Source organism: Heterodontus francisci, chromosome 9 (genome assembly GCF_036365525.1).
Source record: "Heterodontus francisci isolate sHetFra1 chromosome 9, sHetFra1.hap1, whole genome shotgun sequence".
Classification (NCBI taxonomy): Eukaryota; Metazoa; Chordata; class Chondrichthyes; order Heterodontiformes; family Heterodontidae; genus Heterodontus; species Heterodontus francisci.
In genome coordinates, this window is record NC_090379.1 from 120,180,984 (window position 1) to 120,253,072 (window position 72,089).

General features: G+C 45.3%; 1 protein-coding gene across 1 annotated transcript; it reads right to left on the bottom strand.

Moving 5' to 3' along the window:
* Positions 1 to 15,523: 15,523 nt before the first annotated feature.
* LOC137373404 (probable G-protein coupled receptor 139) lies at positions 15,524 to 46,777 on the bottom strand. Its single transcript, XM_068038221.1, has 2 exons — positions 46,588 to 46,777; positions 15,524 to 16,422 (listed from the first exon to the last, which is right to left on the bottom strand). Exons 1-2 carry the CDS (start codon positions 46,775 to 46,777, stop codon positions 15,524 to 15,526), a joined length of 1,089 nt encoding a protein of 362 aa, XP_067894322.1.
* Positions 46,778 to 72,089: the final 25,312 nt, after the last annotated feature.

Here is a 72,089-nt window from a genome sequence, read left to right on the forward strand (position 1 = left end):
TTGAAGGCCAATAAATCCCCAGGGCCTGATGGTCTGCATCCCAGAGTACTTAAGGAAGTGGCCCTAGAAATAATGGATGCATTGGTGGTCATCTTCCAAGATTCTTTAGACTCTGGAACAATTCCTACAGATTGGAGGGTAGCTAATGTAACCCCACTATTTAAAAAGGGAGGTAGAGAGAAAGGAGGGAATTATAGACCAGTCAGCCTGACGTCGGTAGTGGGGAAAATTCTAAAGTCCATTATCAAAGATTTTATAGCAGAGCACTAGGCGAACAGTGGTAGAATCAGGCAGAGTCAGCATGGATTTACAAACTGGAAATCATGCTTGACAAATCTACACGAATTCTTCGAGGATGTAACTAGTAGAGTTGATGAGGGGGAGCCAGTGGATGTGGTTTATTTGGACTTTCAGAAGGCTTTCGACAAAGTCCCACATATTCTTTTCAAATTGCATTTTTATATTTCATTAACAAGCCATGAATTATGGAGAAACATGCTATTATCCAGTTTTCATTTAAAATACATACATTCTATGTAAAATTAATGCATATGGAATTGGGGGTAGTGTATTCTGATGGATAGAGAACTGGTTGGCAGACAGGAAACGAAGTGTAGGGATAAATGGGTCTTTTTCCGAATGGCAGGCAGTGACTAGTGGGGTACCGCAGGGATCGGTGCTAGGACCCCAGCTAATCACAATATACATTAATGATATAGATGAGGGAACTAAATGTAATATCTCCAACTTTGTAGATAACACAAAACTGGGTGGGAGGGTGAGTTGAGAGGCTTCAGGGTGATTTGGACAAGTTGAGTGAGTGGGCAAATGCATGGCAGATGCAGGATAATGTGGATAAATGTGAGGTTATCCACTTTGGTAGCAAAAACAGGAAGGCAGATTATTATCTGAATGGCTATAAACTGAGCGAGGGCAATATGCAGTGAGACCTGGGTGTTCTCTTACACCAGTCGCTGAAGGTAAGCATGCAGGTGCAACAGGCAGTAAAAAAGGCAAATGGTATGTTGGGCTTCATAGCGAGAGGATTAGAGTACAGGAGCAGGGATGTCTTGCTGCAATTATACAGGGCCTTGGTGAGGCCACACCTGGAATATTGTGTGCAGTTTTGGTCTCCTTATCTGAGGAAGGATGTTCTTGCTATAGAGGGAGTGCAGCGAAGGTTTACCAGACTGATTCCTGGGATGGCAGGACTGACGTATGAGGAGAGATTGAGTCAGTTAGGATTATATTCGCTGGAGTTCAGAAGAGTGAGGGGGGATCTCATAGAAACCTATAAAATTCTAACAGGACTTGACAGGGTAGATGCAGGAAGGATGTTCCCAATGGTGGGGGAGTCCAGAACCAGGGGTCATAGTCTAAGGATACGGGGTAAACCTTTCAGGACTGAGATGAGGAGAAATTTCTTCACCCAGAGAGTGGTGAGCCTGTGGAATTTGCTACCACAGAAAGCAGTTGAGGCCAAAACATTGTATGTTTTCAAGAAGGAGTTAGATATAGCTCTTGGGTTTAAAGGGATCAAAGGATATGGGTGAAAGCGGGAACAGGCTACTGAGCTGGATGATCAACCATGATCATAATGAAAGGCGGAGCAGGCTCGAAGGGCTGAATGGCCTACTCCTGATCCTATTTTCTGTTTCTATGTTAACACCTGTCTTAAATCCTGTCACACAAACAGCTTAAATCTTCGGGGGATAGTCACCACAGTTATTTTCAGATTGGAAACTTAAACCTGCCGTTTCGCTTTCAGTCAGGAACAGATCATAGTTTTACACCAATCTCTGATTTGACAGCACGTTTCCAGCATTCACTGTTGTTCTTCCTGACTCTAAACACAGTTGTGAAGGAGTCTTCTGTTCCGTGCCCAGGAGCTCTGAACCAGGGAAGAGTGTGACTGGGACACATTTCTTACTCACCTCAGGATTAACCCACATGGGGACTTTGCTGTTAGTGAAGAGAGACAAGAAAGACCAAAGTACCTTGTGTCCCTCTCAATGTGATCCTGAAGGGTTGTGTCCCGGCTGAAGTTCTGTTCCTGCCGTACAATCCCACCACCCCCCCCCACAGATTGTCCTTTCTGAGCTCCAGCCAGGTGACGTTAAACACTCAGGTAGGAAAGACAAAAATCTACAGCAGTGTGTTTAAAACAAAGCTGATTTATTTCACAGCTATTGTAAATTTAGATTTAGAGATATAGCACTGAAACAGGCCCTTCGGCCCACTGAGTCTGTGCCGACCATTAACCACCCATTTATACTAATCCTACACTAATCCCATATTCCTACCACATCCCCACCTGTCCCTATATTTCCCTACCACCTACCTATACTAGGGGCAATTTATAATGGCCAATTTACCTATCAACCTGCAAGTCTTTTGGCTGTGGGAGGAAACCGGAGCACCCGGAGGAAACCCACGCAGACACAGGGAGAACTTGCAAACTCCACACAGGCAGTACCCAGAATTGAACCCGGGTCACTGGAGCTGTGAGGCTGCGGTGCTAACCACTGCGCCGCCCCTAAATGTTAAGCTCTAGCCCAGTTAAAAGGTTATTAAATTTAACAGATATAAATCTCAATTGTCAGAGTGAAGATGGATCGGTCATGGATGTGATTAACAACAGCAGTAACAGCAGACTCCAACCCCTGCACTCACCTGTGAACTCGGTGATTCCACAGGTCAGATAACTGAGTGAATCCCTTCCCAAACACAGAGCAGGTGAACGGCTTCTGCCCACTGTCAACTCGCTGATGTGTTTGCAGACTGGATGACTGTCTGTATCCCTTCTCTCACACAGAGCTGGTGAATGGCCTCTCCCCAGTGTGAACTCATTGGTGTGTCAGAAGGTCAGATGAATTAGTGACTCCCTTCTCACACACTGAGCTGGTGAAAGGCCTCTCCCCAGAAGGAGTGTGTTGGTGTTTCAGTAGATCCTTTCTGCTTTTAAAACTCTTCTCATGAGGACATTTAAATGGCCTCTTAACTGAGTGAGCACGTTGGTGTGTCTGAATGGAGGGTTGAATGACTGAGTGAATCTCTTCCCACAAACGGCACAGGTGAATGGCTTCTCCCCAGTATGGGTGTGTTGGTGTTTAAGCACATGCTTTCTGCTTTTAAATTTCTTCTCACAGTCAGGTCTCTTATCAGTGTGAACTCACTGGTGTCCCAGCCCTCATCCTGATGACTACTTTCGTGTGTGGTTGCATCAAGCTGTGCGTAGATCCCCAGTACACAAACTCCAAGTGTCACTACGTGCTGAGGTTCTATCTGTCCCTGGTGTTGCGAAGGATGGGCCTGGTCACATTGCCGCGGAACGCTCCATCCAGTTGGATCGCGCCGTACCACCTATCCTTTGTTGGAAAGTTTCTGTGGGAAAACACCTTTGACCACCAATCCATCAGGCAGTGGTCTGCACGGAATGCCCTCAAGGCCCTACGGGAAAAGGAGATGGTGGATCCTGTCGGATGGTTCCCCAAGCAGTCATTTGGCAGAATGCCTCATCACCAGAACTTTCAAACAAGCACCAAGATGTAGCTTGGCTGGTGATGAGAAGGGCCCTCCCCGTCAGATCCTTCCTGCACGCCCGGAGTCTCGTCCCCTCCACATGTTGCCCTCGAGGTGGCTGCGGTGGGGAAGAGACTGTTACCCACCTCCTTCTGGAATGTGTCTTTGCAAAGCAGGTGTGGAAAGAGATGCAGTGGCTTTTTGTCGAGGTTCATCCCAAGCAGCTCTGTCACACAGGAGTCTGTGCTCTACGGGCTGTTCCCAGGTACACACACTGAGATAAATATCAACTGCTGCTGGAGGACCATCAATTCAGTGAAAGACGCTTTTTGGTCTGCCCGAAACTTGCTGGTCTTCCAAGGAAAAGTGTTGTCCACGACTGAGTGTTGCAGACTGGCACATTCCAAGGTCCAGCACTATGTGCTGAGGGACGTACTAAAGCTTGGGGCAGCCGCTGCAAAGGCTCAATGGGGAAAGACCACAGTGTAAGGTCCTCCCACCAAAGTGAGCTGAGGGGCTGGACCCATGGGAAACCCCTCGGGTTGTATACACCAAATATGGGTTTGTTGTAAAATGAAATGGAAGGGTTGTGAGGCAACTCACTCCTGTATCGAAGAAAACTGATTTCCTTTGCACTTTTTGGAATGTCAACTTGGTTGTGTTTTGAACTGTTTTGTAATGCATTTTTTTACAGAATTTTATGAATAAAGTATATTTTTGGGGGAAAAGACTGGTGTCTCAGCAGGAGGGTAATTGAGTGAATTCCTTCCTACATCTGAAGCAGGTGAGTGGCCTTTCCCTGGGTTGACTGTGTTGATGAGTTTCCAGCAGGGATGGGTAATTGAATCCTTTTCCACAGTTCCCACATTTCCACAATTTCTCCGTGCTGTGGGTGTCCTTGCGTCTCTCCGGGTTGGACAATCAATTGATGCCTCGTCCTTGTGAATGGTGTGATGTTTTTTCAGGCTGTGTAACTGGTTAAAGCTCTTCCCACAGTCAGTGCACTGGATCAATCTCACTCGGGTGTGTGTGTGTCTCGGTGCTTTTGAAATCTTTTCCCAGAGATGGAGGAGACAAACATTTCTCCTTCCACATTCAAAGGCCGATGATATTCAGGTCCTGCTGAATTGAGTGACTGTCAGTTCTTGATGTGATGTTTGGTTTAAGTGTCCAGTCTGTAAATCCTCCCCTTTTAATATGCTTTAAAAGGAGTTTATAAAAGTCATCACTGTCAGTCCAGGATAGAAATTCATAACAGACAATTCCAGTTTCTATGGAATTCCTCTTTTCTTCCTGCAAAGCTATTAATCACCATTCCACACACTCGCCCTCCTCCCTGTGCTGAAATTCAAACCAATCCCAATTTTTCCCACAATTCCCAGTTTTCTGGGTTCAGTTCTACAGTAACTGCTTGCCCTCCATGCCCTGAAGGGATTTCAGTTCTACACAAAATGCTTCTCCACTCTCCACCCCCTCCTCCTCTGAAGGGTTCTCACTCTGGTAGGTTTCAGTTCCACATGAACTAATTCCCCACCCTCACCCCTGCAAGCCAGGGACTCTACGTTGCTGCTACTTTAGCTGTGTAAATTGATAAATTAAAGAAATAAGGTTAGACAGTCTTCGCAGGGATGGTGATGTGCTGTGTCTACAACATGTGGGAATCTGTGGAAATCATTGGAGTCCCGCACAATCATATCCAGGGTAAGTATCTGCAGCTGGAGCTTTTAAGCTGGTTAACGTCAACAGCATCGAGTACACAGCAGCACACAACTGGTCCTAACTTTATATGATGTCAATGAAGATCTCACGAGAGGTTTATACAAGGAAAAGTATCTTCAGAGGAGGAAAGGGAGGGGAACCAGTGACTGTAGAACTGAATCCAGTCAGAGTCAGCACCTTTAGGTGAGGGGAATGAGTAAGTGTAGAACTGAACCCAGTCAATGACAGAATTAAAAAACAGAAAGTGCTGGAAGTACTCAGCAGCTCTGGCAGAATCTGTGGAGAGAAGCAGAGTTAATGTTTCCGGTCAGTGACCCTTCATCAGAACTGAGAAAGGTTACAAATAAGTTTTAAGCAAGTGAAGTGGGGTGGGGGAGGGGAAGAAAACAAAAGGGAAGATCATAGAAATTTTCTGCCATAGAAAGAGGCAACTTGGCCCATCGTGTCTGTGCCGGCCGAAAAACAATCCACCTATTCCAATCCCACCTTCCAGAATTTGTTCCATAACCCTGCAGATTACGGCACTTGAGTTGCATATCCAGACTCCTTTTGAATGAATTGAGGGTTTCTGCCTCAACTACCCTTTCAGGCAGTGAGTTCCAGATCCCCACCACCCTCTGGGTGAAAAACCTTTTCCTCATCTCCCCTCTAATCCTTCGAGCAATCACTTTAAATCTATACCCCCTATCACTGACCTCTCTGCTAAGGTGAATAGACCCTTCACCTCCACTCTATCCAAGCCCCTCACAGTTTTGTCCATTTCATTCCAATCTCCCCTCAGCCTTCTCTGTTCCAAGGAGAACAACCCAGCCTATCCAATCTTTCCTCATAGCTGCATTTTTCCAGTCCCAGCAACATCTTTGTAAATCTCCTCTGTACCCTCTCTAGTGCAATTACATCCTTTCTGTAATGAGTTGACCAGAACTGCACACAGTACTCAAGTTGTGGCCTAACCAATAAGTTATACAGTTCCAGCATAACCTCCCTGCTCTTATATTCTGTACCTCGGCTAATAAAGGAATGGATTCCATATGCCTTCTTACTCTTATCGACCTGTCCTGCTACCTTCATTGATCTGTGGATATTCACTCCAAGGTCCCTCACTTCGTCTACACTTCTCAGTATTTTCCCATTAATCGTGTATTCATTTGCCTTGTTTGACCTCCCCAAATACATCACCTCACACATCTCCAAGCTGAACTCCATTTGCCACTTTGCTGCCCATCTGACCAGACCATCAATATCTTCCTGCAGCCTGCAGCTATCCTCCTCGCTATCTACCACATATGGCCAATCTTTGTGTCATCTGCAAACTTCCTGATCATGCCCCCTACATTTACGTCCAAATCATTAATATTTATCACAAAAAGCAGGGGACCCAGTACTGAGCCCTGGGTAACACCACTGGAAACAGCCCTCCAGTCGCTAAAACACCCGTCAAACTTTGTTATAAAAGCAAAATACTGCAGATGCTGGAAATCTGAAATAAAAACAAGGAATGCTGGAAATACTCAGTAGGTCTGGCAGCATCTGTGGAGAGAGAAGCAGAGTTAACGTTTCAAGTTAGTGACCCTTCAGAATGTCAAACTTTGTTTCCTGCCATGGAGCCAATTTTGTATTCACCTTGCTGCATTTCCCTGGATCTCATGGGATTTTATTTTTTTAACCAGTTTGCCGTGTGGGACCCTGTCAAAGGTGTGTGATAGGACAGAGGGCCAGAGAGATTAACTGATAGGGAGGTCATGTGGCAAAGGCAAAGAGAGTGTGCTAATGGTGTGGTGAAAGACAAAACATTAGTGCAGAGAGAGTGTAATGACAGAAAAATGAACAGCTCTGTCCAAAAGCACAAACATGAAAAACCCTGTTTAAGGCAGGCACATGGTAGACAAAAAGATAAAATAAAATAATAATTAAAAAGGGCCAGTCACGCTCTGAAATTATTGAACTCGATGTTCAGTACAGAAGGCTGTAGTGTGCCTAATCGGAAAATGAGATGCTGTTCCTCGAGCTTGCATTGATGTTCACTGGAACACTGCAGCAGGCCAAGAACAGTGATGTGTGCATGAGAGCAGGGGGTTGTGTTGAAATGACCAGCAAACAGAAGCTCGGGGTCATGCTTGCAGACTGAGCGGAGGTGTTCCGCAAAATGGTCACCCAATCTGCGTTTGGTCATCCCAGTGTAGAGGAGACCACATTGTGAGCAGCAAATATAGTATACTACATTGAAAGAAGTATCAGCTTTATTACCAATATTAACTGGGATAGTCTTAATGCAAAAGGCTTAAAGGGGACAGAATTCTTAAAGTGCATACAGGAGCGCTTTTTGAGCCAGCACGTAGAAAGTCCTACAAGAGAAGGGGCAGTACTGGACCAAATCCTAGGGAATGAAGCTGGACAAGTGGTAGAAGTGTCAGTGGGGGAGCAGCAGGGATAGTGACCATAACTCTGTAAGATTTAAGGTTGTTATGGAAAAGGACAAAGAGGGACTGGAAATAAAAGTACTGAATTGGGGGAAGGCCAATTTCAATATGATAAAACAGGATATGGCCAAAGTGGACTGGGAGCAGCTACTAGTAGGAAAGTCCACATCAGATCAGTGGGAGCCATTCAAAGAGGAAATAGTGAGAGATCAGGGCCAACATGTTTCTGTAAAGGTGAGGGGTAGGACCAACAAGTCCAGGGAACCCTGGATGTCAAGGGATATAGAGGATTGGATAAGGAAAAAAAAGGAGGCTTATGGCAGATTCAGGGCTGAAAACAGTGGAGGCACTAGAGGAGTATAGAAAGTGTAATGTGTACTTAAAACACTGGCGGGCAAGGTAAAGGAAAATCTCAAGGCATTTTATAAGTATATTAAGGGCAAGAGGATAACCAGGGAAAGAGTAGGGCCCATTCGGGACCAAAGTGGCAATCTGTGTGTGGAGCCGGAGAACATGGGTGAGGTTTTAAATGATTACTTTTCATCTGTGTTCACTATGGAGAAGGACGATGTAGGTGTAGAGGTCAGTGAGAGGGATTGTGATATACTTGAACATATTAGCATTGAAAGGGAGGAAGTATTAGTAGTTTTAGCTGGCTTAACAGTGTGTACAATCCCAGGCCCAGATAAGATGTATCCCAGGCTGTTATGTGAGGCAAGGGAGGAGATAGCAGGGGCTTTGACACAAATGTTCAAATCCTCTCTGGCCACAGGAGAGGTACCAGAGGACTGGAGGACAGCGAATGTGGTACCATTATTCAAGAAGGGTACCAGGGATAAACCAGGTAATTACAGGCCGGTGAGTCTAACATCAGTGGTAGGGAAACTATTGGAAAAAATTGCTGAGGGACAGGATTAATCTCCACTTGGCGAGGCAGGGATTAATCAAGGATAGTCAGCATGGCTTTGTCAGGGGGAGATCGTGTCTAACAAACATGATTGAATTTTTCAAGGAAGTGACTAGATGTGTCAATGAGGGTAAGGCAGTTGATGTAGTCTACAAGGACTTCAGTAAGGTTTTTGATAAGGTCCTGCATGGGAGATTGGTTAAGAAGGTAAGAGCCCATTGGATCCAGGGCAATTTGGAAAATTGGATCTAAAATTGGCTTCGTGGCAGGAGGTAGAGGGTGATGGTTGAGGGTTGTTTTTGCGATTGGAAGCCTGTGACCACAGGGATCGGTGCTGGGACCCATGCTGTTTGTAGTGTACATTAATGATTTAGACGTGAATATAGGAGGTATGATAAGTAAGTTCACAGATGACACGAAAATTGGTGGTGTTGTAAATAGTGAGGAAGAAACCTTAGATTACAGGATGATATAGATGGGTTGGATAGATGGGCAGAGCAGTGGAAAATGGAATTTAATCCTGAGTAGTGTGAGGTAATGCATTTTGGGAGGACTAACAAGGCAAGGGAATACACAATGGGTGGTAGGACCCTAGGAAGCGCAGAGTGTCAGAGGGACCTTGATGTACTTGTCCATAGATCACTGAAGGCAGCAGCCCAGGTAGATAAGGTGGTTAGGAAGGCATATGGGATACTTGCCTTTATTAGCCGAGGCATAGAATATAAGAGCATGGAGGTTATGATGGAGCTGTATAAAATGCTAGTTAGGCCACAGTTGGAGTACTGTGTACAGTTCTGGGCACCACACTATAGGAAGGATGTGATTGCACTGGAGAGGGTGCAGAGGAGATTCACCAGGATGTTGCCTGGGCTGGAGCATTTCAGCTATGAAGAGAGACTGGATCGGCTGGAGTTGTTTTCCTTAGAGCAGAGAAGACTGAGGGGAGACCTGATAGACGTATACAAAATTATAAGGGGGATAGATAGGAAGAAACTTTTTCCCTTAGCAGAGGTGTTACTAACCAGGGGGCATAGATTTAAGGTAAGGGGCAGGAGATTTAGAGGGGATTTGAGGAAACATTTTTTCACCCAGAGGGTGGTTGGAATCTGGAACACACTGCCTGAAGGGGTGGTAGAGGCAGGAACCCTCACAACATTTAAGAAGTATTTAGATGAGAACTTGAAATGTCATAGCATACAAGGATAAAGCCCAAGTGCTGGAAAATGGGATTAGAATAGATCGGTGCTTGATGGCCAGCATGGACACGAAGGGTCTGTTTCTGTGCTGTATAACTCTATGACTCACACACAGTCACACACACATCACACCCCAGGCAACGAGCCAGAAACAGAGACACGCATAGACACAGTCACAACCCAGGCACTGAGCCAGACACACACACAGATCACAGCCCAGGCACCGAGCCAGCAACGGGCGGACAGATGCAGTCACATGGCCACTGACACACAGCCACTCACACACCCTTGGCTCTGAGCCAGACACACAGAGAGACACATACCCCAGGCACTCAGACCAACACAGGCACACACAGATACATGCACGCACAAAGATCACACCCCAGCCCGGGCCAGAAACACAGAAAGCGACCGAAGCAGAGAGACGCATGCATGCCACAGAGGCACAGACAAAGAGAGACTGAGGCCCAGGCACGGACATGATAGTATTCTAGCAGCACAAACCACAAGAAAACCTGAATCAAAGTTTTTCTTTCTTTTTATTGGCATCAATTTGGTTTCCCACTTCCAATTTCTCGTTTGTCTGTGGGTACAATGCCGGAGTGGAGCCTCCAACTTTTTGATACGACCAGGTGAGGAAGGGGTCTCGGGCTCTCCTTTTGCCCCTTCTCTGGTTTGACCGCAACAGGGTTTATCTTTTAACACAGTGATTTAACTTATCACCTCAGTGAGCACTTGCTCCTGCTCCACTCATTATAGTTGTAAATGAAACAATCAGACAGGTTTTCTTGATTTTAAATAAGAAAGTTATAAGTTTATTAACCTTATCACTCTAAACCAGTTACAATTACCAAAATACATGACACGTCTGTGCCCATATTCACACGAGAGGCACACACACACACAAATAGATTACAGAGAGAAACAGAATTGGGAGGTTAGAGTCCGTAATAAATGGAATTTAAAAACTGAAGTTTAGTCCCAGTGTCCTTAGTTGAAATTGTAGTCTTAAAGTCCTCGCTGGGCCACGTGCACAGTTCAGGCTTACATCTCCGGTTCCAGAAGGCAGAAGAGAGGCTTCATCCGTGTCCCCTAGCAGCGGGCTGTGCTGGGCTGTAGACATGCAGCTCAGGCCTCTCTGGGTCTTTGCTGGAGAGAGGAGATGTTCCTTCTCTGGATTTCAGTTACTGCCCATCTGGCGCACAATTCACAAACTCCCAGAGTTACACAAGCAGTCATGTGATGTGAGCACCTCTTTGTTTTCAAATCAACATTTTCTGGAATCATCTTTGAAATTCAAGGCTGTTCAGACATACTTGGTGGGCGGGGTGGGAGGTTTGGCTCTTTCAAAGTCAAGGGGTGTCGATGGCTTTTGACGATCAATATTGACATAACCATTCTAGATAATTTAATCAGAGAGCACCCCCATTGCTCTGGCTAGATTGGGTCTACCTCTGTCTCCAGCCGGCCTTTGGCTTCTCATGTGCAAATTGTGCATGGCCATCTTAGCTGCTCTGTTTTGCTTTTTTAAATGTTATTTGGAATAATGTCCAGTAAAACTCTCAGGCAAAGATCCCATACAATGACATTAATATTTCCATTTGGCATATGGGGTTTCCGTCACAATTCACACGCACACAGACTCACAGGCACATCACACCCCAGGCAATGAGCCAGATGCACGGCAATGAGCCACACGCACACACAGACGCAGACAGACAAACACACACAGACACACACATAGGCACATGCAGACACAGACAAACACACTAGGACATACGAACGCACACGCAGACAAACACACAGACACATGGACGCATGCACATGGATGTGCTCACACAGATGCAAACAGACATGCACACAGACAGAAACATTACACCCCAGGGAATGAGCTAGACATACGCACACAGGTGCACATGGACACACACACACAAGCGCACGCACACACACTGATACAAGGATGCACAGACACACACAGAGACAGATACAGGCACACTCACACAGAGACACTCACCGTTCAGACCCCAGGCACTGAGCCACACATACTCACAGACACACGCGCGCACACACACATCACAGGCAATGAGCCAGGCATAAAGACACACACGCACACAGACACGTGCGCACAGGTGCATATAGAGGTGCGCACAGATGCACATGCACACATACCAATCAGACCCCAGCCATTGACCCAGAAACACTCACACACCACACCCCAGGTATTGAGCTGGACGCACACCGGACACGCGCAGAGAGACACACACACACACAGATGTGCACATACATCACACCCCGGGCACTGAGACAGAAACACACGGACACATCACACCTCCGGCACTGAGACAGACAGACACATACACACTCACACAGAGACACTCACCGTTCAGACCCCAGGCATTGAGCCACACAAATACACACACACACATATCACACCTCAGGCACTGAGCCCAACATACACACACACACACACAGTGTTAGGACCGCTCAGGACAAAGCCCCTAATCAAAATATATGATTCTGATTGCAATGGGAGCAACGCACTGTTAATTCAGTCCCGTTGCTCCAGAGGTTGCACCATATTTCTTTAAGTTTTCCAAATCGAAGAAAGCAGCAGCCAAATTGAACAATTTGTAAGCCCCGAATGAAGCGAACCAAACCAAGTGTCTTTAGATATCAACAAATTAACTATTTATTTAAAAAACTAAAATCTTAAACACTACTAAGATAAACCAATACCTAAAGACCTTATAACTTTCTATTTAAAAAAAATTATCTCCCACATTCGCATACATATACGCGGTTTTAAATGAGCTGACCGAGAAAATAGAAAAAAAAAGTTTTTGCTGATTACGTTCCCGATGAACGGCCTTCTAATACAACACAGTCAAAGTTCACTTGCAGTCTTCCAAGATCTGATGAGAAAAGGGCCCTTCCAGAGATAGGGGTTCAACAGTTCGGCTGTTGTAGTATTAAACTCCTTTTTCAGTGATGAACACAGCAGATCAATAATTTGTTGTGAAAGAAAAAAGCCTTTTTCCTTATTTCTTAAAGGAATTAATTTGGTTTGAAGCTTTTTCAAATTTTGGGAGAAATAAATCAGCTTCTCTTCCTTCAGTTTAAATTGTCTCAGAGCGCTCTCCTTCCTTCACTTGCTGGAACAGTCTTTCTCTGTCCAAACCAGTTGTTTGCCAGCCAGTTTTTAAAGTCAAAACTCATGCATTGAATCTCTGTTTTTTCTATATTATTGTTACTTGGAAAGCAGAATGCACTTTGGCTCACTGAGCTTCCGGAACTTCTTAAAGATGCACTGATCTCTTTACACTTTTAAGGCGCAGCGCAATATTTGTGAGGAGAAAAAAAAAAGCCAGGACCGTGACAACACATACACACACACACAGCTCGCACCCCAGGCATTGTGTCAGACACACAAACACACACCCCAGGCATTGAGCCAGTCACACATGCACAGACACGCAAACTGATCAGACCCTATGCACTGAGACACACAGCACATGCTCACGCACCACAACCCAGGCCCTGAGCTAGGAACACACACATTCCTACAGATCACACATCAGGTTTGAGCCAGATCACACACACGCACACATCACACCCCAGGCACTGAGCCAGGCAGAAACACACACACACATCACATCCTAGGCACTGAGCAAGACAAACATACAAACTCAATCACGCATGGAGTTCACACCCCAGGCACTGATATGCAGTGTGGCCATTTTAAGTGACATTTGCTGCAGCCATTTTAAGTGACATTTGCTGCAGCCATTTTAAGTGACATTTGCTGCAGCCATTTTAAGTGACATTTGCTGCAGCCATTTTAAGTGACATGTGCTGCAGCCATTTTAAGTGACATGTGCTGCAGCCATTTTAAGTGACATGCACTGCGGCCAGTTTAAAATGTGAGCAATTCACTGTAGTCATTTTAAGTATTACCTGTCCACAGCAGCTAATATATGAAATGTAACAAGTTATAAATGAGTATAAAGACTCATAAAGGATAATAAAGACTTATCAAGGGTTATAAAGGATTAAAAATTGTGACAGAATTATAAAGGGTTATACAGGGTCATAAAGGATTATAAAGTATTAAGAATTATTAAGGATTATAAACAGTTAATAAATGAGTACGGTGGATTCAACTGAGATATAAAGGATTAAAAGGGGCTGCAAAGGATTCAAAGGGGTTATAAAAGCTTATAAAGTATTATAAAGGGTTATGGAGGGGTGTAAAGTATAATGATTATAAATGATTATAAAGAATGATAAAGTATTTTAAGTATTATGAAGGGATTACAAACATTATAACTGATTATGCAGAACATGTCAGGAGTGTGATGGAATACTCTCCACTTGTCTGGATGGGTGCAGCTCCAACAACACTCAAGAAGCTCGACACCATCCAGGACAAAGCAGCCCACTTGATTGGCATCCCATCTACAAACATTCGCTCCCTCCACCACCAATGCACAGTGGCAGCAGTGTGCACCATCTACAAGATGCACTGCAGCAACGCACCAAGACTACTCAGGCAGCACCTTCCAAACCTGCGACTTCTACCACCTAGAAGGACAAGAGCAGCAGACACATGGAAACACCACCACCTGCAAGTTCCCCTCCACCATCCTGACTTGGAACTATATCACCATTCCTTCACTGTCGCAGAGTCAAAATCCTGGAACTCCCTTCCTAACAGCACTGTGGGTGTACCTACCCCAAATGAACTGCAGCGGTTCAAGAAGGCAGCTCACCACCACCTTCTCAAGGGCAACTAGGGATGGGCAATAAAGCTAGCCTGGCCAGCGATACCCACATCCCATGAAATGAATTTTAAAAAGCCCCCACTTCCCCATCACCATTGCAAACCGGCTATGCCTCCATTCCCCCATCACAATGGGGAACAGGCTCTGCCCCACTCCCCTATCACCAAGGGAACAGGCTCTGCTCCCACTGCCCTGTCACCATGGAAAACAGGCCCCACCCCCACTCTCTGTCACCATTGGGTACAGGCCCCACCCCCATTCCACATCACCATGCCTAAGTGCCCCACACCCATACACGTTTCACCGTGGGGAACAGGCCCCGCCCCGACTCCCCTTTCAGCCTGGTGAACAGGCCCCGCCCCGACTCCCCCATCACGATGGGGAGCAGGCTTTGCCCCAACCTCCCATCACCATGTGGAACAGGCTCTACCACCACTCCCCATCACCAGGGGGAGCATGACTCTATGACTAAACTCCGCCCCCACAAATGTATCACCATGGCTTTATCCCATTCCCATAAGGAACAGGCTCCGCCCCAGTCTCCCATCACCAGGGATAACAAGCCCCGCCCTGACTCCCCTGTCACCATGGGAACAGGCCCCGCCGCCAATCCACGGTCACCATGTGGAACAGGACCTGCCACTGCTCCCCCGTGACCATGGGAACAGGCACCGCCCCCACTCCCCCATCACATTGAAACTGGCACTGCCACCACTACCCCGACACCATGGGTAGCAGGCCCCGCACCACTTTGTCACCATAGTGACAGGTACCAGCCCCCGCTCAAGTCACCACAGCGACATATCCCGACCCTGCTCAGTCATCATAACGACAGATCCCGCCTAGGGTCAGTCACCACAGCGACAGGCTTCGACCCCGCTCTATCAACATAGCAACAGGCCCCACCCCTGCTCAGTCACCAAAAGGACAGACACCACCCCCGGCTGCTGGATATAATTAGTAATTCAGTTCCTCTCATCATTGAATGAATTTAACAATTGGAGCAAAGGGATATTGCAGCACATTCTTCAACTGCTCTCTGAACTGAGTCTGGGTCACGGCATAAATCGCAGTGTTTGTGCAGCAACTCAGGAGCTGCAGCATCAAACCCAATTCCTGCAAAAACAGAGGTAGATATATAGACTGATACCCCAAATCCCACATCCGCCTCCATATCGAAAACACCATAAACACTGCCCATAACAGGATAAAATTGGCAGAGATAACTAACAGCAAAATGATGGATTTCCTTCGGCTGTCCATCTCTGGGTCTCTATGACTCGCTCCACTGCTGTGAGCCCGGAGTCTCCTGCGTCCTCTGCTGCTCACTAAAATGTGTCTGACGGTGAGAGCATTGAGCTGCAGAATCACCACAAATGGGAGCCCCGGGGTTAGAATGTAATGGAGGAACTCGATTGTTGCCCAGACCCGAGATTCCAGAACATCCTCTGTTACATCACAAATCCAGGGGTCGTCCTTCAACCTATACTGACCTGTTAACATAAAATACCAGAGGATGTTCTTTAAACAGCTCAGCACAGTCACTGTTCCCAGAACCACAGCTGCTGTTTTCTCATTGCAATATTTACTTTTCAGCTTCTGGCAACAAATGGCCACAAATCGATCAAAGGTGAAAGTAACAGTGAACCAAACAGAACAGTCTGTGGCTGCGTAAAGCAGGACGGCGTGGATATTACACACAGGGATGGACTCCAGGAACTGAAACTGTTCCTCATAAGCAATGGGAATGTGCCTCAATATCAGGTCGAGGATAATGACCAGTAGATCTGCCGCTGACATGGCCACCAGGTAGCGAGTGACACATTTGGAAAGACCGCACTTTCCCCGAGACAGGATCCCAATCGTCAGCAAGTTTACTGTGAGGAGCGGAAATAAACAGGAAAATTATACTTCAGGCCGGGAGAAAAGTTACCAATTGATTGAGGACTGATTGAGATTTACAAATGTGTTCCTGTATCCAGTGATGTATTGAAATGATTGAACCTGAAGCAACAAATGGGAGGGTCTGTGATATGGTGGAAGGCAGGAGAGATTAAATGACAAAAGGAAGTTATTGAAATCATTCAACTCAATGTTGATCATAATTCTCCCCTCCCTCCTTTCCCTGTATGGTTTAAAAACTGTTCCATCTCGAATCTCTCCCAGTTCTGATGAAGGGTCACTGCCCTGAAACATTAACTCTGTTTCTCTCTCCACAGATGCTGCCAGACCTGCTGAATATTTCCAGCATTTTCTGTTTTTATTTTGGATTTGCAGCATCTGCAGCACTTTGCTCATGTACAGAAAGTTAAATGTTGGACTAACTGAGAGATTCCCTCACCTGTGACAGGCAGCACGGAATTCAAATATTTCAAAGCAATGATTGGAAATGAGTCCATTGAAAAATCAATGAAACAATTAATCTCGATTGTCAGTAAGATAACTGTAAGCAAGTGAAATTATCAGAGAATAATGCATCAGGTTGAAAGTAAAAACAACAGTAACAGAACGAGCTGTATTCCCCACACTCCAGGTAAGTGTGGCAGGGTTTCAGGACCAGTCAGCAACAGGGGGGGCTACTGCCAGTATTACGCAAGACCTGGGATCAAGACCTACACAGGAGGTCGGACCCCAGGAAGCGTGGTGAGGTGGTCGGGATCAATCAGGGAACAGGAGCCACTGCCAGTACTACAGCTGTCCTGGGACCATCGCTGGACACTCATAACCAAGGTTAGTGTGGCATTGCCACCTGGGTATGTAAGGAAGTGGGGGGCACTGCCATATAAGACCAAGCATGAGACCATGCCCATCCTGGAAACCCAGACCCCAGGTACTTGGTTGAGAGAAGGACAGGATTGGCAGCAAAATGTTCCGGGATTTAGATGCTTCAGGCAGGATAGAGGGGGATCTAAAAGGGGTGGGGGAGTTGCATTACTTGTTAAGGAGAATATCACAGCTGTACTGCAGGAGGACACCTCACAGGGATCATGCAGCGAGGCAACATGGATAGAGCTCAGGAATAGGAAGGGTGCAGTCACGATGTTGGGGGTTTACTACAGGCCTCCCAACAGCCAGCGGGAAATAGAGGAGCAGATTTGTAGACAGATTTTGGAAAGATGTAAAAGCAACAGCGTTGTTGTGGGGGGTGATTTTAACTTCCCCCATATCGACTGGGACTCACTTAGTGCTAGGGGCTTGGATGGGGAAGAATTTGTAAGCAGCATCCAGGAGAGCTTCTTGAAACAATATGTAGATAGTCAAACTGGGGATGGGGCCATACTGGACCTGGTATTGGGGAATGAGCCCGGCCAGGTGGTTGAAGTTTCAGTAGGGGAGCATTTCGGGAACAGTGACCATAATTCCATAAGTTTTAAGGTACTTGTGGATAAGGATAAGAGTAGTCCTCGGGTGAAGGTGAAAAATTGGGGGAAGGCTAATTCTAACAATATTAGGCAGGAACTGAAGAATTTAGATTGGGGCGGCTGTTTGAGGGTAAATCAACATCTGACATGTGGTAGTCTTTCAAACGTCAGTGGATTAGAATCCAGGACTGGCATGTTCCTGTGAGGAAGAAGGATAAGTTTGGCAAGTTTCAGGAACATTAGATAACGAGGGATATTGTGAGCCTAGTCAAAAAAAAAAGGAAGTATTCGTAAGGGCTGGAAGGCTGGGAACAGATGAAGCCCTTGAGAAATACAAAGACAGTAGGAAGGAACTTAAGCAAGTAGTCAGGAGGGCTAAAAGGGGTCATGAAAAGTCATTGGCAAATAGAATTAAGGAGAATCCCAAGGCTTTTTATAAGTATATAAAGAGCAAGAGGGTAGCCAAGGAAAGGGTTGGCCCACTCAAGGACAGAGGAGGGAATCTATGCATGGAGCCAGAGGAAATGGGCGAGGTACTAAATGAGTGCTTTGCATCAGTATTCACCAAAGAGAAGGACTTGGTGGATGATGAGCCGAGGGAAGGGAGTGTAGATAGTCTGGGTCATGTCGATATCAAAAAGGAGGAGGTGTTGGGCGCCTTGAAAAACATTAAGGTAGATAAGTCCCCAGGGCCTGATGGGATCTACCCCAGAATACTGAGGGAGGCAAGGGAAGAAATTGCTGGGGCCTTGACAGAAATCTTTGTATCCTCATTGGCTAAAGGTGAGGTCCCAGAGGACTGGAGAATAGCCAATGTTGCTCCTTTGTTTAAGAAGGGTAGCAAGGATAATCCAGGAAATTACAGGCCGGTGAGCCTTACATCAGTGGTAGGGAAATTATTGGAGAGGATTGTTCTGGACAGGATTTACTTCCATTTGGAAACAAACAAACTTATTAGCGAGAGGCAGCATGGTTTTGTGAAGGGGAGGTCGTGTCTCACTAACTTGATTCAGTTTTTTGAGGAAGTGACGAAGATGATTGATGAAGGAAGGGCAGTGGATGTTGTCTACATGGACTTCAGTAAAGCCTTTGACAAGGTCCCTCATGGCAGACTGGTACAAACAGTGAAGTCACATGGGATCAGAGGTGAGCTGGCAAGATGGATACAGAACTGGCTTGGTCATAGAAGACAGAGGGTAGCAGTGGATGGGTGTTTTTCTGAATGGAGGGATGTGACTAGTGGTGTTCCGCAGGGATCAGTGCTGGGACCTTTGCTGTTTGTAGTATATATAAATGATTTGGAGGAAAATGTAACTGGTCTGATTCACAAGTTTGCGGACGACACAAAGATTGGTGGAGTTACGGATAGTGATGAGGATTGTCAGAGGATGCAGCAGGATATAGGCCGGTTGGAGACTTGGGCGGAGAAATGGCAGATGGAGTTTAATCCGGACAAATGTGAGGTAATGCATTTTGGAAGGTCTAATACAGGTGGGAAGTATACAGTAAATGGCAGAACCCTTAGGAGTATTGACAGGCAGAGAGATCTGGGTGTACAGATCCACAGGTCACTGAAAGTGGCAACGCAGGTGGATAAGATAATCAGGAAGGCATACGGCATGCTTGCCTTCATCGATCAGGGCATTGAGTATAAAAATTGGCAAGTCATGCTGCAGTTGTACTGAACCTTAGTTAGGCCACACTTCGAATATTGCGTACAATTCTGGTCGCCACAGTACCAGAAGGATGTGGAGGCTTTGGAGAGGGTACAGAAGAGGTTTACCAGGATGTTGCCTGGTCTGGAGGGCATTAGCTATGAGGAGAGATTGGATAAACTCGGATTGTTTTCACTGGAAAGACGGAGGTGGAGGGGCGACATGATAGAGGTTTACAAAGTTATGAGTGGCATGGACAGAGTGGATAGTCAGAAGCTTTTTCCCAGGGTGGAAGAGTCAGTTACTAGGGGACACAGGGATAAGGTGCGAGGCGCAAAGTTTAGAGGGGATGTGCGAGGCAAGTCTTTTACACAGAGGATGGTGAGTGCCTGGAACTTGCTGCCGAGGGAGGTGGTGGAAGCAGGTATGATGTTTAAGAGGCATCTTGACAAATACATGAATAGGATGGGAATACAGGGATATGGACCCCGGAAGTGCAGAAGGTTTTAATTTAGACAGGCATCTGTAATTGCTCTTGTTTAAGTTGAAGACACTGGTTTGAGACCCGAGTTGCTCACCCTCGAACTGAATTTGAAATTCTACCATGTTATGATCACTTCCCCCTAGAGGATCCTTAGCTACGAGATCTCTTATTAATCCTACCTCATTACACATTACTAAATCTGAAATAGCCTGTTCCCAGGTAGGTTCTGCAACGTATTGTTCTCAAACAATCCCTGATGCACTCTACAAATTCGTCATTCATGCTATCCTTGCCAATTTGATTTGTCCAGTCTGTATGCAGATTAAAATCACCCATGATAATTGCAGTGCCCTTCTTGCACGCCTCCATCATTTCCTGATTCATATTTTGTCCCACAGAGACGGAACTTCTCAGGGGCCTATAGACCACTCCCACCCGTGATTTCTTCCCCTTGCTATTCCTTATTTCCACCCAAACTGATTCTACATCATGATCTATTACACCTATATTGTTAATCACAACTGCACTGATCCCTTCCTTTAATAACAAAGCTACCCCATCTCCTTTTTCTTTCTGCCTATTCTTCCGGAATGTTGAATATCCTTGAACATTGAGATTCCAGTCCTGGTCATCCTGCAACCACGTCACTGTGATAGCTATCAAATCATATTCATTTATTTCTATCTGTACCGTCAGTCATCTATCTTGTTACAAATTCTACCTGGATTCAGATAAAGAGCCTTAAGCTTTAACTTTTTGTCATTTTTACCTACTCTGGTCATAATCTCTGCTGTACTCTTGTGCTAGTATTCTCTGTCCCTTCCTGTCACACTCTGATTAATGTATGCCCCTTCACGACCCTGTACCTCTGCTCTCTTGTTATTTTTGACTTTTTAACTTCCCTTCAATTGAACCTCCCCCCCCCCCCCCCCCCCCCCCCACACTATTTAGTTTAAAGCCTTATCTACAACCCTAGTTATACGATTCGCCAGGACACTGGTCCCAGCATGGTTCAAGTGCAGCCCATCCCAATGGAACAGCTCTCTCTTTCCCCAGTACTAGTGCCTGTGTCCCATGAATCAGAACCCATTTCTCCCACACCAATCTTTGAGCTATGCATTTACCTCTCTAATCTTATTTACCCTATGCCAATTTGCACGTGGCTCAGGTAGCAATCTGGAGATTATTACCTTTGTGGTTCTGCTTTTTAATTTAGCCCCGAGTTGCTCATAGTCCCTCAGCAGATCCTGTTTCCTAGCCCTACCTATGTCGTTGGTACCTACGTGGACCATGACAACCGGATCCTTTCCCTCCCATTCTAAGTTCCTCTCTAACCCAGAAGAGATGTCCTTAACCTTGGCACCAGGTAGGCATCACAGCTTTCGGGACTAAAAACAAGAAATGCTGGAACCACTCAGCAGGTCTGGCAGCATCTGTGGAAAGAGAAGCAGAGTTAACGTTTCGGGTCAGTGACCCTTCATCGGAACTTTCGGGACACTGTCTTTGCTGCAGAGAACAGTATCTATTCCCCTAACTATGCTATCCTCTATTACTATTACATTTCTATTTTCTCCCCCCACTTAAATGGCGCTCTGAACCACGGTGCTGTGGTCAGTTCACTCATCCTCCCTACAGTCTGTGCCCCCGTCCACACTGGGATCAAGAACCTCGTACTTATTGGATAAGGGCACTGACTGAGGCTCCTCCAAAGCTAAATTCTGGATCCCCATACCTGCCTCACTCGCAGTCACACCCTCCTGTCCCTGACCACGGTCCAAATTTGATGTCATTAATCTAAGAGGTGTGACTGTCTCCTGAAACACAGTGTCCAGGTAACTCTCCCCCTTTCTGATGTGTCACAGTGTCTGCAGCTCAGACTCCAGCTCATCAAATCTGAGGCGAAGTTCCTCGAGCAGCCAACACTTGCTGCAGATGTGGTCACCGGGGACCCCACCGGCATCCACCAGCTCCCACATACTACAGCTGTAACACATCGCCTGCCCAGCCATCTCTATTCTATTTAATTAATTTGGATCTCAGTATTTCAAAAAAAAGAGAACTATTTAAGTGTACTCTTAACCTGTAATGATGTCGCCTGATTGAAATCACTTGGCCAATACTGCAAAACGACAAAAAAAAGCACGAGACATGGAAGAAAGAAATACCCACCATTCACTTATCAGCTCTCCTGTGACGTCACACTTCGATTGTAGCTGGTCAAGCAGGTCCACTGAACAGAACAGAACAGAGCGTCTCTCACTGCCACTTCCGGTCTCGGGCCTCGGCTCCTTTTATCCCCCGGCTCCTCTCACCTCTTCCCGTTCTCACTGCCGTCACTCTCACTGCTGCAAATGGTATTTTGGCCTTCATAGCAAGAGGGTTCGATGACAGGAGCAGGGATGTCTTGCTGTAATTATACAGGGGCTTGGTGAGATCACACCTGGAATATTGTGTGCAGTTTTGGTCTCCTTATCTGAGGAAGGATGTTCTTGCTATGGAGGGAGTGCAGTGAAGGTTTACCAGACTGATTCCTGGGATGGTGGGACTGACGTATGGACAAAGATTGGATCAATTAGTTTTGTGTTCACTAGAGTTTAGAAGAATGAGAGGGGATCTCATAGAAACCTACAAAATTCTAACAGGACTGGACAGACTAGATGCAGGAAGGATGTTCCCGATGGTGGGGGGAGTCCAGGACCAGGGGTCACAGTCTAAGGGAAGGGATAAACCATTTAGGACTGAGATGAGGAGAGATTTCTTCACCCAGAGAGTGGTGAACCTGTGGAATTCTCTACCACAGAAAGCAGTTGAGGCCAAATCATTAAATAAATTCAAGAAAGAGTTAGCTATGGTTCTTAGGGCTAATGGGATCAAGGGATACGGGGAGAAAGCGGGAACAGGTTACTGAGTTTGGATGATCAGCCATGATCATGTTGAATGGTGGAGCAGGTTCGAAGGGCTGAATGGCCTACTCCTGCTCCTATTTTTCTATGTTTCTATTACAGAGCTTAGGGCCCAGGCAACTAAAGGTATGACCATTGTCATTGAAGAGATTAAAATCAGAGATGCACAAGAGGCCAGTATTAGGTGAACACAGTTATCTTAGTGTGCTGTGGGGCAGGAGGAAATTACAGAGCTAGAGTGCTGGATATGTGTAGAAGCGGGGCTTCCAGCGCCGGGCCAGAAAGGCTGGGTAATATCACCTCGGCCTTTCCCTACTACTCCCCTGCCCTGGAGCAATCCTGCATTTTTTTTTTGTCTCTAAGTCCTGCACCGGGATCCAAGTCACTGTAAAGATGGGAATCCCGCCTCCAAGAGCTTCTGGCCAATCAGAGGCCTGGCAGTTCAGCAGTATTGGCACCATCACCAGGAGTGGCGGCAACTGTCAGTACTGCAGAGGTCTTTGAACCAGGCCCAGTGCTGGAACCCGGACCCAAGGCGAGTGAGGTGAGGTCACTGGGGCCAGTCTAGAGGTTCTGGCAAGAGAGGGGTGTCATGGGAGGTTTATTGTTTCCAGGCCTGGGCCCTCCATGTCTACAGATTACCAATGGAGGAGGGCGACCCCCAAGCCTGTAGGGAAGGTGTCCCATTTTACAAGGTGCCCTCTCCATGTGGCAGAGGTATTCCCCACTGCTGGTTAGATCCCAGCAGTGGTGGGAAGAGGCCCTTAAGTGGCCACATGGGGGCCTCAATTGGCCTCTTGGTGGGAAGGTCATAGTTGGCCTATCCCACCCCTGGCAAGATCACTTGGCGATGGTGCAACAACGGGCTCTCCGCCCCCACCACCCATTGCGATTCTATGGGCTCCCCCACCTCCGACCTCGACTCACGGGGGCCCATAAAATCCAGCACAGGGAGTGGTGAGGCCATGGAGGAATTTCGAAACAAGGAATAACATTTAAAATCAAGATGTTTCTTAATCGACAGCCAATACAGGTCAGCAAGAAGAGGAGTGAAAGGTGAACAGGAGTTGCTGTGAGTGAACACATCAGCAGCAGGATTTTGAATGACCTGAAATTTACAGAGAGTAGAATGTAGGAGATCAGCAGGAGGGCATTGAAATAGTCAAGAGGAAACAAAGGTATGGATGAGGGTTTTGAGCTGAGACAGTCGAGCGATATCACGGAGACCTTTTTTGGCCAGTATTCCGGAGAACTGTTTAGCCCAATATGTAGCAAGTCCAAAAGAGAGGGGGCACAGTTTTGGACTTAGTTTTAAGAAATGAAGCTGGACAGGTGGAATGAGTGGCAGTGGGAGAGCATTTTGGTGGTAGTGATCATAATTCAGTCAGTTTTACTATAATTATGGAAAAGGGCAAGGATAGAACAGGAGTTAGAGTTCTCAATTGGGGCAAGGCCAATTCTACCAAACTGATGTAGCGAAAGTGGACTGGAAACAGCTACTTGAAGGTAAATCAGTGTCAGGACAGTGGGAGGCATTCAAAGGGGAGATTCAAGGGGTTCAATGTAAACCTGTTCCTGCAAAGAAAAAAGGGTGGGACAGCCAAATCTAGAGCCCCATGGATGTCAAGGAGCTTATAGGGTAAGATAAGGCAGAAAAGTAAAGCTTATGTCTCACACCGAGAACTCAATACTACAGGAAGCCGAGAGGAGTATGGAAATTGGAGGGGTGAAATCGAAAAGGAAATTAGGAAAGCAAAGAGAGGGCATGAAAGAATATTGCAAGCAAAATCAAGGTGAACCCAAAGATGTTTTATCAATAAGAGTAAGAGGATAACCAAGGAAAGTGTACGGCCCCTTAAAAGGCCAAAAAGGTAACCTATGTGTCGGGGCGGAAGTAGTTTGTATGGTTCTTAATGAATACTTTGCGTTTGCCTTCACAAAAGAGGGGGATGTTGTAGTTAACGAAGAGGGGTGTCAAGTATTGGATGTGATAAACATAGGGAGAGAGGAAGTATTAATAAGATTAGTATCCTTGAAAGTGGATAAATCACCATGGCCGGATGAAATGTACCCCAGGTTGTTAAAAGAAGCCAGGGAGGAAATAGCAGAGGGTCTATCCATCATTTTTCAGTCCTCACTGGATACAATGTGGTGCCGGAGGATTGGAGAATTGTACTTTTGTTTAAAAAGGGAGCGAGGGATAGACCGAATAATTACAGGCCAGTCAGTAGTGGGCAAATTGTTGGAATCTATTCTGAGAGACAGGTTAAACTGTCACTTAGAAAGGCACAGATTAATCAAGGATAGTTAGCATGGATTTGTTAAGGGAAGATCTTGACTAACTAACTTGATTGAATTTTTTGAAGAAGTAACAAGGGAGATTGATGAGGGTAGTGCAGTTGATGTGGTCTACATGGATTTTAGTAAGGCTTTTGACAAGGTCCCACATGGCAGACTGGTTAAAAAAAGTAAAATCTCTTGGGATCCAGGGAAATGTAATTGTGTTCCTGACCTTCCCCCCCAAAGCTTACCACTTTCCACCAACCCCTAGACCAATGAAATTAGTTTGACCCTGCTCCCCATCCCCTCCCCCACACTGAAAAACGTACCTGCTCTCCCCTCCCCACCAGTGTCCCACCTCAGATACACGGAGGGGGATCTGAAGGTGCAGGAGTGACGGCCACTACCAATATCACCCCAGAACAGACAGTGGAAGTGAGTCAGTAATTAATCAATTTATTTTAATAAATTATCATGTTTAAATTTTGGTCCCGTTGGTAAGTGGTGGGTGGGCGGGGGGGTGGGGGTGTGGGGCAGGTGGCGACACAAGGCCTCGCCGCCACCAGTAATATCGGGCTGGGCCTTCCAGGCACTGAGGCCTGTGGCAGGCCTCTACCGGAGGCATTTTCCACTCCCCCCACCTCCACCACCCCCCCCGCCACAAGCCCCGAGCTGTAAAATCCAGCCCACTGTTTTCTGTCATTCTGCTAAGTGTTTTATCCAAGCTGACATTGACCCTCCTACTCCATGAGCATCAATTAACTGTCCAACTGCCACAAACAGACTATGAAAGAAACTACAAGTTCAGATTAAAATTAACTGAAATGCAAAAATTAACTGAATTTTAGAAAGAGATCAACTCTGAGATCTCTTAAAATTCAGTCACTCATTAACTTTACTACATTTCGCACTCTGTACAAGAAGTACTCCCTAAAACTGGACTCTGTGCAACTTACTCTATTTAGGGTTTAGGAAGGGAATTTCAGAGCTCAGGGCCTAGGCAGCTGAAGGCCACCACTGTTAGATTAATTAAAATCGGGGATTCTCAAGATGTCTGAATTAGCCAAGTGCAAATATCTCAGAGGGTTGTAAGGCTGGAGGAGATTACAGTGATAGGGAAGGGGGAGGCAATGAGGGATTTGAAAAGAGTTTTAAAGTTGAGGTGTTGCTGACCACGAACAAGTGTAGGTCAACGAGTACAGGGGGGTGATGGGTGAACAGGACGTGGTGTGAGTTAGGACATGGGCAGCAGTGTTTTGGATCACCTCAAGTTTATAGAGGGTAAATTGTGGGAGACCAGCCATTAGTGTGTTGGAATAGTCAAGTGTAGAGGTAACAAAGCCAAGGGGGAGTGTTTCATCAGCAGAAGAGCTGAGACAGGGATGAAGTCGTCTCATGTTAAGGGGGTGGAAATAGACCGTTTTACTGATGGTGTGAATATTTGGTAGGAAGCTCATCTCAAGGTTAACTATGTAACTAAGATTGTGAACAGTTTGGTTTCATCTCAGACATTTGAAAAGGAGAGAGATGGAGAGTGTAGCTAGGAAATGTTTGGAGCAAAGACAGAAAACAATATTTAATTGGCATTGCAGATGTTTGAGGTAATACATTTTGGAAGGATGAGTGAGGAGAGACAATACAAGTTAAATGGTACAGCTATAAAGGTGGTAAAATAACAGACACCTGGGGTGTTTGTGTGCAAATATTTGAATGTGGCAGGACAAGTTAACAAAGCTGTTAGTAAAGCATTTGGGATCCTAGGCTTTATAAATAAAGACACAAAGAACAAAAACAACAACATTATGCAAAACATAGATAAAATACTAGTTAGTCTTATGTCGAATACTGGTTACCACACTTTAAGAAGGACATGAAGCCTTTGGAGAGGCTACAGAACTGTTTTACTAGAATTTGTCTAGGAATGAGGGATTACAGTTATGTAGCTGGGGTTGTTCTGCTTAGAGCAGAGAACGTTCAGAGGAAATGTGATTGAGGTGTTTAACTGTTTCAGTGCTGTATCTCTAAACTAAACTAAACAACATTAGGAAGGGTTTAGATAAATTAAAGAAAGAGAAACTGTTTCCAATGTCCAAGGGACCGCTAACTAGAGACACAGATTTAAGGCGATTGGCAAAAGAAGCAGACAAGAAGATTTTTGTTTGAGTGTTTTGGATTTGGAACGCACTGTCTGATAGGCTGATGGATACAGATTCAATAGTAGATCACAAAAGGGAATTGGATAAATATCAGAAGGAAAAAAATGAATGTAAGGATATAGTGAAAGAGCCAGGGAGTGGGACAAACTGGATTGCTCTTTGAAAGGGCCAGCACAGACTCAATGGGCCGAATGACCTCATTCAGGGCTGTGCTATTCTCTGATTCTATGCTTGCTCCTGCCTGTACTTGCTCAATTTTCCTAGCCTTCCAAAAGGCTTTTCATAAAGTACCACTTAACAGAGGTTTTACCAAAATTGAAACACATGGGATTAAAGGGCCAATGTCAGCCATGGCTCAGTTTGTAACTCTCTCCCCTTTCAGTCACAAGCTTCTAGGATCAAGTGTCACTGCAGGACTTGATCACATGAATCAAGGCTGACATTGCAGTGACAGTACTGAGAGAGTGTTGCACTGTCAGAGGTGCCATCTTTGGATGAAACCTTAAACCAAGGCTCCGACTGCCCTCTCAAGTGGACGAAGAGAAGGGGAGTTACCCCATCTTCCTGGTCAATATTTACCCTTCAATCAACATCACAAAACCGATCTGGTCATTATCATACTGAAGTTTGCGGGAGCTTGCTGTGCGGAAACTGGCTGCCGTGTTTCCTCTGTCGCATGAGTGACTACACTTTAAAAAGTACTCATTGGTTGTAAATCGTTTTGGGACATGCAGTGGTCATGAAAGGTGCTATATAAATGGAAGTCTTTTTTTCAATACCAGCATGCAGGAAATTAGCTAAGTGACAGAAAGCAGAGAATAGTGGAGAATAGTTGTTTTGCAGACTGGAGGGAAGTACACTGTGGGGTTCCCCAGGGTCACTGTTGGGGATCACTGTTGCTGCATATTAATGCAATGGGCTTATATGCAGAGTGGATAATTTAATTTTTTTCAGATGGCAGGAAGCTCGGAAATGTTAATAAACGGTGAGACGGATAGTAACCTACTTCAGGAGGTCAGAGACTGGTGAAATGGGCAGGCCCATAGCAGATGCAATTTAACATAGAGAAGTGTGAAGTAATACATTTTGGTAGGAGGTATGAGGAAAGGCAATATCAACTGAAGTGTATCATTTCAATATGGGGACAGGAACAGACAGACCCTGGAGAGAATGCACACAAGTCTTTGAAGATAACAGGACAAATTGACAAGGTTATTCAAAACCTCTGTTGTTACAAACAGAGGCAGAGAGAAACAAAAGTCAGGAGGAAATGCTGATTTTTATATATTATTTGTTAGGCCCCAGTTGGAATGTTGCATCCAATTCTGATCTCCACACTTTGGTAAGGATGTCAAGGACTTAGTGAAGATACAGAGGTGATTTACTGGAATGGTACCAGGAATCTGGCACTTCAGTTACGTGGAGAGATTGGAAAAGCTGGGATTGTTCTCTTTCGAGCATTGATGGGTAAGGGGTGATTTAATATAGAAGTTCAAAGTAATGAAGCGTTTTGGTAGGGTAATTAAGGAAAAACTGTTTCCAATGTCAGAATGTTTGGTAGTAAGAAGACACTGGTTGAAGGTAATTGGAAAAGAACCAGAGGCAAAATGAGGAGAATTTTCTTGCACAGCGAGTTGCAGAATTCACTGTCTGAAAACATGGTGAAAGCAGTTTCATTAAAATATTTCAATTGGGAATTTAACAAATCGGCAATTGGAAGAAAAACACATGCAGGAGTCTGGGGAAAGAGGATGGGAGTGGAACTAATTAGATCGCTCTTCCACAGAGACAGCACTGACACAATGGGCTGTGCTGCATCAATCTCTGATTCTAAGAGCAAGAGAAAGAAGAGTTGAGAGACAGAGTGTGTGTGTGAGAGAGAGAGAGAGAGAGACAGGGTGAAAGGAAAGTAGATACGGAAAAAGATGTTTGTGCAGTTTTTTGGGCTTAGGGATTGTCATTCATGATCTGCCTGTTCCCGTTGAGGCACACAAACTTCACGTTGCCTCCTCACTTCCATGAATTCTACGTGCCTGCCCAGGGTGACCCGTGCTGCTGTCTTGCTGCACACTGAACAGGGGCCTAACTGTGTGAGAGGTAAAACCTGGCTCTGGTATAAAATTAAAACCCGACCCGACCACATCCAACCCAACCCAGGCCCAAGTCCTTTAATTTTTTTTTAAATGCCCAAACCCGACACATGTAGTCGGGTTCGGTCGGGTAGCCAGGCTTTTGGCCAGTGTCCTGAATAAACAGGCCCAAGGAGGTGGAATAAATGAACAGTTCATTTTGAACAGAGTTTCCTTCCGACTGTCGTTCAGTTTAACGATTATGGGATTTGCAGCTCTCCGACAATGCTACCTGTCACTGCCTCTGAAACCATGCTGCTGGGAGATGGAAGTGTGGTGACCGTAGGTAAGGAGATCTCAAATTTGGATACTGTAAACTGTAACATAACAAAAAAAATCTTAAGTAAGTAAAATAAGAAAATTCTAGAAACACTCAGCAGCTTAGGCAGTGGAGAGAAATCGAGTTAACATTTCAGGCTGATAACCTTTCATCAGGACCTGTAAAAAATATCGTGGCAGATCCATTATAAAGGCCTTCAGAAATCAGTAAGGTTGTGATTTCAGATATCCCTGTTTCATAAATGTTTGTTCTGAGTAATTGCCATTTTCAAAATTGTTAATTTAACTGTAGGAACTCCCTTGTATAGTCCAATTATACCGGTTTTCCCTAAGGTTTTGTGATTGAGTTTTAGAATTAGTTCATATTGTTCTACTTACTGGATGATTGATTTTTAGAGATGTTATTGTCATGACTTGTCATCATTCTCAAGTCTAACAAAGTCGGAATTGGATTTGTAATAATTTGATAACGTTAGATCTGATATAAATAACCCATCTCCACATGGCATCTCCTACCCCCAACACCACCAACCTCTCCCACTGCTCAGTGTACCACACCCCCATCACTCACCCATCAGCAGTCCCTAACACTCAGGACTCACACCTAACATTCACATACTCCACCTCACCCTCACACACCTTCCACTGATACCAGCCTCACACCCACCTCTCACTGCCTCCACGTTCCTCCAGCTATTCAGCTATGGCAGGCACATCACCCAAACACAGTGCAACACAATTATTGACGTTCTGCCCTCTCTCTCTTGCAAGACAAGGTGACCCATAATCACAGGGAGCTGCAGTGAACCGGCGAGGGCCAGGCATACCTTCATCTCCTGAGCCTGAGGGAGGAGATGGTTCTCCACATCATGGGACCGGCTGTGACAGAGCCCGTAGCATCCGGCATCACCAAGAGTATTCAGGATGATGCTATGTTCCTGCCTTATGTCCCTTCTTAACTCCCACCTCCCCCTCATCCTGCTGTCTGGGATGATGTACAAGCTGCAGATGGTGGACCTCCTGCTTCCCATCCCACCCCCAATCCCTCACCCCGACCCTCCCCTTCTGATTTTATACTTTCCAATGATAACCTAAAACTTCCAGATTCCCAGTCACAGCAGCTCCAGGAGACAGAGAGAGCGAGAGCAGCAGCACAGCACTAATGGTGAAGCCCCATCACTTGGTCTGATTACTTGCAGCCACCAGCTCAAATACTTACACTGTGTGTACCTTAGAGGCTGGGGGTATAGAGTCGGAATCTGCACACCGTGAGTCACTGAGCATGAGTGGTCTGCAGCCAGGCCAGGGGAAACGATAGATCGTGCACCAGTTCACCAGAGGGCGAGGTCACAAATGGGGTATGTTATACAACACTCAGAATGACAACTTTGATGGAGCAGCATAAAGGCCTGCTACCCGATCCGAACCCAATAGGACCCAACGACATATGTCAGGTTCGGGTCGGGTCGGGTCGGACTTCCGGGTCCGGTATTCGGGCTCGGGTCAAGTCAGGCCAGATCAGACACGCTCTCTCACCACCTCAAGTAAGTGACTTTAATGTTAATTTACTTTTTGGACTTTGAAGGTGGTTTTGCTCCAGTTATTTTAAGCTTATGCAATTAAGGAACAAAGTGAAAAATGGATGGTAAGTTAACTGATGGTCGGGTTGGGTCGGGCGCAGAAAAAATGGAAGGACTCGGGCCGGGTCGGGCTAGGGGTTGCATGGGGTTCTGTCGGGCTTGGGTCGGGTCTCATTTGCAGACCCGAGCAGGCCTTTAGAGCAGCATACAGGAGAGAGTGTGTACACTGAGACACTTTGTCCATTGACAATCCTGTCAGACGGTCTGTTGTCACTGTCAAGGAACATGGAGGAGTCCGGCTCCGATGTGTCACAGGACATTGCACAGAGCTTGAAGCCCATTCTTTCCCCTGTGGAAGTGGTCACTAACTCCATGACAGCACGAGCGAACCCAGCCGTGTTACAGTGTTTGGTGACCATTGTCTCAGCTTCCACTGCAGCACAGACGGCAGACACCCAACGTCTCAGTGCTGCAGTGGAAGCTCAGACTGAGGTCATTAAATCCATGCTTGCTGCCATGCAGGATCAGACTGCTGCCATCATGGCTGTGGATCTCAGTGTTCAAAGGGGTTTGCAGGCTCTCACAGCAGTCCAGCAATCTGTGATCCAGTAGATTACTAGGATTGTATCACCTTGTGGGAATGGCAGTGTCTCCGTGGAGCATGAACCTGCTGTCCTCTCAGGATGTCAGTATTCTCCATTCCCTGCCACTCTGCCAGTACACTTGCTGTTGCTCATTAGCCAGCCCAGGCTGCTGCTGCCCATGTCGAGGTAGTGCAGCCCGAATCTGGGCCCTCAAGGCCCAGAGCTGCTCGAGAATGTCCTGCAAGGCCATCTGCCGTCTCCCCCAGTGAAAGTCAACAGCCTTCCACCAGCCAGGCTGCAGCCACTGGGGAAACACTGTGTAGGAGCACTAGGCAAGTCGAGGGGACCCACAAGACAGGCACTAAGGGAATACACGAGGGTGAATAGTTCAGTTTTATTTGTATAATAGGATGTGTTGTTCAATGAAGATGTTAATGAAAAGGTTTTTGTTGGTGACTTTTATTGCAGGATGGTGACCAAGGGGATGCTGTGATGGGGTATCTCAGATAGAAACATAGAAACATAGGAGCAGGAGTAGGCCATTCGGCCCTTCGAGCCTGCCATTCATTATGATGATGATTGATCATCCAACTCAGTAACCTGTTCCCACTATCGCCCCGTATCCTTTGATCCCTTTTGCCCCAAGAGCTATATCTAACTCCTTCTTGAAAACATACAATGTTTTGGCCTCAACTGCTTTCTGTGGTAGCGAATTCCACAGGTTCACCACTGTCTGGGTGAAGAAATTTCTCCTCATCTCAGTCCTGAAAGGTTTACCCCATATCCTTAGACTATGACCCCTGGTTCTGGACTCCCCCACCATCAGGAACATCCTTCCTGCATCTATCCTGTCAAGTCCTGTTAGAGTTTTATAGGTCTCTATTAGATCCCCCCTCACTCTTCTGAACTCCAGCGAATATAATCCTAACCAACTCAATCTCTCCTCATCCGTCAGTCCCACCATCCCAGGAATCAGTCTGGTAAACCTTCTCTGCACTCCCTCTATAGCAAGAACATCCTTCCTCAGATAAGGAGACCAAAACTACACACAATATTCCAGGTGTGGTCTCACCAAGGCCGTTTATAATTGCAGCAAAACATCCCTGCTTCTGTACTCGAATCTTTTCGCTATGAAGGCCAACATACCATTTGCCTTTTTTACCACCTGTTGCACCTGCATGCTTACCTTCAGTGACTGGTATACGAGAACACCCAGGCCTCGCTGCATGTTCCCCTCTCTCAGTTTACAGCCGTTCAGATAATAATCTGCCTTCCTGTTTTTGCTACCAAAGTGTATAGCTTCACATTTATCCACATTATACTGCATCTGCCATGCATTAGCCCACTCACTCAACTTGTCTAAATCACCCTGAAGCCTCTCTGCATCCTCCTCACAACTCACCCTCCCACCCAGTTTTGTGTCATCTGCAAATTTAGAAATATTACATTTAGTTCCCTCATCTATATCATTAATATATATTGTGAATAGCTGGGGTCCTAGCACCGATCCCTGCAGTACCTCACTAGTCACTGCCTGCCATTCGGAAAAAGACCCATTTAACCCGACTTTTTGTTTCCTGTCCGCCAACCAATTTTCTACCCATCGCAATACACTACCCCCAATCCCATGCGCTTTAATTTTACATGCTAATCTCTTATGTGGGACTTTGTCGAAAGCCTTCTGAAAGTCCAAATAAACCACATCTACTGGCTCCTCCTCAACTCTACTAGTTACATCCTCGAAGAATTCTAGTAAATTTGTCAAGCATGATTTCCCTTTCGTAAATCCATGCTGACTCTGCCCGATTCTACCACTGTTCTCTAAGTGTTCTGTTATAAAATCTTTGATAATGGACTCTAGAATATTCCCCACTACCGACGTCAGGCTGACTGGTCTATAATTCCCTGCTTTCTCTCTACCTCCCTTTTTAAATAGTGGGGTTACATTAACTACCCTCCAATCTGTCGGAACTGTTCCAGAGTCTATAGAATCTTGGAAGATGACCACCAATACATCCACTATTTCTAGGGCCACTTCCTTAAGTACTCTGGGATGCAGACCATCAGGCCCTGGGGATTTATCGGCCTTCAATCCCATGAATTTCCCCAACACCATTTCTCTACTGATACTGATTTCCTTCAGTTCCTCTCTCTCACTAAGCCCTGTGTTCCCCAACATTTCTGGTATGATATTTGTGTCCTCCTTTGTGAAGACAGAACCAAAGCATGCATTTAGTTGGTCAGCCATTTCTTTATTCCCCATAATAAATTCCCCTGTTTCTGACTGTAAGGGGCCTACATTTGTCTTCACCAATCTTTTTCTCTTCACATATCTATAGAAACTTTTACAGTCAGTTTTTATGTTCCCCGCAAGCTTGCTCTCGTACTCTATTCTCCCCTTCTTAATCAATCCCTTAGTCCTCCTTTGCTGAATTCTAAACTGCTCCCAATCCTCAGGCCTGTTGTTTTTTCCTGGCAAATTTATATGCCTCTTCCTTGGATCTAATGCTATCTCTAATTTCCTTCTAAGCCATGATTTGGCTACCTTTCCCATTTTACTTTTGCGTCAGACAGGGATAAACAATTGTTGCAGTTCATCCATGCGCTCTTTAAATGTTTGCCATTGCCTCTCCACCATCATCCCTTTAAATAACGTTTCCCAATCCGTCATGGCCAACTTGCGCCTCATACCTTCGCAGTTTCCTTTACTAAGATTCAGGACCCTAGTCTCAGAATCAACTACGTCACTCTCCATCTTGATGAAGAATTCTATCATATTATGGTCGCTCATCCCCAAGGGGTCTCGCACAACTAGATTGTCAATTATTCCTCTCTCATTACACAATACCCAGTCTAGAATGGCCTGTTCTCTAGTTGGGTTCCTCAACGTATTGGTCCAGAAAACCATCCCGTAAACACTCCAGGAATTCCTCCTCTACAGTATTGTGACTAATTTGATTTGTCCAATCTTTATGCAGATGAAAGTCACCCATAATTACAGATGTTCCTTTATCACATGCATCTCAAATTTCCTGTTTAATGCCATTCCTAACATCACCACTACAATTTGAGGGTCTATATATGACCCCTTTTTTGCCACTTAATGTTTTTCAGCTCTACCCATCCAGATTCCACATCGTCAGAGCTAATATCTTTCCTCACTATTGTGTTAATTTCCTCTTTAACCAGCAATACAACTCCACCGCCTTTTGCTTTTTGTCTGTCCTTCTGAAATACTGAATATCCCTGCATGTTCATTTCCCATCCCTGGTCACCTTGCAGCCATGTCTCCATAATCCCAACTATATCATACCTGTTTACATTTATTTGCGCGATTAATTCATCCACTTTATTGCAAATTCTCCGTGCATTAAGGCACAAAGCCTTAAGGCTTGTCTTTTTAACATTACTTGTCCTCTTCCCACTATTTTTCACTGGAGCCCTGTTTGATTCTGGCCCTTGATTTCTCTGCCGATCACTTTTCTTATTCCCCTTACTGTCTTTTGTTCTTGTCTTTGATCCCCCCCTCCTCTGACACCTTGCAAAGGTTCCCATCCCCCTGCCATTTTAGTTTAAACCCTCCCCAATCACTCTAGCAAATACTCCCCCTAGGACATCAGTCCTGGTCCTGCCCAGGTGTAACCCGTCCAGTTCGTACTGGTCCCACCTCCCCCAGAACCGGTCCCAATGTCCCAGGAATCTAAAACCCTTCCCCTCACACCATCTCTTCAGCCACGTATTCATCCGATATATCCTGCTATTTCTACTCTGACTAGCACGTGGTCCTGGTAGTAATCCTGAGATCACTACCTTTGAGGTCCTACTTTTCAACTTACTTCCTAGCTCCCTGTATTCTGCTTTTAGGAATTCATCCTTTTTTTTAACCTATGTCGTTTGTACCAATGTGTACCACGACCACTGGCTGTTCACCCTCCCCCTTCAGAATGTCCTGTAACCGCTCTGAGACATCCTTGACCCTAGCACCAGGGAGGCAACATACCATCCTGGAGTCTCTTTTGCGGCTACAGAAACACTATCTATTCCCCTGACAATTGTATCCCCTATAACTATTACATTCCCATACTTTTTACTCCTCCCCTGTGCAGCAAAGCCAACCGTGGTGCAACGAATTGGGCTGTTGCTGCTTTCCCCTGAGAGGCCATTCCCCCCAACAGTATCCAAAGCAGTATATCTGTTTTGCCGGGGAATAGCCACAGGAGATTCCTGAACTGCCTGCCTAATCCTCTTGCTCTGCCTGGTGGTCACCCATTCCCTTCCGGCTTGTGGAGTCTGAGCCTGTGGTGTGACCATCTCTCTTTACGTGCTATTCACAATACTCTCCGTCTCGTGGATGCTCCACAGTGTCCCCAGCTGCTGCTCCAGCTCTGAAACCCGGGCTTCCAGGATCTGCAGCTGGATACGTTTCCTGCACACATGCTGGCCCCTGGCACTGGAAATATTCCCTGCTTCCGACATGGAGCACGAGGAGCACACCACGGCTTTGAGATCTCCTGCCATGAATTAACCCATTAAATTAACCTTTTGGAAGATCTTACTGTCCAATAATATCAGTTACTCTCGGGCCCTTCTTCCCTGATCCTCGTTACTACAGAACTCCCTAAAAAAAAAACTATTTACTGTATATGAGATGGGTGTAATGGTGGAGAATGGAAGATCCATGGTGGTAAAGGGAAGTTGTCCAATGGGAACCGAAATCTTAGCCGGCACTCTCCGGCAGCCTGCCTGGGTCTAAGGCGTCCAGGAAATATCCTCCCTGCCTCCTCCTCCTCCTCCTGAGGGGGCCTCCGGATTCCTGGTGCCTATGCCTGTGTCCCCATGATGGTGATGATATGAAGGGTGCCTCAGAACACCGTGAACTTGGACACATGCTCCATTGTGTACAGCGGTTCAGACATCAGAAACATTGCTTCATCATATCAATGGTCTGCTCCACCATGTTCCTGGTGGCTTCATCGCTCACATTATACTCTGATAGTTTTCATGTGGCCGAAGGTGGTTTGGGTGTTGAAACATGAGCTGTGAATAGAAAGGGGTATCCTTTGGTTCTGAGGAGCCTGAAATGTTGGGAACAACCGACTGCTTCAGAATGACAGTATCGTGGCAGCTGCCAGGATAGTGGACATTCACCAACATGATGTACTGGGCATGGTCACATACCAACTATATATTAATGGAGTGAGAGTTCTTTCAGTTCCTGTACCTCTCCCCGTTGACATGGGGGCTCCGCAGAGCCATGTACACCATCAGGAATCCCGCTATACTGACAAAGCCACGGGATCTCACATCCTGCTTCTCCCTGCTGAGGGAGAAAATGATGACATAGATGGTCACCCTCACCTCCCAGAAATATCAGTGGGCAACACGTAGGCCGAGCAATGCCTGGCAAGTTAGTTTAACATCAGTGGTGAGTAAGATTTAGAAACAATAATTTATATTAAAAAAAACACACACTTGGAGAGGTTTGAGCTAATTAAGGGCAGCCAGCATGGATTTTTAAAAGGCCGATCCTGCTTGACTAACCTAATTGATTTTTTTGATGATGGAACAGAGAAGGTTGATGATGGGAATGCGGTGGATGCTGTTTATATAGATTTTAATAAAGTGTTTGATAAAGTACCCCATAAAAGGCTGGTTTAAAAAATTGAGCCTCATGGAATAGGAGGGTCAGTGTCCAATTGGATCAAAAATTAGCTTAAGGACAGAAAACAGAGAAATGTGTTAAATGGTTGTTTTTCAGACTGGAGGATGATAGGCAGTGGTGTTCCCCAAGGGTCAGTGCTAGGACCACTGATTTTTTTTTTCTGTATATAAATGACTTGGATCTTGGAATTCAGAGTAAAATCTCAAAATTTTCCAATGATACCAAAACTTGGAAGAGTGGAAAATGTCATGATCCTATTGATTTTTGGGGGAAATATACGGTGTGACTTTAAGACAGCAAAGGATCAATACTGCTTTAAGATAGCAAGCATCAGAAGGTTCATTTTGGTTGCCTTGGATACAACCATACAGAGAAGGAGAACAAGCTAGCCTCAGAAATTAGCAAGGGAAGTGCATCTTGGTTGCCCCGGATACAGCCATTCAGAGACCGAGAACAAGATATACAATGTTGCGATTGACTTTTGAAACTAGCTGAAAAACTGGCTTTTGCAGAGACAGTAAAGACAGACTGTTCTGCCAGCATGTACTGAAGGAAATAGGAGAGTTCTCCCTCAATCTGTTTAAACCCTATTTATTATACTCTCAGAATTCTGAAAAGTCAAGCCAGATTAATTCTTTAAAAAAAAACAAATTGTCGATCGGTGTTCGTTGTTGGAAAAGGAAGAGTGGCACTTTGGCTGCTGAACTGGACTGCTGGGTTTCCTATGGTTGAGAAACTTGGTTTTTTCCCATTGGACATAGGAACATAGGAAGATCAGAACAGGAGTAAGCCATTCAGCCCCTCGAGCCTGTCCCACCATTCAATGAGATCATGGCTGATCCGCGGCCTAACTCCATATACCTGCCTTTGGCCCATATCCCTTAATATCTTTGCTTAACAAAAATCTATCCATCTCAGATTTAAAATTAACAACTGTTCTAGCTTCAACTGCTGTTTGTGGGAGAGAGTTCCAAACCTCTACCACCCTTTACGTGAAGAAGTGCTTCCTAACGTCTCTCCTGAACAGTCTGGTCCTAATATTTAGACTATGCCTCCTAGTTTTAGAATCTCCAACCAGTGGAAATAGTTTATCGAGCCTGTCTTTTCCTGTTAATATCTTGAAAACTTCAATCAGATCACCCCTTAACCTTCTAAATTCTAGTGAAAACAGGCCTAATTTGTGTAATCTCTCCTCGTAACTTAACCCCTGTAGTCCAGGTGTCATTCTTGTAAACTTACATTGCACTCCCTCCAAGGCCAATATACCCTTCCTAAGATGTGCTGCTCACAGTACTCCAAGTGGGGTCTAACCAGGGTTTTGTACAGCTGCAGCATAACCTCTGTGTCTTTATACTCCAATCCTCTAGATATAAAGGCTAGCATTCCATTAGCCTTTTTGATTATTTTCTGCACTTGCTCATGACATTTTAAAGATCTATGCACCTGAACCCCCAAGTCTCTTTGGACATCCACTGTACTTAACCTCTTCCCATTTAGAAAGTACCCTGCTCTATTCTTTTTTTGGTCCAAAATGGATAACCTCACACTTGCCCGCATTGAAATCCATCTGCCACAGTTTTGCCCTCTCACCTAGTCTGTCAATATCTCTTTGCAATTTTATGCTATCATCTAGACTGTCTACAATGCCGCCTAACTTTGTATCATCAGCAAATTTGGATATATGACTTAGTATGCCATCATCCAAGTCATTAATGAATAATGTGAATAATTGAGGCCCCAACACAGATCCCTGCGAGACACCACTAGTCACATCCTGCCAATCAGAGTACTTACCCATTATCCCCACTCTCTGTCACCTACCACTCAACCAACTTCCTAACCATGTCAATAATTTGCCCTCAACTCCATGGGCTTCTACCTTAGTTAACAGTCTCTTATGTGGGACTTTATCAAATGCCTTCTGGAAATCCATATAAATAACATCCATAGACATTTCCCTGTCCACTATCTTAGTCACCTCTTCAAAACATTCAGTGAGATTTGTCAGGCATGACCTTCCCATCATGAATCCATGCTGGCTGTCCCTGATTAACTGAAAATTTTCTAGGTGTTCAGTCACCCTATCCTTGATTATAGACTCCAGCAACTTGCCCACCACAGATGTCAGGCTAACTGGTCTGTAATTTCCTTGGTTCCCCCTTTCACCCTTCTTAAAAAGTGGGGTGACATGTGCAACTTTCCAATCCAGAGGGACCACTCCTGAATCTAGGGAACTCTGAAAGACTATAGTTAGGGCATCTACAATGTGCTCCCCTACTTCCTTTAACACCCTCGGATGGAAACCGTCAGGTCCTGGGGATTTCTCACTCTTTAGTTCCATTAATTTCCTTGTTATTGATGATTTACTTACGTTAATTGTATTAAGTCCCTGTCCCCTATCGGCTATTATTTTTTCGGAACTTCCAGCAAGTTTTTTCAACTGTAAATACTGAGGCAAAGTAATTGTTCAACATATCTGCCATTTCTCCATTATCAATGACAATATCTCCACTTTCAGCTTTTAGTGGGCCGACATTGCTCTTGACCACCTGTTTTCCCTTTATGTAACTATAACATTTCTTATTGATTTTCATGCCCCTTGCAAGTTTCCTTTCATAAACTCTTTTAGTAACTCATATAAGCTGTTTTGTGACCCTTTGCTGGTCTTTGTATCGATCCCATTCGGCCGGATCTGTGCTGCGTTTTGCATTTTTGTAAGCCATTTCTTTTTGTTTCATGCTATCCCTAATCTCTTTAGTTGTCCATGACTGTTTTTTCTGTGAAGTGGAGCTTTTTCCTCTCAGGGGTATATACTCGCTCTGTATTTCATTAAATGTTTCTTTAAATATTCTCCACTGTTCTTCAGTTGTTCGACCCATTAACAGATCTACCCAGTTTACCGTGGACAGTCTCTGTCTCATCCCAGTAAATCAGCCTTACACAAGTCTAAAATTCTTGTAGCTGATTCGTGCTTTTCACTTTCAAACGTTACCTTGAATTCAATCATGTTGTGATCACTATTTGATAAATGTTCACGCACAGTTAGGCTCCTAATTAATTTGGCTAAATCTAATTAATCTAACTAAATCTAATATTGCCTGTCCCCTTGTTACATCTAGGGCATATTGCTGTAGGAAACTATCCCGGACACATTCCAGAAATTCACTACCTTTCTGACAGGTGCTAGTCTGCCTCTCCCAATATATGTGTAAATTAAAATCCCCCATTAATACTACACTGCCTTTGTTACACACTTGCCTAATTTGTGCATTTATACAATCTAACACCTCAGAACTACTACCAGGGGGTCTATACACAACACCCATTACAGTTTTAGATCCTTTTCTGTTCCTCAATTCCACCATAAGGGCTCCACTGGATGCTTTCCCCTCATTATATCCTCCCTCACCAATGAGGTGATATTATTTCTAATCAGTACGCCTACTCCACCCCCTCTGCCATTTTCCCTGTCCCTCCTGTAAACTTTATAACCAGGTATATTTAGTTCCCAGTCCCGACCATCCTGCAGCCACGTCTCCGCAATGGTCACCACATCATAATCTTCCATTTGAATTTGCGCCTACAGCTAATCTAGTTTATTCCTTACACTCCGTGCATTTGTATATAGAACTCTTATTTGGGCTATACCCCCTAACCTGTCCCTCAGCACTGATGCTTTATTCGCCTGTTTATTATTTCTCTCTTCTGGTTTAACCAGTATACTTCTTGCAGTTTGGTAACAATCAGCCTCACCACTAACCTGCACTCCTACCTTCTCCTTTAACTTCCTGCTTTTCCATGCAACTGAACCCCCCCCCCCCCACCTATTAGTTTAAAGCCCTATCTCCAGCCCTAGTTATGTGATTCGCCAGGACTCTGGTCCCAGCATGATTCAGGTGGAGCCCGTCCCATCGGAACAGCTTCCTCCTTCCCCAGTGCTGGTGCCAATGTCCCACAAATTCAAACCCATTTCTCCCACACCAATCTTTGAGCCACGCATTTACCTCTTTAATCTTATTGACCCTTTGCCAATTAGCTCGTGGCTCGGGTAGTAATCCGGAGATTATTACCTTTTTGGTTCTGCTTTTTAATTTAGCCCCTAGCTGCTCATATTCCCTCAGCAGAACCTCTATCCTCCTTCTACCTATATCATTGGTATCTATGTGGACCACGACAACTGGATCTTTACCCTCCCACTCCAAGTTCCTCTGCAGCCCAGCTGAGATATCCCGAACCCTGGCACCAGGTAGGCAACAGAGCCTTCGGGACTCTCGATCCTGGCCACAGAGAACAGTGTCTATGCCCCTAACTATACTATCCCCGATTACAACTACATTTCTCTTTTCTCCCCCCACTTGAATGGCTCCCTGTACCACAGTGCTGTGGTCAGTTTGCTCATCCTCCCTAAAGTCCCCGCTCTTGTCCACACAGGGAGCAAGAATCTCGAACCTGTTGGACAAGGACAATGGCTGAGGCTCCTGCAGCACTACCTCCTGGATCCCTCTACCTGCCTCACTCATAGTCACACCCTCCTGTCCCTGGCCACTGGCCAAATTCAAGGTAGTTAATCTAAGGGGTGTGACTGTCTCCTGAAACACAGCGTCCAGGTAACTCTCCCCCTCCCTGAAGTGTCTGAAGCTCAGACTCCAGCTCATCAACTCTGAGCCGGAGTTCCTCAAGCAGCCAACACTTGCTACAGATGTGATCACTAGGAACCACAATGGGGTCCACCAGCTCCCACATCATGCAGGTACAACACATCGCCTGGCCCTGCATCTCTATTTTATTTAATTAGATTTTAATTTGTTTTTTTTAATTTCCGACTGGTCTTTAGTTTTTAATCTGTAAAATATTTCTCCTATTCAACTTTAATCTGAAATCAACTTAGAATAGGTAATTCAAATTAGCATTTACTTATCAACCAATGAACTTATGGTTTTCCTGTGATGTCACTCTTTGTTTTTTTTTCACTCTGTTTTTACTCCCTTAAATTATCCAAAAATTAGATTTACACTAGGTACCCTTGGTACCACCCCCCCAAAAATAACACTACCTACTATATTAAAAAAGAACTGTAGACCTTTCTCTTTACTTTAGTTACGAACCCAGCTATTTAGAGTTATTCCCTAATAGCAGTTACTCACCAACTAATCACCTTGCAACTTTCCTGTGATGTCACTGTTGACTTTTTTTTTTCAAAACTTTGGCATGTCTGGACTGCTCCTAGAAGGTAAGCCAGCTCACTGAATGAACTCTCTCTCTCTCCTGGTCTCTCTGTGCCCCGGCTCCGCTCTCACTGTTTCCTGCTCGCTGAATGAACTCTCTCTGTCTCCTGGTCTCTCTGTGCCCCAGCTCCACTCTCGCTGTTTCCCGCTCACTGAATGAACTCTCACTCTGTCTCCTGATGTCTTTGTGCCCTGGCTCCACTCTCGCAGTTTCCCACTCGCTGAGTGAACTCCCTCTCTCTCTCCCAGTCTCTTTATGCTCCACCTCCGCTCTCACTGTTTCCCACTCGCTGTGTGAGGACGACTGCGAGGACTTCAAGCAACCTTGGACTGTTCCACATTGGAAGATTCCACTTAGTCAGGGGCGAAAATCTGCAAGTTCTTTATTGCTATGGTTCTATGGTTCTTTCTATTTTTAGATATTGCTTGATCTTAGTAGTGCCCAAGTTTTAGTTTTTTCTAATAAACAGTTAATTTGTTGATCTAAATATACCTGGTTTGGTTCGCCTCATTCGGGGATTAATAGATTGTGCAATTTGCCTGTAGCTTTCTTTAATTTGGAAAGTTTAAAGTGTTATGTTATGTAATCTGTGGAGTGATGGGACTGAATTCACAGTGCGTTTCTCCACCACAATCAGAATCATATATTTTGATTGGGGGCTTTGTCTTGAGCGGTCATGCCATAACACAAACAAGTGAGGATGATAGAAACCGCCTGCAACAGGGCATAGATAGTCCAACAGAATGGGCAGAGAAGTGGCAGATCAAATGTAATACAGAGGAGTGTGAGGTGATGTATTTTGGCAGAAGGGATAGGGTGAGCCAAGCAGTCTTAATGGCACGGTTGTAAAGAGTGTGTGGGAACAGAGGGACCTGCGGGTGCATGTGCATAGATCTTTGAAGTTGGCAGGACATGTTGAGAGAGTGGGTTAGTAAAGCATATGGGATTTTGGGCTTCTTAAATACAGGCATAGAGTACAAAAACAGGGAAGCTATGCTGAACATTTATACAGCTCTGGTAAGGCCCCAAGTGGGGTATTGTGTCCATTTCTGTCACCGCACTTTAGGAAGGATGTGAGGGTCCTTGAGGGTGAACAGGATATTTACCAGAATGGTTCCAGGGGTGGGGGTGCTTATAGTTACAAGGTTAATTTGGAAAAGCTGGGGTTGTTCTCCCTGGAGCAAAGGAGATTGAGGGGAAATTTACGAGAAGTGTACAAGATTATGACAGAATCACAGCATTGTTACAGTACAGAAGGAGGCCCATCATATCTGCACTGGCTCTCTAAGTGAGGAATTCCTGCCTTTCCCTCCCTTTTCCCCCATAACCCTGCACATTCTTCCTTTTCAGGTAACTATCTAATTCCCTTTTGAATGCCTCAAGTGAACCTGCCTCCATCGCAGTCTCTGGCAGTGCATTCCAGATCCTAACCACTCGCTGCATGAAAACGTTTTCCTTGTGTTGCCATTGCTTCCTTTTACCAATTACATTAAATCTCTGCCCACTCATTCTTGATCATTTCACAAGTGGGAACAGTTTCTCCTTATCTACTCTCTCCAGACCCCTCATTATTTTGACAGGCTTAAGGAAGAACTGTTCACATTAACTGATGGAAAAGGCTAGGGGGCGCAGATTGAAGGTTTTGTTTGAGAGATGCAAGGGGAATATGAGGAAGAACTTTTTTACGCAGCAGATGGAACCTGCTGCCCACCAGGGTGGGGGAAGCCGAGACAAATCAATGATTTCAAAAGGAAACTGGATGGGTGCTTGAAGGAAGTGAACTTGCAGGGCTACGGGGATTGAGCAGTGGGGTAGGACTGACTGAATTACTCCACAGAGAGCTGGCGTGGACTCAATGGGCCGAATGGCCTCCTTTTGTGTCGTAAATTACTCTATGACCCTATGTTGGATATGTCTCCTGCTGCTGCCTGGAAAGATCCAGATATATAGAAGTTCAATGAAACTGTGACCTTAACAGCTACTGACAGCTCTGTCCTCACCCTGGTGTGAGGCTCCAGGTCGTGTTGCAGGAGGTGACACAGCTCTGTGACCACCTCCTTATTGAATCAGAGTCACCTCACACACTGCTCCTGGGTTAGGTGTAGGTAGGAAAAGTGCTCTTGGAAAACCCGGGGTGGGTAGGACACAGACCCCTCCTCTTCCCTCTTTACAGAGCTACCCCTCTCTGCAGCCTCTGCTCCATTTGTTGGTCATGTTGCAGACCCAGAAACACTGTAACTACAGTCCCCATACCTCGTCCAGAGTTGGGTCACCAAATCCTCTCACCTCCCTGAATGTCTGCAGTAGCTCACAACACAACCTCCATAAAACCATCCACAGCACCTCCACTAACTTTACAATAGCAGAAGTAAGTCAAAAACTCCTCACCTGTAACTTGGAAGCCTGGTCCTTTTAAATAACACTAGAAGGGGTTCCTCGTGCTGCTGAATGTATGTTTAGCTGAGAGTGACTAACACAGGAGGTCAGTGGATATGCACAGACCAAGTTTCAAAGCTATGCATCAAAGCTGTCGGAATGGTACATTGCTGACATGTTCAAACTCCTCCTAACTCTGACAGCACATGCTCGGTATGTCCAGGCTAGAGCCATGCTCAGCATGGGGCACTGTACAGGCAGTGATAGTAGTGGCCGGCTGTGTAGATCCCGTCATTTCATGGACCCAGGCTTCCATAGTGTCTGCGCCAGTGGTGCCGTTGAACCAAAAGTCAGGGAAGATGGCGAGGAAAATAAATCACTTTACAAAAGGGCCAGGAGGGTAGAAGTGGCCGGCAGCTCATTTCGTGCTGTTTTATTGACCCTGGGTTCCATAGTGTTGGCACCAATGGTGTTTTAGAACCATAAATCACAGCCAGCATCGGATACAGAGGGAAAGAAATTCACTTTTAAAAGGGAATTGGAAAAAGACTTGAAGGCAAAGGATTTGCAGGAAAATGGGAAATGGACTGGGAATGGGACTAATTGGAGGGGCGAGGCCATGGAGGGATTCAAACACAAGAATGAGAATATTAAAATGAAGGTGCTGCCAGACCAGGAGTCAATGTAGATCAGTGAGCACAGGGGTGATAGGTGTTTGGGATTTGGTGCGAGTTAGTTTACAGGCAGCAGAGTCTGGTTGGGCTGTGGTTTTTGAAGGTTTGTAACTGGGAGGTTGACCTGGATAAAATTGGAATAGTCAAGTGTGGATTTCACAAAGGCATGGATGAGGGTTTATGCAGCAGATGGGCTGAGGCAGAGGTGGAGACAGGTGACATTTAAAAGGTGGTAGTAGGCAGGGTTGGTGATGGAGAGACTGTGGGGTCGGAACTCAGTTCAGGCTTAAATAGAACGCAGAGGTTTCAAACTATCTGGTTCAGCCTCAAACATTGGCCAGGAAGGGGTAAGTGGATCATGGATAGGGGGCGGAGTTTCTTATGGAGACCAATGACACTGGCTTAAATTATTTAAATGATTTAAATTACCAGAACATTATTGCAATGAAACAGGGTTTACAGATCTCATAGAAATATAGACTTACCAGGGCAGCAACAACAGCAGCAAAGAAGAGAGTAAATTACAAGAACTGTAATACAGTTAGCAATGGTTTAGAGCTAATAGAGCTAATAGCTGGAGATAGAGATTCACCAAGAATAACAATGGCAACAAGCAGGGCAGAGTAAATGATAAGAACAGCAATGTAGTTAAACATGGTTTATAAAATTAAAAGCTGTATAGAGAGACTTACCAGGGACACTAATAATAGCCAGCATGGGATAGTAAATGTATTGAATAATCCGAAGCGTGTAGTAGATCTGAGATTCTAGTGATAGCGAATCATAATGTGCAGAAAGAAAGTAAAGATCCAAGGAGAAACTCCTGTCTGTTGTTGTAACATTCCAATCTATTGTTCTCAGATTCTGACCCATTGATGTCATGTTCCAATCAAATGTTCTCAGATTCTGATCTATCTTTCCCTCTCTCTAAAGCCACTGGTCCCTGTTAGTGCCGGGGTTGATGCTCCCGCTGACACTATGGAATGACACATTGAAATAAGTCTCTTATTAATAGAAGAGGGAAACTCTCCAGTGACACAATTAGGGTCCATGGAGACTGACATTAATTATAATCACTGAACAAACAGGTTATAGAGTCATAGAGTCATACAGCATAGAAACAGGCCCTTCAGCCTACTGCGTCCATGCCGACCATAATGCCTATCTATACTAATCCCACCTGCCTGCATTAATTCCATATCCCTCTATGCCTTGCTCATTCAAGTACCTGTCCAGGTGCCTTTTAAATGTTGCTACTGTTCCTGCCTCCACCACCTCCTCTGGCAGCTCATTCCAGATACCCACTATTCTTTGTGTGAAAAATTTACCCCTTTGATCCCCTTTAAACCTCCTCCCTCTCACCTTAAATCTATGCCCTCTAATTTTAGTCACCCTTACCATTCATTTAACTCCTTTCAATCCAACACTTTTTGTACCACAATAAAGTAGAATATTTGTTCGGTCTGGATGGGATGCATGTGGGTTACTGAGGGAAGGAATGGTGGAAATAGCAGAGGCACTGGCCAGAATCTTCCAGTCCTCCTTGGATATGGAAGTGGTGACAGAGGACTGGAGGGTTGTAAATGTTACAAGCTGTTTAAAAAGGGGAGATGGAGTAAACCCTATATTTACTGACCAATCAGTCTAACATCACTGGAGGGGAACTTTCTAAAGTTCACAACCCAGGGCAAAAGTAAGTGTTGCTTGAAAAAAGCATTGGACAATAAAGGGCAAGCAGCACAAATATGGTAATGACAAATCATGTCCGATAAACCTCAACAACAACAACAACTTATATTTATATAGTGCATTTAATGCAATAAAACATCCTAAGGTGCTTCACAGGAGCATTATAAAACAATGTAGAACAGGAGACACAACAGGAGATATTCAGTCAGACGACCAAAAGCTTGGTCAAAGATCAAGGTTTTAAGTAGTGTTATAAGGGAGGAAGGTGAGGCGGAGTGGCAGTGATAGTGACGTAGTGGTAATGTCACAGAACTAGTAATCCACAGGCCCAGGGTAATATCCTGGGTTCAAATCCCACCATGGCAGCCGGTGGGAATTAAAATTCAATTAAGTAATAAATTCATTTAATTAATAAAAATCTAGAATTGAATGCTAATCTCAGTAATGGTGCCATGAAACTATCATTGATTGTTGTAAAAAGCCATCTGATTCACTAATGTCCTTTCGGAAAGGAAATCTGCAGTCCTTACTTGGTCTGGCCGACTTGTGACTCCTGACCCACAACAACATGGTTGACTCTTAACTGCCCTCTGAAATTGCCTTGCAAGTCACTCCAATGTCAAGGGCAATTAGGGATGGGCAATAAATGCTAGCCTTGCCAGCGATGCCCACATCCCATGAAAGAATAAAAAAGGGAATAGTCAAGTCTAAAGGTAACAAAAGCATGAGTGAAGGTTTCAGCAGCAGATGAGCTGAGACAGGGGTGAAGTCGGGCACTATTACTGAGATGGAAATAGGCGGTTGAAGAAGACTGTCGCCACTAAACCTTCAAACCTGCCAATTGGCCACTCAGAACGCATCATGTCCCTGCACCTCCCCCTCCAAGACCAGCAACATGCAACTTTCATCAGCGTTTATGCTCCAACCCTGAAGGCTAACCCAGCTGACAAAGATAAGTTCTAGACAGATCTCCGTGAACTCATCCAGAATGCCCCTCCCAAGGACAAAATTGTCGTCCTTGGCGATTTCAACGCCAGAGTGGGCTGTGACAGATTGGCATGGTAGTGAGTGCTTAGAAACCATGGAGTTGGAAACTAATGAAAATGGACGTTTACTCTTGGAACTCTGTGCAGAAAAGCAACTGTCCATAACCAACACCGTCTTTCAACAAAAAGATTGCTTCAAGACCACATGGATGCATCCCTGCTCTAAACACTGGCACCTTATAGATTACATCTTGGTGTGCCAGTGTGACCTAAAGGACATTCTGCATACTAGAGTCATGCCCAGTGCTGACTGTCATACAGACCCCCGGCTCGTTCATTCAAAGCTGAACTTCCACTTCAAGCTTAAGCCCGAGATCAGGTCGAGAGACAACCCATCAAAGAAATTTCAAGTCAGCAACCTGCAAACCTCATCTTGCAGAGATAGATATCAAGCAACTTTACAGACTAGACTGGAATATCCTGATCTCACTGCTGATTCCACTCCAGAAGAACTCTGGGAACACATCAAAGCTGCAGTACTGGATACTTCTAATGGGATCATCGGACCCAGCACCAAGAAGAATAGAGACTGGTTTGATGAAAATGACAAGGAAATTCAAGATCTGCTCAAAATAAAAAAGTCAACTCATCAGGTTCACCTGACTCAGCCAGCCAGCCAAGAGAATAAGACAGCCTATCGTCAAGCATGCAGTACCTTCAATATAAACTGAGGAACATCCAAAATGACTGGTGGATCGCACTTGTGGAAAAATCTCAACTGTACGCTGATACTGCCGACATAAGACGTTTCTATGAAGCAGTAAAATTTGTCAATGGATCAGCATATCAAACCTAAAACCCCCTGAGGAGCACTGATGGCAAGACCCTACACACCGGCAAGGAGTCAATCCTGGATTACTGCAGCAGCTCGGAATGCACAGTGCATGATACTGCAATCAATCCCATCCAACAACAGCTCGTCAGAGAAGAACTGGATGAGAGCTCAACTCTAGAGGAAACTGACCACCACCAACCAGGTGATGAGCAACAAAACCTCTGGATTCGATAGAAACATGGTGGCCCTGCTCTATACACCAAGCTCCGTGAGTTTTTCACGGCCTGCTGAGAACAGGGCAGGATTCCACAGGTTCTTCGTGATGCAGTTATCATCACAAAGGAGAAAAATCAGACTGCTCCAACTACTATGGGACCACCCTCCTTTCTATTGCTGCGAAGATCCTAACTAGAATGCTTCTGAACAGACTTGTGCCTACCATTGCAGAAGAAAACCTCCCAGAGAGCCAGGATCCCAGAGCAAACAGAGGCACCACAGACAGTTTGCACTTTGACAATTACAAGAAAAGTGTCATGAGCAAAACAAAGTACATCACTTTCGTAGACCTCACCAAGGCATTCAACACTGAAGCAGTTTCATGAAAATCAGGACGGACAAGCCAAGCAAAACAGCGACCTGTCGAGTCCCTTCCGAATCCCCAGTGGCGTGAAGCAGGGATGTGTGCTTGCTCCAACCTTATTCACCATTTTTTTCAGCATGATGCTGCAGCAGGCAACAGAAGACCTTAAGGAGGGAGTTTACGTTCACTTCCGGACTGAGGGAGGTCTTTCCAACCTCAGGTGTCTTCAGGGTCACACAAAGACACAAGAAAAACTCATCCATGAACTTCTTTTCGCTGATGACTGTGCTCTCCTGGCCCACAGTCAGTCAAACCTGCAACGTATAACAACACATTTTTCCCAGACAGCACAACTCTTCAGACTAAAAATTAGTTCAAAGAAAACTGAAGTCTTGCATCAGCCTGCACCCCAAGAAGAATATAGACCACCAAGCATTGTCATTGAGAGAACCGAGCTGAATGCCGTCAAGCAATTTACTTATTTGGAGAGCGTCATCTCGTTTGATGCCACCATAGACAAGGAAGTGGACAATAGGCTCTCAAAAGCAAACAGAACACTCGGCAGACTCTACAAATGAGTGAGGAGCAACCACAGCCTCAGAGCACAGACCAAACTCAAAGTGTACAGAGCTGTAGTCCTCACCACTCATCTGGCCTCAAGTCATGTGGTCTCTATCGCAATCATGTACACCTTCTCGAGCGCTTCCATCAGCGCTGCCTCCACAGCATCCTTAAGATCCGCTGTCAGGACCACATCTCAAACATTGAAGTCCTGGAAACAGCCAACATCACCAGCATTGAGGCCATCCTCCTGCAAAGCCAACTGCATTGGATGGATCACATTGCCTGGATGGATGTCAGTCGCCTGCCCAAGATCGTGTTGTGTGGAGAGCTGACCACAGGTAAAAGGGCCACATGCAAACAATTCAAATACTCCATGAAGAAGTCCCAATCTGTGTGCCACATTGACCATCGCCAGTGGGAAGCACAGGCCAAAGATCGTGATGCCTGGAGATGCTACATCAGGAGGGCGACAGACACCTTTGAGACTGAGCGAAGATCTAGTATTCAAGAGAAAAAGATGAGAAGGAGAGATCCACTTGCCCCCAGCAGTGACTATGCCTTCACTTGTACCCACTGTGGGAGAATCTGCCGCTCACGGATATGCCTGACTGCCACCAGTGTGCCTGCAACCGATGACTACAACCTTCCCAAAATCTTTGTCCATGAGGAAATGCCGAGAGATCTTTCCTGGATACCTTTTATCCAGGAATATTTAACACCCAGTCTTGTCCTTCTTTGAGCCAGGTCTCTGTTATAGCCACAACATCATATTTTCACATGTCAATCTGCACCTGTAATTCACCAATCTTGTTATAACAACATTCTGTGCATTCACATACATAGACATTAACCCTGATTTAGATTTTATTATTTTCTCCCTTACTATGACCCCACCTAGTAACTTACTCTTCCCTACTTGAGTGCTACCTGTCTCTTCTGTGCACCTTGGTATTCCTCTCTGATATTTTCTCCTGGTTCCTACACCCCTGACAAGTTCGTTTAAACCTCCCCAACAGCACAAGTAAATCGCTCCTCAAGGAAATTTGTCCCAGCTCTGTTCAGATGCCATCTTCTCCAGAACTGATACCAATGTCCCAGGAATCTAAAGCCCTCTCCTATGCACCATCTTTCCAACTACACATTCATCTGCAATATCCTACAATTTCTATACTCACTTGCACATGGTACTGGGAGTAGTTCAGAGACTACTACTTTTGAGGTCCTGCTTGCTAATTTCTTACCTAGCTCACTAAACTCTTTCTGCAGGACCACATCCCTCTTCCTACCTATGTCGTTGATACCAATTTGGACCACGACCGTGGGCTGTTCACCCTTCCCCACAGGGTGCTCTCCAGCCATTCAATGACATCCTTGACCCTGGAACCAGAGAGGTAACACATCATCCTGGATTTACGTCTGTGGCCACAAAAATGCCTGTCTATTCCCCTGCCTATCAAATCTTTGATCACTATCGTTCTTCCAGTCTTCCTTCTACCCCCCAGTACAGCTGAGCCACCATGGTGCCATGGCCTTGGCTCTGGTTGCACTCATCAGTAATCAGAACTGAATACTGGTTGGACAGTGAGATACAGTCAGGGGGTCGCCTCTTCTTGACTGTATAGCGGTCACCCATTCCCTCTCTTCCTGCATACTCTTAAGCTGCACGTGACCACATCTATAAATGTGCTATCCATGAAGTTCTCAACCTCACAGATGCACCGCAGTGATGGCAGCTGCTGCTCAAGTTCTGAAACCCGGAGCTCAAGCTGCTGCAACTGACAACAGTTCCTGCATATATGGTTATCCAGGATACGAGACTTGTCCTGGAGTTCCCACATAGCACAGGATGTGCACTCCCAAGCTGAAGCAGCTTTGCCATTCCTGTATCTGTTAGTTAATAACCTTGCTACTGCTAATAAATCTTACTACTGCTAATAAATCTTTCCCAGTACTAATATACCTCACTAATATTAATAAACCTTACTAATGCTAATAAAAGTTATCAATACTGATAAACCATTCTAATGCTTAATGCACCTTACTGGTAGTTATAAATATTACCTTAAGAAAAGATAAGACACACCAGTTTATTCTCTCGTTTAGATAAGGTAACTTGCAAATACACAGCAATCACTTACGTACTTTCCTATGATGCCGCACCTCAAATTTCTTTACAAACACCAGCTCTGAACCTACAAACTGGCAGCAGGAGCTAGCCCGATCCCACTCCCAGTGAACTCTCTTTCTGTCTGTTTCTCTCTCTCTATCTCCTGTGCTCTTTATGCCCCACTCTGTTCCCGCTGCTCTCTCAGTGAACTCTCACTCGCCCTCTCACCTGGGCTCTTTCTTTCAAAACACAGTCTGATTTAAAGCACATTTCTTCCGATAAATAAAGTAGCTCAGCATACAGATATTAATCAAGAACAGCTGGCCAGCAATCAAAATAGTAAGCAACACAAATCTAAAATACTTTTTTTGGCGGAAAAGAAGTAGCCTGAACTACGGGGTGGTGAATGGACATTATCAGATGACATCTTTGGATTCATACTGTGTCAGGATCAAAAATACAGCCAATAAACCATGAAACAGAAGGGGAGGATTGATACTGCAATTATTAAGGTGAGGCAGTCGAAAAATCAGCAATAGAAAGACAGAACATATGAACATGCATATGACCATAAGAATTAAGAGCAGGAGTAGGCCACTCGGCCCCTCGAGCCTTTTCTGCCATTCAACAAGATCATGGCTGATCAGGTTGTAACCTCAACTCCACATTCCTGCCTACCCCTGAAAACCTTTCACCCCCTTGCTTATCAAGAATCTATTTACCTCTGCTTTAAAAATATTCAAAGACTCCACCGCCTTTTGTGGAAGAGAATTCTGAAAACTCGTGACCCTTTGAGAGAAAAAATATCTCCTTATCACTGTTTTAAATGGGCGACGCCTTATTTTTAAACAGTGACCCCTAGTTCCAGATTTTCCCACAAGGCGAAACATCCTTTCCACATCCACCCTGTCAAAACCTCTCAGGATCTTATAAGTTTCAATCACATCGCCTCTTACTCTTCTAAATTCCAGCAGATAAAAGCCTAGCCTGTCCAATCTTTCCTCATAAGACAACCTGCCCATTCCAGGTATTAGTCTAGTAAACCTTCTCTGAACTGCTTCCAAAGCATTTACATCCTTTCTTAAATAAGGAGACCAATTCTGCACACAATACTTCAGATGTGTGGTTTCACCAATGCCCTGTATAACTGAAGCATAACCTCCCTACTTCTGTATTCAATTCTCTTTGCAATAAACAATAATATTCTATTTGCTTTCCTCTTTTCTTGCTGTACCTGCATACTAACCTTTTGCAATTCATGCACTAGGACACCCAGATCCCTCTGCATCTCAGAGCTCTGCAATCTCAGAGCTCTGCAATCTCTCAACATTTAGATAATATGCTTCTTTTTTATTCTTCCTGGCAAAATGGATGATTTCATTTTTTCCCACGTGATACCCCATTTGCCATATCTTTTCCCACTCACTTAATCTATCTATATCCCTTTGTAGCCTCCTCATGTCCTCTTCACAAGTTACTTTCCGACCCATCTTTGGGTCATTAGCAAATTTAGCAACCATACCTTCGGTCCCTTCATCTAAGTCATTTATATAAATTGTAAAAGTTGAGGCCCCAACACAGTTCCCTGTGGCAAACCACTCATTACATCTTGCCAACCGGAAAATGACCCATTTATGCCTACTCTCTGTTTCCTGTTAGCTAGTCAATCTTCTATCCATGCCAATATGTTACCCCCAACATCATGAGCTTTTATTTCTGCAATAGCCTTTGATGTGGCATCTTATTAAATGCTTTCTGAAAATCTAAGTACAGTACATCCACTCATTCCTCTTTATTAAAGAACTCCAATCAATTGGTTAAACATGATTTCCCTTTCACAAAACCAAGTTGACTCTGCCTGATTACCATGAATTTTTCTAAGCTTCTAAAGTTTTCCCTCCTACAGGTATTAAGCTAACTCACCTGTAGTTTCCTGCTTTCTGTCTCCCTCCCTTTTTGAATAAAGGAGTTACAATCGCTATTTTACAATCTAATGGAACCTTCCCTGAATCTAGGGAATTTTTGAAAATTAAAACAAAAGCATCAACTATCTCACTAGACTCTGCTTTAAGACCCTAGCATGAAGTCCATCAGGACCCAAGGACTTGTCAGCACGCAGCTCCAACGATTTGTTCAGTACCACTTCCCTGGTGATTGTCATTTTCTTGAGTTCATTCCTCCCTTCCATTTTCTGATTTACAGCTATTTCTGGGAAGTTACCTGTATCCTCTATAGTGAAGACTGATGCAAAGTACCAGTTCAATTCATCTGCCATCTCCTTATTTTTCATTATTAATTCCCCAAACTCACTTTCTTTAGGGCCAATGCTCACTTTGTTAACTCTGTTCTTTTTAAAATAGCTATAGAATCTCTTACTATCTGCTTTTGTTTATATTTCTAGTTAGCTATCTCTCATACGCTAATTCCTCCCTCCTTATTAATCTTTTCGTCATTATTTGCTGTTTTCTATGTTCTGTCCAATCTTCTGACCTGCTACCCATCTTTGCCGAATTATATGCTTTTATTTTGATGCTATTTTTAACTTTTTGGATTAAGCACGGATGGTGGGCCCTCCCCTTGGAACTTTTCCTTCTCGTGAGAATGTATCTATTCTGTGTATTCTGAAATATCCCCTTAAATGTCTGCCACTGCATCTCTATTGACCTATTCCTTAACCTAATTTGCCAGTTCACTTTAGCTAGCTCTGCTTTCATGCCCTAATAATTGCCTTTATTTAAATTTAAAATACTAATCTCAGACCCACTCTTCTCTTCCTCAAACTGAATGTAAAGTTCAATCATATTATGATCGCTGCTCCCTAGGGGCGCCTTCACTATGAGGTCATTAATTAATCCTATCTCGTTGCACAATGCCAGGTTTAGTATAACCTGCTCTCTGGTTGGGTCCAGAATGTGCTGTTCTAAGAAACTATCCTGAAACATTCTATGACTCCTCACCTAGGCTACCTTTGCTCATTTGATTTTTCCAGTCTATATGTAGATTAAAATCCCCCATGATTATGGCGGTATCTTTCTGATAAGCACCCATTATTCCTTCCTTTATACCCCGTCCTACTGTGTGGTTACTGTTCAGGGGCCTGCACACTACTCCCAGAAGTGACTTCTTGTCTTTATCATTTCTCATCTCATCTCCAAACCGCTTCTACATCCTGGTTTCCTGAACTTGGGTCATCCTTCTCTATTGTGCTAATACCATCATTAATTAACAGAGCCACCCCTCCACCTTTTCCTAGCTTCCTGGCCTTCCTAAATGTCATGTGCCCTTCAATATTCAGGGCCCAATCTATGTCATCCTGCAGCCATGTCTCTGTAATGGTTAGCAGATCGGATTTATTTATTTCTATTTGCGCTATCTGTTCATCTGTTTTGTTATGAATGTTACGTGCATTCAGATACAGAGCCTTTAGTTTTGTCCTTTTATTACTTTTGTAACCTTTAGCCTTGTCTGCTGATTTATTCTTAGATTTGTACTCACTGTCCCTTCCAGTCATGGTCTGTTTATAATTTCCCATATTCATACATTTCTCCCTCCCCGTTTCTATGTGTTAAATCTCAATTCACCATCAGACTGTCTATATCCTCCTGAAGCCTACTACTACTGTCCTCCATACTGGTTACTACATTTATCAGTTTCGTGTCAGCTGCAGATGTTGAAATTATACTCTTTACATATAAGTCTATGTCATTTATATATCGATCTATATATCAAGAACAGCACTGGTACTGACCTCTGAGTGACTACACTGTATACATGACCATTCCCAGTCTGAAAAATAATTGTTCACCACTAATCTCTGCATTCTGTCCCTGTGTCAACGTAATATCCATACTGTCACTACCCCATTAATCCATGAGTTCCATTTTTTCTAACAGTTCTTTTCAATGGCCTTTTGAAAGTCCATATACATAACACGAACCACACTACCCTCATCAACACTCACTGTTATGTCATCAAAGAACTCGATCAACTTTATCTCACATAATTTCCCAATACCCTATCCGTATTGCTTTTAATTTATTAACCCATGTTTTTCCAAGCAAGAAATATTTTTGTGCTGGGTTATGGCCTCTAGAAATTTCAAACCACCGACGTGAGACCAAGTCAGGAGTAATGCCCTGTTAATTCAGTCCCACTACTCCACAGGTGATAGCGTATTAGTAAAGTTTCCCACCTCCTAGAAATTAAACACTTTATTTATCCCCAGAATAAAACACACCAAACCAGGTTTCTTTAAACAACAACAAAATTAACTATTTATTATTAAACCAAGTATTATACGGTAATGAGATGAATCTAAATGTATGAAAAGATTTTATAACTCCTTAATCTTGCTAACCCTCATGCACACACGTACATTCAATTATCAACGGTTAATCAGGGAAAACGGATATATTGACTTTACAACAGTTTCTCAGGAATAATTAAAATAACTGGGTTGTAACTTCTGGTAGTATTTCTGGATCCCAGAGGGTCCCAGAGTCGAATAGTCAGATGCCACTCAATGTCTCTCCAGGTGAAATTAATGAACAGTCTCTAATGGGTAGGCGTTTAAGGCAATTTGTCTGCAGCAGGCATCACACAGATCTTTCAGCAACAGGTTCTAGCAACAGGTTTACATAAATGTTAATGTAGCAGTCTAACAGTAGAAACTTTCTTGAGGGTTCAGGAACTTCCAAAACACAAAAGTCAACAGGACTTACTCTTGAGGCAGAGATCTTTGAGAGACTGGAGACAGCAGGTAATTTTTCTACCTTCAACAATGCCTTCTTCCTTTCAGCAAAGGAGCCTTTTCCACAGAGCACAGCAACTCCAACTCAAATGTAGAAGTCCATTTTTCCATGAGAGACAAGGATTCCTTTCCAGGGAGAGTTCTTTTTCTGGTCTGCAAACCCATATCTCCAAAGCAGTGTTTCTCCCCAGAATGTCGCAATTCCTACTTTCTCAGGGTCTCTTCCTCACTTCAGGCATAGACAGCAACAAGGATTTTAGCTCCATACATTAGATTTTTAACTCCTGCAAAGTTCTTTGGACCTCATGAAGAGATTAGACTTTGACTTGATACAGGAATTATTTTCAAGAGGAAGGGTTTTCTCAAGGTTGCATCAAGGTTGTATTCCTGGCCAGTTTACAGCAGTAACTCTTTTTGCTGCTTTAAGCACCCTTGGTCTCTTCTCACTGCCCAAAATGAAACTAAAATAATCCAAATCGTAAGACCGTCGTAAAATCTTCCTGTTGCTTGGATACAAAATGCCTTGCAGCCTGCACTCCACCAAATGTCAACATTCAGTCACTCTTCACAGAAACATAGCAACAGGCCTTAAAGGCACACAGACCTCCCTTTTTTTTTAAATCATTCTGCAACAAAAATCACCAACGAAAACCCTCTCATTAGCATCTTTATCCAACAACGCATTCAATTAGACAAACAAAACTGAACTATTCACTCTTGTGTGCTACCTTAGTGCCTGTCTTGTGGGTTCCCTTGACTTGCCCACTGCAACTACACAGTGGCGGCAACATGGCTGGTGGAAGGCGGCTGACTTTCACTGGGCGAGAGAGCAGATGGCTTTGCAGGATGCCCTCGAGCAGCTCTGGGCCTTGAGCACCTGGATTTGCACCAGCTCACCATTGGCAGCAGTAGCCTGGGCTGGCTGATGAGCAACAGCAAGGACACTTGGCAGAGTGGCAGTGAAGGGAGGACAAATACTGACATCCTGAGAGGACAGAAGATTCATGCTCCACGGCGACACTGCCATTCCCACAAGGCAATACAATCCTAGTAATCTACTGGATCACAGATTGCTGGACTGCTGCGAGAGCCTGCAAACCCTTTTGAACACTGAGATCCACAGCCATGATGGCAGCAGTCTGATCCTGCATGGCAGCAAGCATGGATCTAATTACCTCAGTCTGAGCTTCCACTGCAGCACTGAGATGTTGGGGGTCTGCCGCCTGTGCTGCAGTGGAATCTGAGACCATGGTCACCAGACACTGTATCATGGCTGGGTCCGCTAGTGCTGTCATGGAGTTAGTGACCACTTCCACAGGGGAAAGAATGGGCTTCAAGCTCTGTGCAATGTCCTGTGCCATGTTGGAGCCGAACCCCTCTATGTTCCTTGACAGTGACAACAGACTGTCTGACAGGACTGTCAATGAACAAAGTATCTCAGTGTACATCCACATCAGCATTCTCCTGTATGCTGCTCATCTGAGTCCCATGTATTATAACTCGTCCGTGACCTCAACCCTCCGGTGAGCTGGCACATGACCTATCCTTTCCCCCCTGCCCTGGCTGCAGCCCACTCGTGTCTGGTAACTCCAGGAGAAAATTAACAGTCTCTTGGACAAATATGGATTAATTCAGGAAATCCAGAATGAATTTGTGAAAGGGAAATCACGTTTAACTAAATTGACTGAGCTTTACGATGTGTTAACAGAGAGCTTTGATGAGGGTAATGCTGTTGATGTTGTGTACATGGACTTCCAAAAGGAATTTGATAAAGTGCCACATAACAGGTCTGTTAGTAAAGCAATAGCTCATGGAATAAAAGGGACAGTAACAGCATGGATAGGAAATTGGCTGAGTGACAGGAAACAGAGAGCAGTGGTGAATGGTTGTTTCACTGGCTGGAGGAAGGTTTATAGTGGGCTTCCCCAGGGGTTGGTGATAGTGCCACAGCTTTTCGTGATCTATATTAATGACCTGCACTTTGGTCTGCAGGGCATTATTTCAAAATTTGCAGACGACACAAAACTTGGAATTATTGTGGACTGTGAGGAGGGTAATGATAGAGTTCAAGAGGACAGAGACAGGCTGGCAGAATGGGTGGACATGTGCCATATAAAATTTAATGCAGAGAAGTGTGAAGTGATTCATTTTGGTAGGGACATCGCAAACAGGCAATATAAAATCAAGGATATAATTCTGTAGGAATTCAGGAGCGGAGACTTGGGGAATATATGTGAACAGAGTGGAGGTGGCAGGGCAGGTTGAGAAAGCAGTTAGTAAGGCAGACGGGACCCTCTGTTTTATAAATAGAGGCATAGAATACAAAAGCAAGGAAGTTATGATGAACATTAATAAAGCATTGGTTTGGTCTCAACTGGAGTATTGTGTCCAGTCCTGGGCACTTCAGGAAGGTTGTGAGGCATTCAAAAGTATGAGGGGTCTGAGCAGGGAATGGAGGTAAAAAATGTTCCCATTGATGGAAGGATCAGGATCAGAGGTCACCGATTTTAGGTGATTGGAAAAAGAACCAATGGCAACATGAGGGAAAGCTTGTTAGGCAGAGAGTGGTTGATGATTATCTGAATAGAAAAATAGACATAATGAGCTTCTGTGCTGGAACAATCCTATGATCCTGTGACTCACCACATGCAGATTTTGACTCTATACCCCCAGCCTCTAAGTTACACGCAGTGTAAGTATTTGAGCTGGTGGCTGCGAGTGCCAGACCAAGTGAAGGGGCTTCACCATCAGTGCTGTGCTTCTGCTCTCTCTCTGTCTCCTGGAGCTGCTGTGACTGGGAACAAAACATATGAATGTATGAATTAGGAGCAGGAGTAGGCCACTCGGCCCCTTGGTTTTGCTCCGCCATTCAACAAGATCATGACTGATCTTATTGTAACTTCAACTCCACATTCCCTCCTACCCCCCAATAACTTTTCACCATCTTTAATTGTCAAGAATCAATCTACCTCTGCCTTAAAAATATTCAAAGACTCCACCGCCTTTTGAGGAAGAGAGTTCCAAAGACTCAACCCTCTGAGAGAAAAAAAATTCTCCTCATCTCTGTCTAAAATGGGCGACCCCTTATTTTTAAACAGTAACCCCTAGTTCTAGATTCTCCCACAAGGGGAAACATTCTTTCCACATCCACCCTGTCAAGACCCCTCAGGATCTTATATGTTTCAATCAATTCACCTCTTATTCTTCTAAACTCCAGCAGATACAAGCCTAGCCTGTCCAACCTTTCCTTATAAGACAACCCGCCCATTCCAGGTATTATTAGTCTAGTAAACCTTCTCTGGACTGCTTCTAAAGCATTACATCCTTCCTTAAATAAGGAGAACAGTACTGTACACAGTACTCCAAATGTCATCTCATCAATGCCCTGTACAACGGAAGCATAACCTCCCTACTTTTGTATTCAAATCTCCTTGCAATAAATGAGAACACCTTATTAGCTTTCCTAATTTACTTGCTGTACCTGCATACTAACCTTATGCGATGTATGCACTCGAACACCCAGATCCCTCTGCATCTCAGATCTCTGCAATCTCTCAACATTTAGATAAAATGCTCTTTTTTTATCATTCCAGGCAAAATGGACAATTTCACGTTTTACCACATTATACTCCATTTGCCAGATCTTTGCCCACTCACTTAACCTATCTATATCCCTTTGTAGCCTCTTATGTCCTCTTCACAACTTACTTTCCTACCTATCTTTGCCCAGCAAATTTAGCAACCATACCTTCAGTCCCTTCAGCCAAGTCATTTGAATAAATTGTAAAAGGTTGAGGCCCCAGCACTGATTCCTGTGGCACACCACTCATTACATCTTACCAGCTGGCAGTTTTAGGTTATCATTGGAAAGTATAAAATCAGAAGGGGAGGGTTGGAGTGAGGGATTGGGGGTGGGATGGAAAGAAGGAGGTCCATGGTGGCACCATCTGCAGCTTGTACATCATCCCAGACAGCAGGATGAGGGGGAGGTGGGAGTTAAGAAGGGACATAAGGCAGGAACATAGCATCATCCTGAATACTCTTGGTGATGCCGGATGCTACGGGCACTGTCACAGCCAGTCCCATGATGTGGAGAACCATCTCCTCCCTCAGGCTCAGGGGATGAAGGTATGCCTGGCCCTCGCCGGTTCACTGCAGCTCCCTGTGATTATGGGTCACCTTGTCTGACAAGAAAGGGGGCAGAATGTCAGTGATTGTGTTGCCCTGTATTTGGGTGATGTGCCTGCCATAGCTGAATAGCTGGAGGTATGTGGAGGCAGTGAGAGGTGGGTGTGAGGCTGGTATCAGTGGAAGGTGTGTGAGGGTGAGGTGGAGTTTATGAATGTTAGGTGTGAGTCCTGGGTGTTAGGGACTGCTGATGGGTGAGTGATGGGTGTGTGGTACATTGAGCAGTGGGAGAGGGAGGTGGTGTTGGGGGTAGGAGATGCCATGTGGAGATGAATTCACTGACATTGACCACCCGTGTGAGCTCATTAAACTTCTGGCACTGCTGCCAGGTCCTCGGGGCCAGACATACTGCATTGACCTCCCTGGCCACCTGCTCCCATTCCCTTCGGAGGGCGTTCCTTGAGGGTCTCCTCCCGTCCCCACAGAATCACGGCCTCTCGCCTCCTGTCAGTCTCCATAACTAAGGCCTCCAGTGACACATCCGTGAACCGCAGAGCCCTCTCTCTGTCCTAGTTTTTCATTTATCTTGTCTCCGTTTGCAGCATTCACGGTCAGCAGCAGCAGCCTCCTGTGATTCAGAGCAGCTTCTGTTTCAGAGGGACTGACTGCATTTAACAGCTGGAACCTGGCTGATAAACATGCCGGCCCCACACACCATTGAGTGTGCAGCCAGACTGCAGTGTGGGCCACCCTTGGTGGGACAAAGAATTCATGGAAATGAGGAGGCAGTGTGAAGTTTACTTGCTGTCCCTCAACAGGAACGGGCACGGGCAGTTCACAAAACACAATCCCGATGTTCAAAACCTTGCTTTCTATCTGTCTCTATCTTCCTTTTTTCTTTCACCCTTTCTCTCTCTCTCTTCACTCTCTGTCTCTCTCTGTCTCTTCACTCTCTGTCTCTCTCTGTTTCTTCACTCTCTGTCTCTTGCTCATAGAATCAGAGATTGTTGCAGCCCGAAAGGATGCTATTCAGCCCATTGTGTCAGTGTTGTCTCTTTGAAAGGGCTATCTAATTAGATCCACTCCCCGCCTCTTTTCACAGACTCCAGTATTTTTTTCCTTTTCAAGAATTTGTTAACTTTCCTTTTGAAAGACTATTGAATCTGCTTCCACCATGTTTCCAGTCAGTGAGTTCCAGATCCCAACAAAGTGCGATGGAAGAAAATTCTCCTCATTTCCCCTCTGGTTCTTTGCCCATTATTTTATATCTCTGTCTTCTTCACACTGAACTTTCTGACCCTGGAAACTGTTTCTCCTTAATTACCTGATCAAAGCCCTTCATGATTTTGAATTTCTATATTAAATCTCCCCTTAACCTTCACTGTTCTCAAGACAGCAATCCCACCTTTTCCAATCTGTACACACAACTGAAGTCCCAGATCCCTGAACAAAGAACAAAGAACAGTACAGCACAGGAACAGGCCATTCGGCCCTCCAAGCCTGCGCCAATCTTGATGCCTGTCTGAACTAAAACCTTCTGCACTTCCGGGGTCCGTATTCCTCTATTCCCATCCTATTCATGTATTTGTCAAGATGTCTCTTAAATGTCGCTATCGTACCTGCTTCCACCACCTCCCCCGGCAGCAAGAACCAGGCACTCACCACACTCTATGTAAAAAACTTGCCTTACTCATCCCCTCTAAACTTTGCCCCTCTCACCTTAAACCTATGTCCCCTAGTAACTGACTCTTACACCCTGGGAAAAAGCTTCTGACTATCCACTCTGTCCATGCCACTCATAACTTTGTAAACCTCTATCATGTCGCCCCTCCACCTCCGTAGTTCCAGTGAAAACAATCCAAGTTTATCCAACCTCTCCTCATAGCTAATGCCCTCCAGACCAGGCTACACCCTGGTAAACCTCCTCTGTACCCTCTCCAAAGCCTCCACATCCTTCTGGTAGTGTGGCGACCAGAATTGCACGCAATATTCTAAGTGTGGCCTAACTAAGGTTCTGTACAGCTGCAGCATGACTTGCCAATTTTTATACTCAATGCCCCGACCGATGAAGGCAAGCATGCCGTATGCCTTCTTGACTACCTTATCCACCTGTGTTGCCACTTTCAGTGACCTGTGGACCTGTACGCCCAGTGTAGGTAGGTGGTAGGGAAATATGGGGACAGGTGGGGATGTTTGGTAGGAATATGGGATTAGTGTAGGATTAGTATAAATGGGTGGTTGATGTTCGGCACAGACTCGGTGGGCCGAAGGGCCTGTTTCAGTGCTGTATCTCTAATCTAATCTAATCTAATCTAATCATCTCTCTGCCTGTCAATACTCCTAAGGGTTCTGCCATTTACTGTATACCTCCCACCTGCATTAGACCTTCCAAAATGCATTACCTCACATTTGTCCGGATTAAACTCCATCTGCCATTTCTCCGCCCAAGTTTCCAACCGATCTATATCTTGCTGTATCCTCTGACAACTCCACCAACCTTTGTGTCGTCCGCAAACTTACTAATCAGAAAAGCTACATTTTCCTCCAAATCATTTATATATACTACAAACAGCAAAGGTCCCAGCACTGATCCCTGCGGAACACCACTAGTCACAGCCCTCCATTCAGAAAAGCACCATTCCACCCTGGTACTGTATAATTACAATTCTGCTGTTCCATGTGTGATGTATTGGGATGTGCTGTATAATTAATATTCGGCCGCTCAGTGTGTCATGTACTGGGACGTGCCGTAGTGTTTTGTATAGATTTAGCATAACTTCCGAGTTTTTGTACAATATGCCTCTATTTATAAAGTCCAGGATCCCTTATGCTTTATTTTTCTTTCCCAAAAATATCCTTTATTCATAAAAATCAGTAAAAAATGCATTATAAAACAGTTCAAAACACAACCAAGTTGACATCCAAAAAGTACGAAGGAAATCAGTTTTCTTCAATACAGGAGTGAGTTGCCTCACAACCCTTCCATTCCATTTTACATGCCATGAACATTTTACAGCAAATCCATATCTGGTTTATACAGCCCGAGGGGTTTCCCATGGGTCCAGCCCCTCGGTTCACTTTGGTGAGGGGACCTTAAACAGTGGTCTTTCCCCAATGAGCCTTTGCTGCGGCTGCTCCAAGCTTCAGTGCGTCCCTCAGCACGTAGTCCTGGACCTTGGAATGTGCCAGTCTCCAACACTCGGTTGTGGACAACTCATTTGCGCTGGAAGACCAGCAAGCTTTGGGCAGACCAAAGGGTGTCTTTCACCGAATTGATGGTCCTCCAGCAGCAGTTGATGTTTATCTCGGTGTGTGTCCCTGGGAGCAACCCATAGAGCACAGACTCCTGTGTGACAGAACTGCTTGAAATGAACCTCGACAAAAACCACTGCATCTCTTTCCACACCTGCTTTGCTTTGCAAAGACACATTCCAGAAGGAGGTGGGCAACTGTCTCTTCCCCACCACAGCCACCTCACGGGCAGCATGTGGAGGGGGCGAAACTCCGGGCGTGCAGGAAGGATCTGATGGGGAGGGCCCTTCTCACCACCAGCCAAGCTATGTTTTGGTACTTGTTTGAAAGTTCTGGTGATGAGGCGTTAGAACATTAGAACATTACAGCGCAGTACAGGCCCTTCGGCCCTCGATGTTGCGCCGACCTGTGAAACCATCTGACCTACACTATTCCATTTTCATCCATATGTCTATCCAATGACCACTTAAATGCCCTTAAAGTTGGCGAGTCTACTACTGCTGCAGGCAGGGCGTTCCACGCCCCTCCTACTCTCTGAGTAAAGAAACTACCTCTAACATCTGTCCTATATCTATCACCCCTCAACTTAAAGCTATGTCCCCTCGTGTTTGCCATCACCATCCGAGGAAAAAGACTCTCACTATCCACGCTATCTGACCCTCTGATTATCTTATATGTCTCTATTAAGTCACCTCTCCTCCTCCTTCTCTCCAATGAAAACAACCTCAAGTCCCTCAGCCTTTCCTCGTAAGACCTTCCCTCCATACCAGGCAACATCCTAGTAAATCTCCTCTGCACCCTTTCCATAGCTTCCACATCCTTCCTATAATGCGGTGACTAAAACTGCACGCAATACTCCAGCTGCGGTCTCAACAGAGTTTTGTACAGCTGCAGCATGACCTTGTGGCTCCGAAACTCGATCCCCCTACTAATAAAAGCTAACACACCATATGCCTTCTTAACAGCCCTATTAACCTGGGTAGCAACTTTCAGGGATTTATGTACCTGGACACCAAGATCTCTCTGCTCATCTACACTACCAAGAATCTTCCCATTAGCCCAGTACTCTGCATTCCTGTTACTCCTTCCAAAGTGAATCACCTCACACTTCTCCACATTAAACTCCATTTGCTATCTCTCAGCCCAGCTCTGCAGCCTATCTATGTCCCTCTGTAACCTATAACATCCTTCGGCACTATCCACAACTCCTCCGACCTTCGTGTCATCCACAAATTTACTAACCCACCCTTCTACACCCTCATCCAGGTCGTTTATAAAAATGACAAACAGCAGTGGCCCCAAAACAGATCCTTGCGGTACACCACTAGTAACTAAACTCCAGGATGAACATTTGCCATCAACCACCACCCTCTGTCTTCTTTCAGCTCGCCAATATCTGATCCAAAGCTCTAAATCACCTTCAACCCCATACTTCTGTATTTTCTGCAATAGCCTACCGTGGGGAACCTTATCAAACGCCTTACTGAAATCCATATACACCACATCCACTGCTTTACCCTCATCCACCTGTTTGGTCACCTTCTCGAAAAACTTAATAAGGTTTGTGAGGCACGACCTACCCTTCACAAAACCGTGCTGACTATCGCTAATGAACTTATTCTTTTCAAGATGATTATAAATCCTATCTCTTATAACCTTTTCCAACATTTTACCCACAACCGAAGTAAGGCTCACAGGTCTATAATTACCAGGGCTGTCTCTACTCCCCTTCTTGAACAAGGGGACAACATTTGCTATCCTCCAGTCTTCCGGCACTATTCCTGTCGACAATGACGACATAAAGATCAAGGACAAAGGCTCTGCAATCTCCTCCCTGGCTTCCCAGAGAATCCTAGGATAAATCCCATCTGGCCCAGGGGACTTTTCTATTTTCACACTTTCCAAAATTGCTAACACCTCCTCCTTGTGAACCTCAATCCCATCTAGCCTAGTAGCCTGAATCTCAGTATTCTCCTCTACAACATTTTCTTTCTCTACTGTAAATACTGACGAAAAATATTCATTTAACGCTCCCCCTATCTCCTCTGATTCCACACACAACTTCCCACTACTATCCTTGATTGGCCCTAATCTAACTCTAGTCATTCTTTTATTCCTGATATACCTATAGAAAGCCTTAGGGTTTTCCTTGATCCTATCTGCCAATGACTTCTCGTGTCCTCTCCTTGCTCTTCTTAGCTCTCCCTTTAGATCCTTCCTGGCTAGCTTGTAACTCTCAAGCGCCCTAACTGAGCCTTCACGTCTCATCCTAACATAAGCCTTCTTCTTCCTCTTGACAAGCGCTTCAACTTCTTTAGTAAACCACGGCTCCCTCGCTCGACAACGTCCTACCTGCCTGACAGGTACATACTTATCAAGGACACACAGTAGCTGCTCCTTGAATAAGCTCCACATTTCGATTGTGCCCATACCCTGCAGTTTCCTTCCCCATCCTACGCATCCTAAATCTTGCCTAATCGCATCATAATTTCCTTTCCCCCAGCTATAATTCTTGCCCTGCGGTATATACCTGTCCCTGCCCATCGCTAAGGTAAACCTAACCAAATTGTGATCACTATCACCAAAGTGCTCACCTACATCTAAATCTAACACCTGGCCGGGTTCATTACCCAGTACCAAATCCAATGTGGCATCGCCCCTGGTTGGCCTGTCTACATACTGTGTCAGAAAACCCTCCTGCACACACTGGACAAAAACAGACCCATCTAAAGTACTCGAACTATAGTATTTCCAGTCAATATTTGGAAAGTTAAAGTCCCCCATAACAACTACCCTGTTACTCTCGCTCCTGTCGAGAATCATCTTCGCTATCCTTTCCTCTACATCTCTGGAACTATTCGGAGGTCTATAGAAAACTCCCAACAAGGTGACCTCTCCTCTCCTGTTTCTAACCTCGGCCCATACTACATCAGTAGACGAGTCCTCAAACGTCCTTTCTGCCACTGTAATACCCTCCTTGATTAACAATTGACTTTGGCAGTCTGCTCGGGGAACCATCCGACAGGATCCACCATCTCCTTTTCCCATGGGGCCTTGAGGACATTCCGTGCAGACCACTGCCTGATGAATTGGTGGTCAAAGGTGTTTTCCCGCAGAAACTTTCCCACGAAGGATAGGTGATATGGCACAGTCCAACGTGTAGTGTTCCGACCGTGGACTACCTCGCCAAGGTCAAAGCCAACATACTGTTTCTGCAGGAGTGTGGAATACCACACCTCAGCACCTACAGGCAATGGTCGTGATGGTGCTCCCACGGGCCATCGATCTGGTCGGGGGGTAATGATTGCCGTTCCTCCGGCCTGGTTATTCTGCTGCGGGGAGGTAACTTCACCATCTCCGAAGTTAAGGAGGTGGTGGGCGGTCGCCTCCTCGTAGCAGATGTAATGTACAACAATGCTCCGCTCCGGTTAATCAACGTGTACGCCCCGGTACAACGCAGCGAACGGCTGACCGTCTTCCAGCAGCTCCCACTGCTGCTGGCGATGTCCAGGCCGGTCATTCTAGGCGGTGACTTCAACTGCATCATCGATGCGGCTGGACGCCACATCCAGATTCCTCACGGAAGCGGTAAAAGATGCCAAACTGCACGATGTCTTTAGCAAACATGCAGACGGAGAGCAGTGTAGATATACCTGGTCAAGACCGGACAGGTCTGCCCGTTCCAGGATTGACTTCCTGTTTGTGTCCAATGCTTTCACGGTCAGATCTACCAAAACGTGGTTGAGGGATTGGCAGGATTGGCAGCTCAATGTTCCTGGGCACCGATGCTTCCGACGTGACAGAGGTGGAGGTAAGAGAGGAGGGGGAGTTGCACTATTGATTAGGGAGGACATCACAGCAGTACTTAGAGAGGATATCCCGGGGGGAACGTCCAGCGAGGCCATATGGGTAGAACCTAGAAATAAGAAAGGGGTGATCACTTTGATGGGATTATACTATAGGCCCCCCAATAGTCAGAGGGAATTGGAGGAGCATATATGTAAGGAAATCACAGACAGGTGTGGGAATTATAGGGTTGTAATAGTAGGTGATTTTAACTTCCCTAATATTGACTGGGACTGCCTTAGTGCTAAGGGATCAGATGGGGAAGAATTTGTTAAGTGTGTCCAGGATAGTTTTCTGAAGCAGTATGTGGATGGCCCTACTAGAGAAGGGGCTACACTCGACCTCCTCTTAGGAAATGAGGATGGGCAGGTGGTTGATGTGTCAGTGGGAGAGCACTTTGGGACCAGTGACCATAACTCTATTAGCTTCAAGATAGTTATGGAAAAGGATAGGACAGGTCCTCAAGTTGAAGTCCTAAATTGGGGGAAGGCTAATTTCAATGGTATCAGACAGGAACTCTCAAAAGTTGAATGGGAGAGGCTGTTTACAGGTAAAGGGACGTATGGCAAGTGGGAGGCTTTTAAATGTGAGATAGGAAGAGTTCAGGGCCGGCATGTTCCTGTTAGATGGAAGGGCAAGGCTGGCAAGTTTAGGGAACCTTGGTTGACGAGGGATATTGAGGGTCTGGTCAGGACAAAGAAGGAGGCACATGTCAGGTATAGGCAGCTGGGATCAAGCAAGTCACTTGAGGAGTATAGGGGAAGTAGGAGTACACTTAAGGAAATTAGGTTGGGCGAAAAGGGGCCATGAGATTTCCCTGGCAGATAAGATAAAGGAGAATCCTAAAAGATTCTATAAGTATATTAAGAGTAAAAGGGTAGCTGGGGAGAGAGTAGGTCCCCTTAAGGATAAGTGTGGTAATCTATGTGTGGAGCCACGGGAAATGGCCGAGGTCTTAAATGAATATTTCTCGTCCGTATTTACCGTGGAGAAGGTCATGGAAGCTAGTGAGTTCAAGGGAGGGAACAGCAATATCCTGGAGCATATCATCTTTACAAAGGAGGAGATGTTGGAGGTTTTGAAGCACATTAAGGTGGATAAATCCCTAGGGCCTGCGCAGGTGCATCCTAGGATGCTATGGGAAGTAAGGAAGGGGATTGCTGGGGCCCTGGTCAAGATTGTTATGTTATCGTTAGCCACGGGTGAGGTACCAGAAGACTGCAGGATAGCTAATGTTGTGCCTTTATTTAAGAAGGGCAGCAAGGATAAGCTAGGGAACTACAGGCCGGTGAGCCTTACATCAGTGGTGGGAAAGTTACTGGAAGGGATTCTGAGAGACAGGATTTATATGCATCTGGAAAGGCATGGTCTGATTAGGGATAGTCAGCATGGCTTTGTGTGTGGGAAATCATGTCTCACAAATTTGATTGAGTTTTTCGAGGAGGTGACCAAGAGGATTGATGAGGGCAGGGTGATGGACGTTGTCTACATGGACTTTAGCAAGGCCTTTGACAAGGTCCCGCATGGTAGGCTGGTCCAGAAGGTTCGAACACATGGGATCCAGGGTGAGCTAGCCAATTGGATACAAAATTGGCTTGGTGATAGGAGGCAGAGGGTGGTAGTGGAGGGTTGTTTTTCAGATTGGAGGCCGGTGACCAGTGGTGTGCCGCAGGGATCGGTGCTGGGCCCTCTGTTGTTTGTCATATATATTAATGACTTGGATGTGAATGTAGGGGGCATGATTAGTAAGTTTGCAGATGACACCAAAATTGGTGGTATCGTGGACAGTGAAGAAGGTTGTCTAAGGTTACAACAGGATATAGATCAACTGGGAAAGTGGGCAAGGGATTGGCAAATGGAATTTAATGTAGACAAGTATGAAGTGATGCATTTTGGGAAGTTAAACCAGGGCAGGACATATACAGTGAATGGCAGGGCCCTGGGGAGTGTTATTGAGCAGAGAGACCTTGGGGTGCAAGTACATAGTTCCCTGAAAGTGGCAACATAGGTAGACAGGGTGGTGAAGAAGGCATATGACATGCTTACCTTCATCGGCCGTGGCATTGAGTACAAGAGTTGGGACGTCATATTACAGTTGTACATAATGTTGGTTAGGCCGCATTTGGAGTACTGTGTGCAGTTCTGGTCGCCGCACTACAGGAAAGATGTGATTAAGCTAGAGAGGGTGCAGAAAAGATTCACAAGGATGTTGCCTGGTTTGGAGAGTTTGAGTTATAAAGAGAGATTGGATAGGCTGGGTCTGTTTACCCTGGAGCGAAGGAGGCTGAGAGGGGACATGATAGAGGTATTCAAAATTATGAGAGGCATAGATAGCCAGGGTAGAAAGCCAGAGTCTGTTTCCCATGGTAGGGGTAACTAAAACTAGAGGGCATATATTTAAGGTGAGAGGGAGGAGGTTTAAAGGGGATCAAAGGGGTAAATGTTTCACACAAAGAATAGTGGGTATCTGGAATGAGCTGCCTGAGGAGGTGGTGGAGGCAGGAACAGTAGCAACATTTAAGAGGCATCTGGGCAGGTACTTGAATGAGCAAGACATAGAGGGATATGGAATTAATGCAGGCAGGTGGGATAGATAGGCATTATGGTCGGCATGGACGCGATGGGCTGAAGGGTCTGTTTCTATGCTGTATGACTCTATGAAATCAAGCCGGTGTTCTTCTCCGACCACTGCCTCTTACTGGTCGACTGTCACTTACAGGATGACCAGTGGGTTGGCAGGGGGACGTGGAAGCTCAATGCTACACTGCTAACCCCAGAGAACGTTGAGGAGCTCAAAAGGGATTACAAAGGTTGGAGATCCATGAAACCCCTCTTTGAGTCTCCAGTTCACTGGTGGGAGGCGATCAAGGAGAACATCAAGAGGTTCTTTATCTTCAAAGGTGTTCAGAGGGTGAGAGAGAGACAGCGGGAAATGTCCCGACTCCAGAAAAGAATGCAAAATCTGCTCCGGCTGCAGTCAATGAGGGTCGAGGTCAAGGAGGACCTCCAAGAGGCGAAGAGCCAGCAGGCCTTGCTCTTTGCCACGGAGGCCTCCACGATCATCTTCCGGTCCAGAGTCCGCTCCATCGAGCAGGATGAGACGTGCTCGCGTTACTTCTTCCAAAAGGTACACAGAGAAAGCTCTGTGATCAGCAGCCTGAAGGAAGAAGATGGCTCGGTAACGTCTTCGCAGTCCGACATACTAAGGATCAGCAAATCCTTTTATGCTGGGCTGTACGATGTGAAGCCCACAGACAGCAGAGCCTCCCAGTCCTCCCTGTCATCTATCACAGAGGTCTTAGATGACAGCAGGAGGGAGAGACTGGACAAACCGCTAACTCTGGACGAGCTGACAAAGGCCGTCGAGTCCTTCGAGACGAGTAAAACTCCCGGAAGCGATGGCTTACCAGTTGAGTTGTATTCGGCTCTGTGGGACTGGGTCGGCCCGGACCTGCTG

Bases quoted from the DNA above. Each gene is read 5' to 3' on its own strand.
- LOC137373404 (XM_068038221.1), bottom strand. From the start codon at position 46,777: ATGACATCAATGGGTCAGAATCTGAGAACAATAGATTGGAATGTTACA. The intron at 16,423-46,587 runs GTAAGTCTCTCT...CGCTCCTCACAG, and splicing joins GGCTATTATTAGTGTCCCTG to TAAACTTGCTGACGATTGGG.